Genomic DNA, 68,150 nt, shown 5'->3' with positions numbered 1-68,150 from the left:
TGGGCCCTGATGGTCCAGGGTTATAACCTCACCATAAGGCACAAGAAGGGGGCAGACAATGTGGTGGCTGATGATCTGTCCCGTGGGTGAGAAATGTTTTTTTGTCTATGTATAATATAATTGTGGGTCTGTGTTATGGGGGAGTGGTTGTGGCCAAACGGACGTTTGGTTTTATGGGAGGGGGTGTTACGTGCCGTGTGTTGTTGTGCTCTCTCTGATTACACGCAGTGTCCTCCTGGGTGCCGCTCGTTACTAGAGGCCAGCTGCGCCCAATCAAAGATCGGAAGCGTGGTTAAAAGGAGAGGAGCTCTGGAAGGACAGCCTTCTTCCGGGGCCGAAGCCGCAACCAAGCCGAGAGAGTGGTGCCGTGGATCTCTCCGGTACAGCCGTGTGGGCTGGTGTCGCCATCGTGTTGGTGCGATTATCACTTTGAGTCGCCCTCTGACTATCAGAGGGTAGTTTTGTTTTGCCGCGGGCTTATCTCCAATAAACGATCTTTTGTTAAAACCCTTCGCAGTGCTCTCTCTCTTCCCCCGGGTAAAATAACACCGTTACTCCCCGCATCCCTTAGATGCCTAAAAGGGGAACGTAACATGCACTAAAATATAAAATACTTTTCTGGTTCATTTTTGTTAACGTCTGATCTATGTTTTTTTTTTTCTCTCTCCTGTGACTTAAGAAAAGGTGAAAAAAAGGTTTTATAGGAGAATCTTTCTAGACTCCTTAAAATAAAACTTGACTACAGGCCAGTTGTTGCCATTCATTGTATCCACACAGGACGTACAATCATTCGCAATGATAAAAAACAGAAAATAAAATAGAACTAAACAGTGAGGTCCGACTGCATGCTGCCATCTTACTTGCTGAGTTTATGAAATAACTGGTTTAAAGAATAGGGGAATTATGGATCGCAACAATAGAAAGAAATGACAGTAAAGTGAGGCCCAATGGGTGAACAGCACAAACTATCCTCTACGTTTTACGTTTATCAGCCAAAAAATGTATTACATTATCTGTTTGCTAGCTTGCTAAATGATTAGCCTCTGCGTCTTCTAGATGCGGACAATAGCTTCTATGTTGCTGTTGCCTAGCAGCGGTGTTCATGTGACCTAACCACGTTGAACGCCAATCAAATCATGTCCACGGAGGCTTTGTAAGAAAAGACAAAGACAGGAGAGTCTGTGGTGCAGGGAGAGGGGATCCGGTTCAACACCTCTGCAGTCTCAGCAGGTTTAGGACGGGCCACGGAGCTCCTCCTCTTCTGGGGACGGTCTGCAGTAGCAGCAGAGCGCCGGCGCTTGCGGGTCAAAATCTGCACCTGGTGAGCAACACATGAGAGGATGTCAAACTAGAAGCTGTCTAATACTCTCTGGAGGGTTTACACTGACTTCTTTAATAATAACAATACATTTTATTTATTGAGCGCTTTTCATGATTCTCAAAGACACTTTACATTAAAATCATCATATAAAAGAAAGCTATACACTAAAATTTTAAAACATATCGGTCACACAATATTGAATATGAGGATCTAAATGTGTCACCTGGTCGTCCCTGCAGCATGGACACTGTCTGCGAGCGGAGACTCTCCTTCCTCTCTGGTTGTCCTGCAGGTGGACGGGAACATCACACTGCAACGACACACACTCATGCTAGAATGAGGCTTCACTAGTACAGTCAAAGAAACATCTGGCAACAGATAAAGTGAATAATAACATTTATTGTCACAAACATAATGAGCCTATCAGTCCACTGAAAGAGTTCATGGAGGCCAGATTAAGTTAGCAGGAGGCCCCAGGGCTACAATGAGCTACTCCCCCTATTGACCCCTGATCCTCACACTCTGACACAGTGTGGATTTCTGTGCTTTATTAGAGCTGGTTTCAGATTTGCTGGTAGCCTGATTAAAAACATCATTACAGGAATATTTAGCATGTTCTCATAAAACTGAAAGAGTTAAAACCTCGTCAAGACAGAACCTCGAGGTCTGATAACAAAGCAGGACCCTCCTTATATATATATAGTATTTCCATACTGTAGGAAAATATAATTATAATATATAAAAAATATAAAAGTTCAAGCACTTTATAGTTGAGAGCCAACTTTTAATAGGCTATATTTAAACATCCAATATCAATGTGTTAGCTTGGAGCTGGTTGATATGAATTTGTGATAAGAATTATTTGATAAAAGGGTTAGGGTTATACCGTCTGTAGAAGCAAAATTTTGCAACAAATCTTAGAGAGAAAGTTAATTCAAGATAATTGTTGTATATTTACATATTATGTATGCATATTTGTGTTTTTATTACAGTATTTTATTAGTGCTTTCGTCTTGGTCATATCGAGAACTTCTTCATGCAAAGAGCCAAACTGATGACTTTTACATACATAAAAAATGTAACTCTGAATCAGTTTATGAAGTTTTGATAATTATTAATAACTTCATCATCCCTGTCATACATTTTAAATGTTTGGGAACACAATATGGTTAAAAATAAAAGGCATATTTGCAGGTTTCTGTGTAAATGACTTCACCAACAGATTATTTTCATCAGAACAATAATTCAAATCACCAGCTTTTAATAAAAGCCTTACGATTTGTAAAGACAAGTACAAACGTTACTTTACCAAACCTCATTAAATAATATGTAGACAAGTTAAATAAAAAAATCAAGTCAGCTTTAATGTAAGTCTAAAAAGAGTTTTAGGTGGATTTCTTTTCTTTACTAAAGACAAATACAGAATTTAGTTTATTAGAATAATAATAACAGCAGGTGTAGCCTACATCTATTAAATACGGTCTCACCAAAAAGCTACATTTAAATTAGAAAGTTTCTTCACTAAATTAAAACGATGTTGTGATAAGTCAAAAGTCAGTGTTCATTATGTGAGTTCATATCAGAGTCTGAGTGAAAATCAGCAGAACGTCACATGGAAGTTACAACAAGCTCCTTAAAATCTGCCTCTTCTTTTATCTCTTTTCTTATAAGTTGTTAAACCAACTTCAGCCTGTATTTAATAATTATTATATTCATTTGACATCAGAGACTTTCATTTCTTTTCTTCATATTGTGGCAAACAGACCAAAGCGTTGCCTTGAATTTATCATTTATTATTTCTATCAGACCAAATCAAATCAAACACAACACACAGAGCTGCTCCCCATAAACTGAACACATTGTATGAAGACAATACTATATTTCACAGACAGTGTGAAGGCTATTTGGTCCTGTTTGTTTGTTTGTTTGTCTGTTGTGTACCAGGATATCTCAAAAACAACATAACACACTTCAATGACATTTGGTGCAAAGTTGGGCCATGAACAAGAGAACAAATGGTTTTTGATGGGAGAGCACCACCATGAGGACTTTTAGAAAACACTTCCTGTTTTGGCTGAGAACTCCTGAAACATGAGGTCTCAAATCACACCTAGTTTCTCATGGATTCCTTCATTAATAATGAATCTGACCAAAACAGAGTTTCTGCAATTTGAAATGGTTAATATTCCATCAGCTGTGTCTTTACTTCACCAGAGAGATGAATGTTGAATCAATTTATACACAGCTTATTCATATTTACAACTATTGGAAAATAAAGACTTGACATGTCTCTGATCATCATTGTGAATTTGTATTTGGTCTCACACTTCACTCACAGCCATCAAATACTGTTCATAAGTCCTTATAAGAGTGTTATAGTAGCTTTCATACAATAGCTAATAACTTACAGTGCTGTCACGTCACTTAAAAGCATAAGTTTGATGAGATTGAGTTGTTTCTTTGTTTGAAATTCATAAGGCTTCATAAAACTCTTCTTAAGGGTTATAAAGAATAAAACATTGTGGAAATAGTGTTTTATAAGTTCAGCGTTCATGATGCTTTATACCTCCATGTCAAAGTGACAACGGCGTTTGTGTGTGTACGTGTTTCTTTCCTTCTGCTTATCTTTCTCTCTGCCTTGTTGTCAACAAATTATGAATATAATGGTTTATGGGCAGATGGGAGTTTGTCAGTGTTGGGGAAGTTGTGGATGATTGTTTACAAGTTTTTGATAATGACGATAATCACAATAATACTGTTAATATTCGTAGTAATAATGAGAACACATCATAAAGATGAATATGAGTCCTGTGTTACACAGCACATTATAACTACCATAACTTTATTCAGTTATTCAGACACATAGAGAACTGCTCCAACGTGTCACAGATTATAATTTCTACGTTTCTGAAATGAAATAATGTGTTACAAACATCAATAACACGCTGGAACTCTTCTCTGGCTGAAGAAGGACAGCACACACAGACCTGTTCGCCTCATCAATCTCTATTTATTTACGTTTCCACATGTGTCTTCTTCAGGGGGAGCAAGAACACTTCTTCTTCGTCTTTGGGGTTTTACGGCATCAATTACGTGGCATTGCTGCCACCTCCTGGATCTAGATCAATACTGTGCTATCTGCATACTACAACCTTTTTTATTAAATCAGTATTATCTTCACACTAATATGTATGTTCACGCAGTTTGTTTGTATTTAGTATTCTTTCCTTTTAGTTTATTAAATACTTGTAGTCATCACACAGCAGCAGGATCGATGTGTCTCCACTTTGAAAGAGGCGTTCTGCGCATTATACGCACGTGGCACAGCCTCGTAAACTTCATTAATTCTGACTCTCACCCTCCAAGGAAGAAAAACAACAAACAAACACATATTTTACATAACAATGGAAATGGATTCAAAGCTTGTTTTCTCCATATTGTAAACGGAGGCCAAGAGAAGTCTAAATGCAGACTGCCGGTATAGATGTGAATAGGAGACAGAGAACAAGGCTGTAAGATTCATAGACGGGGGGAAAAAACAGTAAAAAAATAGAAGTGAAAGAAACATTTTGAACACAAATGATCAGCTGAATGGTACCGACTGTGCACAGGCCGGAGCTCCGTTGATCTCAATGAGCCACACTTTGAAGCTCTCGTCCACCATGAAATCAAATCCGAAGAGTTGGAAGCTCTGGTAGGACGGGTGCTTGGTGCTGATTGTGGCTCAATACATGTCAGACAGCTCTAGTGAAACCAGACCGCAAAATCATTTCCAATCGCCGGGCTGCTCGACAAAACACCTCAACAACGCCCCGCCGCGTGTAAACACTCGAGACGAATCATCAGGAACGCTTCTTTACAGACCTCGACTGCCGTTTGAAAAAGAAGTGCGCAGTAAAATGCTAACTGCCAAGGTCCCACAGCACATATTACAGCTCTGTGACTAGCTTTGTTGTCTCGATAATAAAGTCGGATATCAGACGTAAATAGCTTTATTCTCATTCATATTGCAGGTATCAAGACAAAGGGTCAGACCTGGGCATTGTACGGCCCGCGAGCTGTTGCCGTTCGGCCCGCGGGAGGTCATTGGGAAATTAGGAATAAAACGTAAATAAGTGTACATCATGCACAGAATAGAGCAGCATTGCTTTTATTTTGAAGGCGATTTTTGTTGTTTTTTTTCTTCTCAATTTAAGTACGTTAGTGATTAGGCTCGTTCGACTTAAGCCAGGCGTGCGCAGAATCGATCACCGGCGATCGGCGCACAATGCATGCTGGGTAAATTTGCGTCCGACTTGCTCTGACGTCGTGAAAACGTATGTAACGATGATCTCACGTGAGCGAGGCGGCCGCAGATTTTAGAGCCAGGCTATGCAGAATTGCTCTCCACCGACTGCATGACCCCAGGGCATGATGGGACTTGCGCTGACGTCATGATCACGTGGGCAACGATAACCTCACGAGAGCGGGGCGGCCGCAGATTTTAGAGCCAGGCGCTGCAGTTGCTCTCCACTGACTGCGTGACCCCAGGGCATGATGGGAAACTTCTTGCTGTCTTCGGATCAAAGAGCTGATTGGCTCTTAGATTTTCTTTAGTGGACAAGGTGGGCGACCGTGGCTCACTGGGTTAAGAGGGTTGTCTGGTGACCACAAGGTTGGCTGTTTGAACCTTGGCCTTTGGCGAGTCATGTGTCTCCTGTCAAAGACAGCCCACTGCTCCCCATATATAGAGATGGGTCAAATGCAGAGTCAAATTTATCCTTAATTAACAGGATAAATATAGTATAAACAAATTTTCTGTCTAATTGTAATACTTAACGCTAGATTGTTGGCTATTAGTCTCATTTTGTGCAATAACAATAATAATATATAAGGTTATTTATTTAGCATCTGTAAATAAAGATATTTATTGAGAAAGCCTACATCCTACTTGATGTCAACATGTTTTCAGTCAGAGCACTGGAATGTGTCCATCGATTAATGATTGTGAAGCATCACAAAACATATTAAAAGAAAAGCACAATTGTCACTGATGGAAACTTGCAGTGTTGCTTTTCCTCCGTGTGGAGCCTGTTTATGTAGCTGTGATGTTTGGACTGTTGGTTCAGTTTTTAAATTTCTTAAATTTACGGTTGTATGATTTAGAAATGACGCTATCTTCACATATATTTATTTATATAAATGTTTAAATAAATATGACATCCAAGAACTAAAATATGCCCAATCTTATATCCTCAATTATAATAATAACAGTTAAATATATGAAAAGACATCCAAACTTAAAGACCAGCAATTTTGGGGTTAAGTGTCTTGCTCAAGGACACATCGACATGCTCCTAGCAGAGCCGGGGATCGAACCGCCGCTCCTCTGATTGAAGACTCTGACTGAACAGTTCCCTCTGTTATTAGAAAGCATAATAATGGAAAGTGTAAATTTTGTGGAGAAGAAGAAACCGTGGACCATATTTTATTGTCCTGTCAGAGGTACGAGTCAGCGAGAGAATTTTTGAAAAAAGGTCTAAGAGAGATTGGAGAGGAAAGCTTTAGTGACAAATGTTGGAAACTTTTTCTGGAATATTTAGAGTCAACAACACTAATGAATAGAATTTGAGAAAGAAATGTATTATTATTTATTTTTTCTATATGTATATATATATATATATATATATTTATATACATATCTTTATTCATTTACACACATATGTATATGTATGTGTGTGTATATATGTATATGTATTTCTTTTCGTTTGGTTGTCGTATTAGAGTCCTTAGTCCACACTCTAGATTAGTGGGAGGCGGTAATGCACCCGAAAGCTGTTTGCCAACCGCCAAAAAAAGCAAAAGAAAGAAGAAGAAGAAGCAGGCGGCTGAAAACGGTCCGACTTGAACGCAGTTTTTTGTCAACGCCCCTTTCGTCTGCTTTCCAGGCGAGGCGCAGTTCAACTCGAACGAGCCTAATGTGTGTGAGCAGCAGCGTCACTGCAATGTGTTGGCGAACTGAGTTTACGGGAGATGTGAGTTAGCGGTTAGCCCTCAAAAATGCCAGCCTGTGTTAAAAAAGAAAGATTGACGCAGAGTGTAGAGTTTTTAACAAAACATGGACTTTAAAGTATTTCTTTACTGAAGTCAAAGGTAAAGCCGTGTGCTTAGTTTGGTGAGAACAAGTCGCAGTGTTGAAGGATTACAATTTGAATCATCATTACGAGAGGAAACACATGGAGAAATACGAAAAATTGATGGATGCAGAGCGGGAACGGACGTCTGAGGCTTTGTTAGCTAAACTGCAAAAGCAACAAGGCCTTTTTACCAAGCTTCACACATCCAGGGATGCAGCAGCCAAGACCAGCTTTGTGATATCCCACAAAATTGACTCCAGGCGCACCGTAACGAGGAGGATCGAGGACATCGCGGGAAATCTGGAGCTGCAGCTGCAAAAAAAAGCAGACCAGTTACTCATCTTTGTACGTGGGATAACGAAAGACTTCGAGATTACAGAGGAGCTGGCAGCAATGCAGTCAATGAAAGGCACGACGACGGGGAGTGATTTGTTCACGGAGGTAAATGCATGCTTCCACAAGCTGGGACTGAAATGGGACAAACTGGCATGTGTCACAACCGATGGTTGTCCAAATCTGACGGGGAGAAATGTCGGACTTTTAAAGCGGATGCAAGATAAAGTGACTGAAGTAAACCCAGAACTGAAATGTGTATTTTTGCATTGCATTATACATCAGAATGTGCTCAAACCTAACCATGTTATTGATGTTGTAACTAAAATAGTTAACGTCATCAGGGCAAGAGCATTGAATCACAGACGGTTTGTTGCACTCTTGGAGGAGCATGAGACTGAACACAGCTGTCAGGTGGCTCAGCCTGGGCAAAGTGCGTAGAAGAGTTAAGAGTTCGGGACCTGAGAGCAGAGATTCAAGAGTTTTGTGAGAAGAAAGGCAAGAACATCCCAGAGCTCTCTGATGTAAACTGGATGACAGATTGTGCATTTGCTGTTGATGTGACTGCACTAATGAATGATCTGAATACCAAACTGCAAGGCAAGGGCCTCTCTGCACATCACATGTACAGCCTGGTGAAGGCTTTCATGACAAAGTTGCAGTTTCTTTCAAGCCAGATGCAGGTAACACTCTCACCCAGCTGCACACCCTGAAAGAAGCCACACCATCAGTTGAACATCTCCACAGGTCCATGTTAGGGGCACTGCATGGTGAGTTTTCAAGGCCATTTCAAGACTTTAAAACAGTTGAGAGTGAAATGCACATGATTTCTTCTCCCTTCACGTACAGTGTGGATAATGCTCCCAAAATTTTGCAAAAACATGATCCCCGTCAGTGTTTTACTAGTATATATGGATATTACAAATGTATATGTTGTTTGGATTATTCCTGCTGCAGATGTTTAAAGTGGAGCTCATTTTAACTCATTTTATACTCTGTTCAGTTTGGGTAGTTAGGAAAGGTTTGAAAAATTATAATGTGCAAAGTAACTAGTAACTAAAGCTGGCAGACAAATGTAGTGGAGTAAAAAGACAATATTTCTCTCTGAGATGTAGTGGAGTGGAAGTACAAAGTTGAATAAAATAGAAATACTCAAGTAAAGTACCTTGAATTTGTACATAAGTACAGTACTTAAGCAAATATACTAGTTACATTCCACCACTGATCATCCAATTTACTCTTACCACTCACAGCTCATCAAAACCATTTACTGCTTTTTATAAAGAGGTAGAATAATATAGAGCAGGATTGAGTTCAGTCTATTGGTCCGGCCCTCCACAACAGTCCTTGTTTCTTATGTGGCCCCTTGGGAAAAAGAATTGCCCACCCCTGCTAGGGTGTACTTCCAATAGAGAAAACATGGTGAAGGGCCTCCTAGGGTGTACTTCCAATAGAGAAAACATGGTGAAGGGCCTCCTAGGGTGTACTTCCAATAGAGAAAACATGGTGAAGGGCCTCCTAGGGTGTACTTCCAATAGAGAAAACATGGTGAAGGGCCTCCTAGGGTGTACTTCCAATAGAGAAAACATGGTGAAGGGCCTCCTAGGGTGTACTTCCAATAGAGAAAACATGGTGAAGGGCCTCCTAGGGTGTACTTCCAATAGAGAAAACATGATGAAGGGCCTCCTAGGGTGTACTTCCAATAGAGAAAACATGGTGAAGGGCCTCCTAGGGTGTACTTCCAATAGAGAAAACATGATAAAGGGCCTCCTAGGTTGTACTTCCAATAGAGAAAACATGATGAAGTGGCTCCTAGATTGTGACGTCTTGATCCTTCTATTGGAAGATGCTTCCAATAGAGAAAACTTGATAAAGTGCCTTCTTGGATAATTGTACGGTAGATAAAACATGAGGAAGCGCCATCTAGGGTGCCCTTCTGATGGAAAAAACACTGGGGTCCCCTTCCAGTTGATAAAACATGAAATGCATTTTTAGATGCCCCTACGGTAGATAAAACATGGAAAAGTATCCTCTTGGGGGACCTTCCAGTGGAGGAAACATGATAAAAGGCCCCCTATGATGGTCTTCCATTGGAGAAAACACGATGAGGGATGTCCCTACAGATAAAACATGATAAAGGGCCCTCTGGGGTGCCCTTCCAGTGGAGGAAACAAGATGTAGTGCCATATAGGCTCAACATTTTCTGCACAGCTGGTGCCTTTTTTATTTGTTTTGTTGGCCCTGCCACACCGACAGCCTGAGTCTACCTCTTCTGACCGGCCCCTAAATTTCTTCCAAGTGCAGATCCTTGAGCAAAATATAAGTAGAGCTCTGGTTCATAATGTAAACATGGGAAGTGTGTGGACATTTTGCATTTACACACGAACACATCTACACCTCAGTCTATTTTTTGAATTGTTTGACTTGATGAGACCTGTTATTGGTCGCTGGCGCCCTCTGAGCTTTCACCTGCACTTTATTTTTTAATTTTATAAATTCATGCATCTTTGGGTGGCACAAATTAGGCAACACGGGCCCATCCATCAACTGTGGGCGACTGTGGCTCAGTGGTCGAGCAGGTCGTTCAATCAGAAGATCAGCTGAGGCGCCTCTAGTCATGTCAATGTGTCCTTGGGCAAAACACTTAACCCCAAAATGCTCCCGTAGGCTGTGCCTGTGGTGTATGAATGGGTCAGAATGATTAGATAAGTGTTTGTAAGACCATTTACCATTTACTCGTGAAGTGCAGTCGAGGTCCTGCTTTGAGTTCCACAGAGTGGAAACAGGGGAGCTCGGCTACATTTAGATGGCGCTGAGGACAATTTCCTGATAAGGAATGTAGGGCAATTAACAGCAGCAGCCTGGAGGACATGGATTAAGAAAAAAAATAAATGAAGCAGGGAAGAACAAAAAAGGGAACATGAACTATTTATCCCTCTTGACTTTTCACACATGCTTTTGTACAAAGAACCCAAATAACAGATTACATCTTGTCCAGCCATGTTTTTTTAATTCAACCTGGTGCGAATTCAAGAACTCTAAAGTGTAACAGTGTCCACATACAGCCCCCCTTTGAAAAGCTTCAGGCTCTGACCACCGAGCTTCACGAGAACACGTGACAAAAAGTGAGCGTTGGTGTGTTTCATGGTTTCAGTATCCAGTGTGGAAGAGTTTCTCAGTCCATCTTGAAGTCATCAAGGTTGGAGAACAGTTTGGCCTTTCACTCCCCCCCTCCACTGTTTTCTGCCTGTTTTCTCAACCACTGCTGTTTCCTACACCCAAGGGTGGGTCTGTGCATGGCCTCCAACCGAAACACCAGCATGACCTGCCTGCCAGCATGCCAACACACACACACACACACACACACACACACACACACACATCACCAGGCTACCCAAAACAGCAGAAAGGTCAACAGACAATATCATACAAGTCAAGCTACAACTGAGAAACATTCATAATATGATAGAAAGGAGAATAACGAAAGTGAATACACTAAGAGCAAAGAGGCAAGGTGGTGATTATTTGGGCAAGCACACCTGCAGTCTGCAGAGTAAGAGAGAGAGAGAAAGGAAGTAAGACAGAGAGAGGGGGAGAGATAACAGCAGAGCAAAGTGGAGAGAGAGAGAGAAAGAGGAGGAGCAACAGAATAAAGAGAAACACAGAGGCAGAGAGCTCCACACACATCAGTGAGTAGCTGTGAGAGAGAGAGAGAGGACATACAGGGATAAGAAGACGCAAAGAATAGAAGAAAGAAAATAATCTAAAGAACAGAAAAAGACTTAAAGAAGAAAGTGAAAGGCCGAGGGAGTCGTTGCTCAGTTGGGAACCCATCCAGCAGGCTGCAGTTCAGTCAGTTCAGAGACTTCAGTTTGTGTCCAAGTGAACGGACCAAACCAGTGTGACTGTGCGTCTACTGGGAGGACGGACTGGTTTCTACCCGCAGTGAGCAGACTGCCAAACACCATGGCTGACAGTGTGAACGAGGAGTCGGATTATAACCCGGGGAAAGATGAGCTGGACTGGGGCTACGAGGAAGGTAGGCCGGTGCTGGTCTTCATCAGCATGTGGAGGGATGCTGGGAAATATGGGGTGTTGTAAAAAAAGTTCAGGGTCCAGATGGGTTTAAAAGGGGTCTTAACCAAAAGCATTATTTTCTTACTGTGTCGGCCTGTTCATTCTATAGGTGGAGTTTTGTCTGTTTTGCTGGCCTTTCTTAAAGGTTACTCTAATACATGTAACTTTTTGCTGTTTTAAACAGTTGTGTGGGTGTTCCTCTGCTGTACAGATTTACATGAAAGCAGCTGGAATAGTTTGTTTGGAATAAATATAAAAAGGTCGAAGAAATACAAAATTGATACCATATTTTTAATAATTTCCATAGTTCCTCAGAATTATTGTTTTTGTTCTGTAAGTTTGCCATGGGGACGGCTTTATGTACTCCAGTTCCCACAAGCCTTATCGATCATTGCTGATTTGCGCATTTCGTCATTGCAGTGAACAAAACGCTGCACCATAGTTACGGAATTCATCCAAAATTGAATCCAAAAGAGACAAATTTATGCTTCCTTATATGCTTCCTTATGCAGGGTCTTGTCTAGATGGTAAATCTGAAAAGTCCTGCAAGACTTGCTGTCGAGGACCTGTCCTAACCTTAACCATTGGAAGGTCAATGCCAGACCTCAACCATCTCGCGAGAGTTTAGCAAATGGAGGTTTACCATCTCTGACATGACCAATAGCTTCCCTCCGCCATCAGTGGCAAACATAACAGAAAAAGCCAGTCACTGAAGTTGGACTGAAGCAGCATTCTGGAGCTTTCTGGGTATAATTGACTGCATCTCAGCACAATCAGGGAGAGCACAGAGTCTCAGGGTAAGCCTGCTTCTGCTTACTCTCCAGCCGTTTAGCCTGGTTTACAGTCAAGGAAGTGTGCCAGACAGACCTCATCCTGCAGCACTGGACACGCATAAAGCCTGTTGAGATACAGGCCAGTTCAGGGTCTCCAACACCAAATAAATTCAGGCGACGCAGAGCAAAAAGCTTCCTAAAGTCAGCATGCGGTCCTCTTGACTGACCCAACGCAAGTGAATGTGGACGGTAACCCCCAGCACTCCGATGGTATCACAGACTGCCAGTAGATTCTGGTTGAGGATAGTGTCAAAGTTTAAGCTCCGTGATTGGGAGTTTCTTGCCGGAGTGCATACTGGGAGTGGTAGTTACCTTCTCACTTTACATTTAGCCAGGCTTGTACCCTTTTCCGTCCAAGAGCCAGATATTTTTTAACACATCTCTTGTGCTGATTATTCAGCCAGGAGAGCTTCATGCCCATCCAAGCCGTGGCAATGCTCCCCATCAGTCACGTAACATTGTGGGACCTTTACCTGTGGGACCAAGGCTTTCTGAAACAGCTCCTCTCACTTTGTGACTCTGTAAGGGCCTCGCTGTCATGTCGTTCAAACGCCACGCTCTTTCTTAGATAAAACAATGCTCCTCCAGAACCACAGAAGACATTTTTCAACTGTTTTCACAGGCTGAGTAATACTCCACATGACACGTAAGCTTATCTTTACGAGATACAAGATCGGAGTGAAAGGAGACACGTCCAGTAGTGGCCAGCCTTACCTGGAGCTGATTTATGTTAGTCCAATTCAACTTTTCCACACAGGGAAAGATAATCTGGGTTCCAAGATGTTCACTGACACATAAGTACATGTGAAAGTTCAAAGTGATGAGTAAATATAAATTGTGTTGGTTTGTTCTGTCTTCTTTCTGCTGCTGCATTTACTGAGCATCGAGGGATGCACTGTGATATTGAGCTGTGAAATTCTCACTGTGAGTATACTTTGTAGGCATAACATAGACATTAATGTATGGCTTGCAAATATCACATCCGTGTCCTGAGGAAACCTTTTGTACTAAAAGTAATCTACATTCTAACTACAGGGAAAAGTAATGGGATGTTCCATTGACACAGATAATATGTTTAAAGTTTTGAAATGATTTGAATTGGTTACTCCTTACATGCTATCGTGCAGAGAGCCATATTGTGCATGGGAGGTTAAAAGCTTTCTGCAGGACACTTGATATTACAAGGTCTTCATTAGAATGTTGGAAGAACTGACTTACAAACAATGAGTTGCCATTGAAGATAAAAGCAAATAATGACAGAATACAACAAATAATTTATGATTTTTTGAAAAGACCATACATACTATTTATGGAAATACATTTGGAATACATTTTAAAGTTGTGCTTTTAAATTCCGAATAAAAAAAAATTCCTGTGGCAATAGTTAAGTTATCGTAAAAACTCCACACAATGATATGATATGAATTATCAACTAAAGTTCAGTGAGAGGACACAGCTCCACCAAGACTGGACAATGTTTCTTTTTCTTTTTATAAAAAAAGTATTTGGAAGCTTTTGCAGTAATCTGCATGTGAATCTGGATCTGCAACAAAATACTGTTAGTGATGGAAAAGTCATGTTGATTTTTTGGAGAATGTCTAAATCCTGTAAGTATCTGAGTTTCACGGTGAAACTTAAAGCGAATCTGACCAGTGACTGACTGAAAACAGAATTTTGCTTCTGCCCCCTGGCCCCTAAATTATTGATTTGTGATAATGGAATATATAAATAGAATTGACTCGTGCCCGTCAAGTGCTGTCCTCTTGAGGTATACTGCTAACCAACAGACAAACGAACATGACAAAGGTAACTCAGTCAGCTGCGTTGGTTTGTTGTGGCCACAGAGCATGAGTCAGTGTTATCCAAAGTTAGTCTGGCATTTCACTGGTTTAAGTCCCCACTTTACTCATTGCATTGGTACCATTTCGAAAACGTATTTTTTTTTATTTTTTTTTTTAAAGATGTATGGATGAATAATATGGCTATTAACTGAATGAAATAGCCGTGACTGCAACTCAGTTCATTGTTTTGGTTCTCTGGACCAACCAACAAAGCTGGAACAAAGCCACTTCTACAAAACTGTGTGGACCAGAACTAACACAAGCTAACCGAAAACAAAATAATTGACAATATCGTTTTAGTTTTATGGGAACGTCATTTTTAGAAGACCGGGTATTGTAGTCATAGGATAAACATCAAAAACACACAGTTTATTTATTTTTCAATTGCAGGTCAGTCGTCCTTTGCTGGTTGGTTTGTCTCGCAGCCATCTCAGGGTGATGGCTTTCTTGCTAGGAGGCAAACTAAATATATTCTTCATGTGCCAATAAGGTTATCTAGGATTTTGGCAATTTGTGCTAATATGAATGAAAAAGATAAAGGAAAGGTCTATAAAACCTGACATCCAATGAGGTTTTGTCTGCACTCCTATGGTGAAGACTTGTAGATGCACGAATACATGAAGAACCAAAAGCTACAGAACAGAAACATACCTGAAGTAGGTTGTGGCTACGTCTCAACAACCTGACTTCATTTGCTAAATGCAGTATTAAATCATGTTTTTTGTGATACAGTAATAACATCATGCTGGCAAGTACATTAACTGACTGACAATCAGTCAACCAGGTAGTCAGTAGTTGTATATGGTTTAGCAATGTGATCTAGCACCTTCCCAAATAAAACTCATTTCTATGTCCCTACAAGCACATACACACACACACAGCACAGTTGTGTGTACTGTAGCTGCACTGAACCCCTCACTGCTTTTAGTCAAGTGTTGTCATGGCTCTAGTTGCTGAGGAAAGAGGGAATGTGACGGGTCCCCTCACCCCTCTCTGCTATGGAGAGAGTAGTCAGCCTGTCTGCAGTAGAGAGGCCTCCCGGGAGGAGTTGAGTACATTTTCGGGTTTACTGGTGTACTGGGCTTTCTTGAACGCGATACTCTCCACCAAAAGTGTTCGCTTCCTCTTTTTAAAGACACATTGGGTTCCACACACCTCACAATGTTCTCATTGTGCTGTTAGAGTGATTGTGGTCAGCAAAAAGCTGAAGGGAATCTAGACCAGTGGGCACCTTAGGCGTCACGTAGTATCACTTTCTCTACTCTGCTGTGCTTCTTCACTCTGCCAGCACAACAGACTTTAAGTTGATAGCAACCATTCTAGACTCATAAACTAAGACGGTGTTCACACATTATTTAAAAAGATATTGCAATATCTCAATCTCTCATACAAATATACATGCAACTAACTGTCCCAGTTAGACAGGCTGACCCTCTTTCTGCAACCACAACCTGCTTACATTTGTTTTCAAGCACTTACAACTTGCTTCCCTTCCTTCTCGGTCTTTTCCATTATGTCACAAATAATTTCTCAAAGGTCACGAATAAACCGCTTTCACCTTTACTTCACAGGAAACTTAAATGCACAACAATAATTCAACTCCGTTGTTGTCAAGTACTCACATATCACATTTATTGATTCATCATCCAGGTTATGTAACAGGACAGATAATGATGTACTTCTTATTTTCAAGAGTAAATAGAGGAGGAACCTCTGCAGCACTACACAACATAGTTAAACAAAGAAACCTTGTGTTTGCAGAAACTCAACACTTGACTAACTTTACTGTTTTTCTGAGTAAAATCATAGAAACAATATCAATCTAATCTGTGTGTTTAATGCAGCAGCATGGCTCTGTGATATGTTTAGACTAGCTTAACACACAGACTTGAGGCAGGTGGAAACAGCCAGCTAGCTTGTTAGCGACTACAAAACGTCACTGAATGTAGACATTGTGTGTATTTAACATTTATGTAGAAATACAAAATGAGACATAGTGCTTTAACAAGCGGTAAACCGTTATTAAGCTAGCAATAACTGGGCCTTGTGTACTTTCGTGACCCAGGTGACTGTTGTCGTTGTAGCCTGACAAGCGTTCTTGCTAGCATGATGCAACATAATTGAGGCAGTTTTAGAGCGGTTAGCTAGTTGGTTAGCTTTCCTTAGAACATCCTCTTTCTCACTTTTGACAGAAGCAAGCTATTTCCACCTGTATGTCTTTCTGGTAAGCTACAGACCTAAAACACAACAAACTCACAGAGCTATTTCTCTATTAAACACACAGAAACTACATTATTAATTTTAATTGTATGTATTTTTGCTCTTGTTTAAGGTTCATCTTTTGCCACGACAAATTTGAGTCTATCTACAAATGAAGCTTTGACACTTGACTTCAATAATATGATGCATAAAGGAATAAACAGTATCTACAATTTGTCCTTATCCATTTGTCAATTATCTAAAAAGTGATCAGCGACTGTTTTGATTACTGATAAATTGTTTAAGTCACTCTTCATGTAATAATGCTAATTACCATGTTTAGCCCAAAACAAAATGAAACTCACCAAGCTGTCTGCCCGTGTGGCAGTGGCTGAGTAGCGACAAATAGCTAACAGAACTACCAGTGTCTGTACTGGTAGTTCTGTTAGCTGTTAGCCAAACCCTCTGTACAAAACACTAAAAGTGAGCCAAACAGCTCAGACAAACAGTGTTCTCACTTGCAGGCAGTCAGGCAGGCAGTCAATGGCAGTATAAAACAGGCAATAAAGTTGTTTTCAGAAAGTGTGAGTCACCGCAACTACGAGAGGTCCTTGAGCATGGAGCCATAACCGGCCAGCCAAAATATTATGCAGTCTGCTGCAGCAGAATGCAAGATCAGCCAAAGACGGACACAGAGGTGCACACTTACTCTGGGACACGTGAGCAATCGCATGATCCTCCTGACAGAAATATTAATCATAAATTACAGCCCAAAATTAAACAGTTAAATATTTGCTTCACTTCAACCAACTACAAGTGTGAAATGCTACTTTAACGTCAGAGTAATAATCTAATGATATACTTCTAGTATAATATAATATATACAGTATATGTATATAGATAATATATGTAGTATATAAACACTCACAGGTAGACTTGCTCTGGATTGAGTACATTTACTTTTGATACTGTAAAGATATTTTTCTGATAATACTCACATACTTTTACTAATGACCTAGATAGATATGGTCCATGTAATGTGTTTGTTCGTGTGCCTGTTTTCACTTATAGGTGTAGAATGGGGACTCCATTTCCCATCAGCCAACGGCGAGTACCAGTCTCCCATTAACTTGAACTCCAGGGAGGCTCAGTATGACCCGTCTCTCCTGGACGTGGGCTCATCACCAAACTACGTGGTGTGTCGAGACTGTGAGGTCATCAATGACGGACACACCGTCCGCATCATTCTCAAGTCCAAGTCAGGTAACTCCCAGGAGACAACCTGTCAAAACTCTACTTATTGTTTAAAAAGTGATGAGAAAGTAGTGGGTTATTGGTTGGAGACACATTCATGCACGTTTATGTAATGTGTGAAAACAAGAATGAATTTAGCCCACTGTAAACAACCCTCTTTAAAATGTTGATTATACTTGTTAAGTTTTAATGTCTTCTCGATGCAGTCTGATGAGGTACAGTATGATATGAGTATTTATGGCTACTTCTATGTACATCACATCTACAAACATAAATGTGTGAGACATACATGAACACACATTATAGACCATTTCCAACTGTGTCCAATCATTAACATTCTGAATTAAACACATTGTTTTTCCCGGAGCTGATGATGGAAGTAGCTGACGAGTGAGCCATCTCGCTTCCTTCTCATCTCTGTTAAGAATTGCACATTAGCAGTAACGAGCGAGATGTAAGGACCGAGAAGTGACTTCTGATCGCTTTGATTTGTCTTCTACTTCCTGTGTATGCTTGCCCACAATGCCCTGGGTTTTCTGTGCCGTTGTCAGTGGTTACCGGCGGTCCGTTGCCTAGTGATCATGAATATGAGCTTCACGAGGTTCGGTTCCACTGGGGCAAGGAGAACCAGAGAGGATCAGAGCACACTGTCAACTTCAAGGCTTTCCCTATGGAGGTAGAGCAAAGACGCAAACACACACACACACACACACACACACACACACACACACACACACACACACACACACACACACACACACACACACACACACACACACACACACACACACACACACACACACACACACACACACACACACGTACATTCAAAGCAGACCAACAGCCTCTTAGAGACTAAAGAAATAGTGTTCACATGTTTGGCCTTGTGGCATTGACATTTGTCCTTCAGATAACATCGTAGCTTGTTGAGTCCTTGTACACAGAACCTGTTTAATCTTCTCTAACAAGTAACACTTTTGATTCTACTGTTTTTCACAGGCTAAAATCAATGTCTTTATATGTGTCTAGGTAACATTTAGATTGGGGTTGTGCCCATCTATATGTCTGAAAACTTTACACCTATAGCCTCGATAAAAAGCTCAAATAAATATATATGTAAATATATATGTATATATATATATATATATATATGTATATATATATATATGTATATATATATATATGTATATATATATATATATATATATGTATATATATATATATGTATATGTATATATATATATATATATATATATGTCACGGGGCATGATGAGGACTCAGACGCAGACAGTCAGGTGTAGTGCAAAAACTCCTCCGAGGCCGAGAGTCAGAGTCCACAACCGGGTGGGTGGAGGGGGTCCGGAGGAGGGATGGCCGGCCTGGCAGACTGGGGAGACTGAGGGTCCGGAGGACGGAGCTCTGGAGACTGGGGGTCCGGGGGTCGGAACTCTAGAGACTGGGGGTCGGAACTCTAGAGACTGGGGGTCGGAACTCTAGAGACTGGGGGTCGGCACTCTAGAGACTGGGGGTCGGCACTCGAGAGACTGGGGGTCCGGGGGTCGGCACTCGAGAGACTGGGGGTCAGGAGGACGGCACTCGAGAGACTGGGGGTCAGGAGGACGGCACTCGAGAGACTGGGGGTCAGGAGGACGGCACTCGAGAGACTGGGGGTCAGGAGGGGAACTGCACTCGAGAGACTGGGGGTCAGGAGGGGAACTGCACTCGAGAGACTGGGAACCAGGAGGGGAACTGCACTCGAGAGACTGGGAACCAGGAGGGGAACTGCACTCGAGAGACTGGGAACCAGGAGGGGAACTGCACTCGAGAGACTGGGAACCAGGAGGGGAACTGCACTCGAGGGACTGGGAACCAGGAGGGGAACTGCACTCGAGAGACTGGGAACCAGGAGGGGAACTGCACTCGAGAGACTGGGAACCAGGAGGGGAACTGCACTCGAGAGACTGGGAACCAGGAGGGGAACTGCACTCGAGAGACTGGGAACCAGGAGGGGAACTGCACTCGAGAGACTGGGAACCAGGAGGGGAACTGCACTCGAGAGACTGGGAACCAGGAGGGGAACTGCACTCGAGAGACTGGGAACCAGGAGGGGAACTGCACTCGAGAGACTGGGAACCAGGAGGGGAACTGCACTCGAGAGACTGGAGATCGGACGGGGAACAGGGCTCCAGGGGCTGGAGATCGGACGGGGAACAGGGCTCCAGGGGCTGGAGATCGGACGGGGAACAGGGCTCCAGGGGCTGGAGATCGGACGGGGAACAGGGCTCCAGGGGCTGGAGATCGGACGGGGAACAGGGCTCCAGGGGCTGGAGATCGGACGGGGAACAGGGCTCCAGGGGCTGGAGATCGGACGGGGAACAGGGCTCCAGGGGCTGGAGATCGGACGGGGAACAGGGCTCCAGGGGCTGGAGATCGGACGGGGAACAGGGCTCCAGGGGCTGGAGATCGGACGGGGAACAGGGCTCCAGGGGCTGGAGATCGGACGGGGAACAGGGCTCCAGGGGCTGGAGATCGGACGGGGAACAGGTCTCCAGGGGCTGGAGATCGGACGGGGAACAGGGCTCCAGGGGCTGGAGATCGGACGGGGAACAGGGCTCCAGGGGCTGGAGATCGGACGGGGAACAGGGCTCCAGGGGCTGGAGATCGGACGGGGAACAGGTCTCCAGGGGCTGGAGATCGGACGGGGAACAGGTCTCCAGGGGCTGGAGATCGGACGGGGAACAGGGCTCCAGGGGCTGGAGATCGGACGGGGAACAGGGCTCCAGGGGCTGGAGATCAGACGGGGAACAGGTCTTCAGGGGCTGGAGATCAGACGGGGAACAGGTCTCCAGGGGCTGGAGATGAGGCTCCGGGCAACCGGAGTCCATAGACTGGGGCTCAGGGGGATAGACTGATGACCCAGCGGGGTAAAGGGCTGGAGGTCGTTGCAGCGCGGAGGCGGCAGCGGCCGGGACTGGAGGTCGCTGCGGTTCGGAGACGGCGGCGGCCGGGACCGGAGGACACTGCGGTTCGGCGGCGGCCGGGACCGGAGGTCGCTGCGGTTCGGCGGCGGCCGGGACCGGAGGTCGCTGCGGTTCGGCGGCGGCCGGGACCGGAGGTCGCTGCGGTTCGGAGACGGCGGCGGCCCGGACTGGAGGTCGCTGCGGTTCGGAGACGGCGGCGGCCCGGACTGGGGATAGCTGCTGCTCCGAGGCGACAGCTGGAGTCGGCTGGATCGCCGACCGGACACAGGGAGCTGGAGTCGGTCGAACCGCCGACCTGACACGGGGAGCTGGAGTCGGCTGCGCCCCAGCGGGAGCGGGGAATAACTGCGGCCCAGCGGGAGAGGGAGTCTGGCCCTTCCTCTGCCTCTGTCTCCTTCGAGGTTTGACCGGGATGTCCATTAGGTCACGGTCTGCCTTCTGGACACCTCGAGGTTCTCCAAAGGCCAGACGGGTTCCCATGAATTGTTCATACCAGTCGGGGAGACGACACTCCATACTGTGGTCTGCTGAGTCCATCTTGGGCCAGATCATTCTGTCACGGGGCATGATGAGGACTCAGACGCAGACCGTAATCTACTACTGGATATAACTGCCTTATACAGCCTAATCTGTCTGCTTAATGTTTTTATTATACACTACGGTGTAGTGCAAAAAGGGTTTTTAATGAACCAAAAACAGGGAATCCAGGGACAAGACAAAAGACGAGGGGGAAAATCCGGCAGGAAAAGGCAGAACAGGCAGACTGGAAAACCGGGAACAGGACGAGCAAAACGGGCGGGTTGGATGGGAAACAAACACAATGATCTGGCAGTCAGTGAGTGAAAGACAGGGGTTTAAATAGTGACTAGGCAGAGTGAACAGGTGAGACTAAATGAGCTGATGAGGTGAGTGTGACTGGCAGGTGCACTGAATGAACTGATTAGGTGAGTGAGGAGCTACAGAAAGAAACAAAGACACAGAACACACAGGGCAAAGCCTGATCGTGACAATATATATATATTTTAAGATAAGTCCCAAGGCAGCTTTCAGTCTTATCAAGTATAGCTCTGTGGTCTGGTCTGATAATGTGTTTCAGGGTAGAGGTTTTCCAATCGATTCTCCACAGTCACATTAACTTGACATAAGAGTCCATATAGAAAGCCATCATTCACCCCCAGCTGATGGTCTCTCACTCTCTCACTTACCACTGTTCTATACACCTGTTAATAACAATGGCCTCTCAAACACAGGTTGTGTTCTGTTGTCTCTGTGTCCATCTTTAGCTACATCTGATTCACTGGAACAGCACTCTGTTCAACACTTTGGAGGATGCTCTTGGGAAGAAGAACGGAGTCCTCATCATAGCTCTTTTCGTGCAGGTAAAACATCCACATCAAGAACCAGTAGGCTGGCATAGTAACCAGATAAGGGGTTGGTTTTAACACAGTTCAACACTGCCAGATCAAAATTCACATTTGACAAAATATACACATGTAACCTGAATGTGCGCATATTGCGTCCTACATGTTTTTTCCCAATATATATATATATACATATATATTTTTACCAATATACAGTAAATGTATGTAATAATGTAGCCTACACCTGTCTTACCATAGAAAAAAGTAATATTGTTTCAATATAAATTTGTGCGAGAATGTACTGAGAATGTATTGTGTCCCAGAACCACCCTCCTCTATAGCAAGCTATTCACTTCTTTCTATTGTATTTATAACATCACAAGCTACAGCATTTGCTTTTAATGTGTGACCGATATTGTGTATTTTATGTTTTTAGTGTATTGCTTTTATATATAATGATTTTAATGTAAAGTGTCTTTGAGTACTCTGAAAAGCGCTATATAAATAAAATGTATTATTATTATTATTATTACTACAGCATGCTGGTTAATGTCAACCTGCTAACGACATAACCTAGCTAGCATGTTGCTACCACTAGGAGCACTCTGCTCAACCCACCAATCAACAAACCACACAATTATCCTTTGCTACTCCACCTTTGAAAGCTACAAAGCATCCTGTCTACACGTCAGCTAACAACATGCTAGCCAACAAAAGAAACAGCTAAAACAGTTCAGCTAACTAGCATGCTGCCTGAGCCAACAAATAGAGCTACCTCAACTTAGCAATTAACAAAGCACACACAGCTGTCTAATTTTACGAGCTAATAACAGCTAACAACATGTTAAGCTGACTAGCATGCTGCCTTCACTTGCTTTTTAGGAATTTAATTGTCGTTGGTATTATTTGAGTATGCTAGTTTGTATTGAAGTGATGCAAGCATAAGCTTTTATTGGGTCTTACATTTTTCCTCTATCATTTTCATACCAGGTCATAAAAAAGTAAAAAAATTCTGACAATGCCTGAAACACTTTAAATGTAAGCTACTTAATATTAAACATACTGTATGTTTATCTACCACATACGTGTGTGTCAAAATCCTTCAGTTTGACAGGGAAAAAAAGGTTAAAGAAATTGTCATGAGAATAAGAAAAGTGTTGAAACAACCATGTTTCAATAAGGAGAGAGTTGGGATTAGATATTTATTTGCTTTTTAATTTCTTTTAATAATCCTTTATTAGTCCCGCAGCGGGGAAGTTCTCTGCATTCAACCCATCCCTAGTATATATAGGGAGCAGTGGGGTGCTGAGAAGCGCCCGGGGAGCAGTTAGGGGTTCAGTGTCTTGCTCAGGGACACTTCAGCACAGGACACGTGGTAGCCAAGGATCGAACTGCCAACCTTGCGGTTACCGGACAACCCTCTCTACATAAGATACATTTCAGTACAATTTATCATCAGAATACATTCGAGACAAACTGAGACAAGATCTGTGCGACAAATTTGAAGAAAATAACTAATGCTACATTTATTCAATGTCAGTGTAATGTAGCCTCCAATTGTGATTGTGGTTTCATTAGGTACAACTAACTGTAACTAAAGCAGTTCAATACAACAGTCCAGCAATTAATCATTATGAATATTACCATATATTGTATTACATATATAACATATAATATAATGAAAATTTCAATTTCCTACCCTGTTTTTATCAAGGAGGGTAGAATCAATGTAAATACAACTGCCACTGAGTGGAATATATTTGAGAAGAACCACCCATCTGTGCTTGACACAATATTTTTGTAAAAAGATTTTGAACTTTTTGAAAGTAGGCCTATCTGCAGGCTTTTCCCCCTCCATGTCCCTCAGTTTTAAAAACATTGACTCTTTCAGCACGTCAGTGTGGCCTTTAAGTGTTTTTCCTTCCTGGGATTGTAAGATTTGTTTTGCTAAATGAACAAACAGGTTCATTCCAGATGAGCTTGAACCATCCAGTGTAATAATATAAGTCGGTCTGTGAAAGGAGTTGGAAAACACGTCCTGTAATATTCAGATGAAATGAGGACTTTACTGTTGAAATGATCCTTAGTTTCTTTAAACAAAACTTCTTTAAACAAGGTGGGAACTTTAACTCCATCAAACCTCAGAGAATAACATCACTTTGAGAGAGATCTGAGGCACCAGTCCAGTGAGAAGACACCTTGCAGAAGTCACCTTCTGGTTTCACCCCAGACGGCCCTGACCTCCCGAGGCCACAGTCAACCGCACACGTCCTGTTTTTGACAGCTTCTTTAGTTTCTACTTCCTGCTTACTTCCTGTACGGATACGGCAGATACAAACTAAGATCTTCTTAAAGCTCTGTTGACGTCTTTTAGGCTGTTACTGATAAGATACGTCGATAAGTCCACCAACTGAAACCCGTAACGCTTTGTTTTTATCAGATCGGTAAGGAGCACCTGGGTCTGAAGGCCATCACTGAAGTTCTACAGGACCTGCAGTACAAGGTGAGATTAAACCTGAAAAAACAAGGACAAGTTTTTACATCAGATGAATAACCCCACTGTTAAACATGCATGATACATTAATACAATCATTTCTGTTGTGTTGCTGTCACACCATCAGGGAAAGAGCAAGATAATCCCCTGCTTCAACCCCAACACTCTGTTGCCTGGTGAGCAGAAAACCTTTTTTTATTTCAAATGCATAATGAATATATAAACATAAGTTTTAGATTATACCGCCATAGTTGACCCAAGCTGGCAGCCTGCTGGGTCTCAATCATCCTCTCATCAATTCATTCATTCTTAATGCCAGTCTTTACAACGTGACTCTGACATGTCACAGAACAAGGAGTAGAACCGTGAGACAGCACAAACGTCCTAATCAAGTCATGAAAACTCACCTCCGTCCATCATGTTAAACGGTTATTACTTTAAAATGATGAACGGTAGATAGATATTTAAGCAGGGACTTGTTGTTCCTCCCTTTGTCGTGAGAACCCTCCTGCAAATATTGCATTTGGCAGTTGTTTGGCGAAGTGCATCCACACATAACGCCGTCCTGCACCAGGTAAACAGTGTTAGCTCTGTCAGTACTGTTGCCATTGTTTGCACTGTTAGCACAGTTAGCTGCTAGCCGCTGGCTCAGCCGTGGAGGCAATCCCTTAATCACAGATATCCTCTGAGTTTCTAAATTAGCCCCATTAATGAATCTAGGTATTTTACCGAATTTAAAACATAACCCGCGAGTGGAGTCCATCCCTAGTCAGTGACATGCATCACATTTTGAAGGACGGTGGCTAATTTCAAGACAAGGGGTTCCCGAATCGCCAGAATCCCCAAGCATAGTATAACAAAATGATGCATTTCTGGACATTTGATCATTTCTGTACATTGTGCTAAGTGGAGCACCTACTCTACCCACCTTTTAATTTCCAATTGTATCAGTGCTAACATGTAAGCTAGTCTCACCATTTCAGAAAATTGGATTGTTTATTAAAATGCACAGCTGTAGAATAAAATATGCTTTCACCAACAGATTTTTGAAGCGTTTTATTTGACATAAATTGTTTAATCTGCCTCCAGACCCTTTACTGAGAGACTACTGGGTGTATGAAGGATCTCTGACCACACCACCTTGTAGTGAAACTGTGACCTGGATCCTCTACCGCTACCCTCTCACCATCTCACAGTTACAGGTAAAACATAACTACAAAACAAAGTACCGCTGTATATATTTTTTTTAAAGTTGTATGTATTAAGCATTTTGTGGCTCCAGAAGGAGCTGTGTGAAATCTGATAAATGTCTTGAGTCAGAGAGAAGTGAGCTAGTTACCAGACCTCTGTATTAGCCCGCTGCTCATCTCTGCCTGAGGCTAGATGTAGCTGCTGCTAGCATGCTGCATGACACACATGAAAAAGGCCATATCTCTGGTTTGACGGCATCAATACTGATATTACTACCAGCTATGTTAAAGTTCAAAAGTACTCTTTTAGGTTCCTTTTGCCATATTAGGAGTGTTATAATCAGCTTGTAAAGGGGTTACTCATGACTGCATCCTGTCTTTCATTCCTACCTAATTAATATATATTTTATTAACAATGGGTTTAAATGACCCATTGTTGCAACAGACTCTGTTCACCTCAGCCTTTGAGTATTTGAGCGTCTCTAAACTCATTGTGTTGGTTCTCTGCGTTCAGTGATGAAGCTCTGATAGAACCACTGTGCTCCACCTGCTCAGCAGCAAACAGACAGACAGACCCGGTTAGAGACCAGCTGGTGAACAAAGTGCAGCATTTAGCAGCTGAAAGGAGACATTCATCAGGTGGACAGACACTTGCACAGTACTCAGATCTTTTACTTAATTAGAAGTAGTAATGTGACACTGTAGAAATACTCTGTTACACGTAAAAGTCCTGCCTTAAAAATCTTACTCTAATGAAAAATAGCATTTGCACAAGATATACTCAAAGTACATAAAGTAAATTATTATTGATCCATTAATGTGTTCAGCACTTTACTGTTGCAGCTGGTTAAAGTGGAGCTAATTTGAATGAACTAACATATTTTATATATTACTTTACATACTGCTGGGTAGCTTACCAATCCCCCACTTAAGACCAATAAAGCCTTATTGATATAATTTTGAATAGTTTATGATATAGTTTTGATCGAAGATCTGTAAAGTAACTAAAGATGTTAGTGCAGTAAAAAGTACAATATTTGCCTCTGAGATTTGGAGTAGGAATAGAAAGTAACAGAAAATAGAAACAAGTATAAATACTTCAAATTTGTACATAAGTACAGTACATGCCAACATGTACTATATCAACTGTGTACAGTGAGATGAAGATATAGTTGTCTTTTCCAATATCCCTGAGGGAAAAAGTAGCGAGCAGTAAAAGTGATGTAATCAAGGATCATAACTGCTCACCATAGCAACAGTAAGGTCGTCACTCACGTGACTATTTTATACAAGCATGCAGCAGTCAGCCTGGCTTGAGCACTGCTCTCTCTTTTTCCTCAGTTCAGGCTGTACATGTGATCAATGCCGGGCCCTTTAGTGGCCTTCTTACAACACAGGAGCGCTGACCTGAAGCCCTCTAGCATTCAACACAGAACATGAAGCCTCTACACCCACCGACAATCAATGAGCCTGTCACACTGCCTTGGATTCAGCCTCTGCCTGACTCATGGTTCTCTTCGAGGATGATGATGGTTAATCCTCTGACATTTATTCCAGTCTTTCATCCATGCTGCCCTCTAGCACGCTGACCCTTTGAAATGCTAACAGGGACAATGACTCCCGGCTGTCCTCCTGCCTCAGGCTGTGTCCATTCAAATGTGGAGGACTTTACAACATTCCACAAGGTTTTGTACGGAGATGATGCACATTAATCATCGGCAAGCTTTAGGCACGAGGATTCTTTTTGATTAAAACGGTTCAGATGCTAATTGTCATAGTCACATGTGAGCCGCTCAATTATTTAAAAAATAATTTCAATAACATAATTGTTGAATTGAAACCACTTGAGAGGCCCAAAGAGGAAAAACTACTTCAGCAAGAAGAAACCAAAAAATTTGACAAAGTTTTTTGCATTTTTCTACGTCAAAGGCTGACACCCCTCGGACAAAACTGAGACAACTGCAACCCCCAGACACCGACCATCTACTCCCTCTGAACCTGAGGACTTTAGGGGATGTAAACAGGAAGCATCATGTGGCCATGCAGGCAGTGAGTTCCACTGCTGGCTACAACTTGAGCCCGTTTCTTAGCCTTTATTTTGTCAAACTGGCACCATTTAGTATGTAGAATTAGCTATTGGCAGTTCACCGAAGTACAGACAACTATCACTGGATTACTTCAATACAGAATGATTCTTAGGCAAATTCTGGCTTTATGAACTTTTATTTGTGATGAATCAGATATAATCAGGAAGCGCAAGTCAGAATTAAACTTAAAGTATGTATGTCTGTATGTTCAGAGTTATTCATTAATAGCCTCTTTGAGCTATGTCACTGCAGCAGCAGGTCAAATTATAATATATATCATTTGTTTAATCTGAGCACCAGCTGCTGAATGAACACAAACAGCAGAAGAGTTGTAAAACAGCAGGTCCTGCTTACCTAGAATACACGTCTCCAAACATCCGGCTATCATTGGCTGCTAAAAGAGAGTGTGTGTGTGTGTGTGTGTGCACAGTGCATGCAGGTATTCAAGTGTTTCTATGCCTACAGGCTTTTGCACTTTGACAGCGGGCTATAAATCTGGTTTCTGTTAGCCAACAGCCCGACAGCACAGGAACTGTCCTTTGTCTTGGCCAGCCACTTTACAGTACATGCGTGTAAAAGCGATAGTATCAGTGGTGGTTTACAAGTGAACGGGAAGTCAGATAGTGAATCCTTTCCGTCACAGTTCTGAATGCAACATTCTGGTGTGAATAAGAAAACAAGAGATGTTTCTTGTAGCGCTGGGTAAATATAGGTTGCTTGCTCAGCCATCTGCCATGCTTTCTTTAGGCAAACATCAGGAGCTGAAATCACCAGAAATAATAGACTGACAACACATTCACTGAGCTTTCACAGCTCTGAAAGCTGTCACATTCTCACATTTCTTTCCCACACTATCATTATGTCATTAAAGGGTCTTTATCCACCATTAGAGACTCCACATGGGTCCCAGTCTGCTAATTCTCCCCCATGCAGGTTCCTTTTGACAGCCCGAGGAAACCCTGAGTGTAGAGCAAATGTTTGAAGTCATACAGAGGACTTGAATGATCCTGTGTATCTATATGCGACCACGGGCCACGGCAAGGCCCGGATTTGGTTTACAATTTTTAGGGTACACCGATCCTTTACTACTGGCTCAAACCAACTAAAAGCCCACAGATCCTCTATTGGTACATGTGGCGGTAAATGATGGACTGAGACAGGATTCCCCCAAGATTACAAAGTTTATTACAGCAAAGATTTTAAACAGGGTATTAAAAACACAAGGAGTCCATTCAATCCAATAGATCCAAGACAGTAAAAGGTATATGTTCAACATACTTCGTGTCATAAATTACAGTAAAAGAGGAGAGTGCCACAGGATGAATGGTCGTAGCCGCAGACAGAGAGGGGAAAGTAATACTGGGACAGAGTACTCACCACGCTCCGGTGCCCCCACCCCCCACACACACACACACATCAATCCTGATACTGTATGTGTGGAGCCTTGATATATGGAGCTGCCACCTATAGTTCGGCCTCTCAAATTAAATCTTTCCTCCTCTGCAGATCGAGGAGTTTCGGAGGCTGCGGTCCCATTTCAAAGGGGCGGAGCTACTAGAAGGGAACGATGGGATGTTGGGGGACAACTTCCGTCCCACCCAGCCGCTCAGTGACCGGACGGTTCGCGCTGCCTTCCAGTGATCTTCGCTTCCCACTGCCGACTCAGAAGAACTGTGGCACCTACAAATACAAGAAGGTAACAGTGTCACAATGAGTTCTGCTCCGTGCTGTTTTTAACATGCAGTGCATCAGCTGGAGTAGCTTCAGCCCACTTTAACAAAAAAGTATTGTCCTGAGGAGAAGGTCCAACGCACATATCTACCCTGTTCTCCATCAATGAATCATCAGATTACGTGACATTGCAGTAAACCCTTGATATATAAATGTAAGTAAGGAGCTTTAAAGTAGCAGCACTTGTTTTGGTTGTTGTTAGCGAACACTTGCCTATCTACACATCCAGCAGACACAGAGCAACATTAGCATTCATTTGAAGTTATTTTGCTTCCACCCGATGAATGTAAGTTCGATATTCACTCTGCTGCTTAACGCTCCACGATGCTCACCAGCTCAAGTTGTTCGCATTCACTGTTTGTAATCGTACCTTAGAAAAGTAATGCACTATAATCTGTATATAACGGACTTAATCAAGAGGCAAGATCTGCAGGGCTGCCTCTGAGGAAGTCAGGTGAGGTAGTATAAAGAGTGTAGAAGTCTGCTTAAGGGCAAGGTTGGGTGGATGGACGGGTCAAACCAACACAGAACTGTCATCAAGGAGATTGCTGTTCGAGTCCCGCACAAAACCAAGTCAATGTTGATTCATTTCAACTCACTTTTCTTACGTAACGTACGTATGTGGTGTTAGCTAAGAAACAAACATCCTTTTTTTAACCCAACCATCTTTTTCTTAACTTAACCAAGTAGTTTTTTTGCCTAAACAGATCCTGCGCACTGATTGCTCGTGTTGCTGGACATTATAGGAGAACACATGGAAAAAAACTTTTCGTAAGATGTCTAAATTTGCGTCCGTTAGACCGAAACAGTAAGCTGAAAATTCTACAATGCTCCGTAAAGTGATCATTTGTTAGTATTACTTTACATGTAGTCACTTAGTCCATTGTTAATATAAAACATGTATTAGTGCAGCTTTAATTCACCACCTACATGAGACTAAATCTTAAGATATGAGTCAAATAAATGTATAATGAATAAAAAACACTGTTCTCTGTGATTTTAGTTAGTTCAGCACATTTCCTCTCAAGGAACAGTCTTTTAATGGAACTAGGCATTCTGTCCCTGAGGTATCTGGGTCCTCTGAAACTACAGTGGAGTGGGTCAAGCCCTGGAAGAACTAACCCGGTTCAGTTACTAATCTGGGACAAGCCTATATGCAGTGTGTAGTGTACGGCCGGGTCCCAGATTCAGCTCAGCAGCACTGCGGCAGGAAGACAGAGCAGAACGTTTGGAGCTCAGAGACAGAAAAGACTTTCTGAACTTTTGCAGATAGTAAAACTTTGTGGTTATTTCTACATGTCAGCATGGTAAGATGTATAAAAACAGATGAGCCTGCAAAGAAATGCTGGTGTTGTTTTTATCGCTTATTCTTCTTCACAGTGTGACGCTTTCACATTACTATCAGTTGGCCTCGGTACACAACATAGAGTCAGCGACAGGAGGAACACAGTATTTTTCATGCAGTAAATCATCTCATTTGACCCTGCTGTAGCAACTGACTTCAACAAACCATGTCCTCTTTCTTTAAAAGGTGATCTAAATTTAGTATTGCACTTCCTAAATGTTGGGAGGCTTGCAAGAGACAGACGAAAAAAAGGGAGTCCAAAAATCAAATTAGCAGGAGCGGAGATATTTTAAATAATCCTTACTATGGGTCAAGCTCCAAATAAACTCTATTTACCGTAATTTAACTCAGTGGCATCTTCTGTTGTTGAGGATATTAAAGATGCAATGAGTAAAGCGAGAACTTTATTAAAAAATATTTTTTGTGTCAACAGAACATGATTACAGTGTAGGCGTTATGTCAAAGACGTCTGTGTATTGTGTTGCAGAGATTTGTACTGAAATGAGCATGCTAACCAGCTAGCCCCGGCCCGTCCTGCCTCGTAATACCACTTGTACCTGTAGAGGTCACGTTGAAGGAACAGGACGGGCGAAGTAGTCGTATGCTGCCAGGGAGGATTAAATGGAAATACGAGTCAGGAGTAAACTTCATGCTTCTTTAAACAAATGACCCCTTCACTTAGAGGTTCGCTAACCTCATTGCAAACATTATGATGTCCACTATACTAACTAACTATATCCATGAAGAGCAGGCCGACATAGTTTTTAAGACGTGATGCGAGTGAATATCTGAGTTGACCTCAACGCAGCTCATAGTAAAGGGCCAGAGTAACAGGAAGCTTTTGGGGAAAGAGGGAAAATTGAGGGAAGAAGTGTGTTGAGAGGAGGGAGGAATAGGGGCGCTGTGGTGAAGGGGAGGTGAGAATGCCAGAGGGATGAAAGAGGAGGAGACAGAGGACTATTGTATATAGTGTAAACGGATACCGATCTGGTCCCACCAGCACAAACCCACCTGAGACAAGACCTGTGAAGGAGAGAGAGGACGAAGACAAGCAGAGAGGAGAGGAAGCTGGAGGTCGGACAGAAAACTAGCATTAAAAAAGGAGTAAAAAACGACTATCACCGGCTGAAAAGAGCAAATGTTGTTGTGGAAATAAAAGAACCTGTCTTGCAACTGTGTTTGTCCATCTGGCTGCCCTCAATGTGATTTAAGATAAATGCTAATAGTAGAATGCTGACAATAGGAAGGTTAAATGCTAATGCTAAGTAGGTATACTGTTTCCATGTTCACAAGTGTGTTAGCATGCTAACATTAGCCAATTATCAATAAATACACATTACAGCTGAGGCATTAGTCATTAGTTTTTATGGTATAGTGTGGTGCAGGAATGAGTCCTGAACCCTAGAAATGACTCAGCATTTTCACACTTCCGGTTCCCTTGTCTCGAAGTCAATGTTTTTTTTAAATTTGTTTTTGGTCTTCAAATAAGGTGTGGGGTTAACACAAACTTAAGAAACTTTAATGTTTTGTTCTGTGACATAAAATATTTCAGTGCTTTACTCATGAACTTTGAAGCTTTTAGGCGTCTTTAAAAAGGCGTTTGCTAAATGAGACGACTAAACGTCATCATAGCGAACCCTTGTTCGCCTTTAGCTTAGTGGTCTATCAGCAGACATCTTCTAAGAGAGCTGGCCCAGCTCAGCATATGACACCCCAGAAAACATGTTGGCATTGTACATTTTTAAAAACCACGGGATACGTTGAATGTTGACGTTTCTCAACCAAAAATACATTCCATAAATACTTTTTAAAATGTATTATTTCCCGACATACTGTGATTTCTGTGTGAAGCTTTCACTGCAAGGTTGTACAACTTTATAGAACATTATTTCCGTCCGTTTTAGGGCTAATTCAGGCTTTTTGAGGGACAACCATTTATTGTTTTGTCAACCATCCAGTCCCATAGAATAATTCCTGTAAGTGGTCTCAATTCATAGGCACCAGGCTAATATGCAATATTACAGTAATTTTACTGAGTCTGAGAAGGTAGTGGAACCTTAGTTAGGATGTATATACGTATACAGTATATCACACTTCATTTGACTGATGACTGGTGGTCGAGTGACTTCATATATAGCGCTGCAGATGGAAATATCAACTTTCATAGAGAAGTTTTGAACATGTTTCTCTTGAGGAGCTTTGAACTCTTTTCTTTCCCACCAGTCTGAAGTAAGTGTGAAAGTTGGAAAACTACATATTTAACAAAACCCAAGAGCAATAAAAGAGGTTTCACTCAGCTGTGGAGCACATCTGGTTTCTCTCCCTGTTTTCTTTTGATCTGATCCATATTTCCCTTTCTCTACAGGGGAGCAGGAAGACGAGGTGTGAGGAGAGGAATGGAACTAGAGGGAGACTGAAGGTGGACAAAGAAACTATTGATTGACTTTTGTGTGTGTGTGTGTCCTTTTCTGCATCACCTCTCTCCCCCTCTTATTCTTACTGTATATGTGTAACATCCTCCGTGTGTCTCTGTGTGTCCTGATTAGATGATAGGAGGCTTTACAGCCATCTCTGCTGTCAAAACAAGAGGAAGCATGAGCCACAGATGTATCTGAAAACACACACACACATTCAAAAACTCAATGTACCGTGAGACAGACTAACACACCTGCATAGCTGCATCCACGTTACGTGGATCCACCAGACCGTCGCTATGTGCTCCAGACTAAATGTGTTGTAGTAAAGCTGCTACAACACACAGTTTACACACTGTTTTTCTAACCTGAATATTTTGTTTTGATGAAAGGGAAACGTGTTTATATTAAAATACATTTACGAATCATAGTTGTAGTCGACAAAATTGCCATTAATGTGCCGGCAAATTCCGTCCGTCTTCGTTCAATCAGCACTCAAACATTGTCCCAAATTAGTTTGAAAGAGAGACTGAATAAGTAACAAACTAACATTTTCACTATTTACTAACCCTGTTTTGTGTCATTGAACGTCACACCAGAAAAAGAATAGAAAGGAGTCTGTCGCCAATTTTTGCTGGTTTTCCCGCGTAAAAAAACAAACTGCATATAAGCGCTGACTTTGGTTTGAAAAGTTATATAACATACAGTATGTTATACTTTTTTCCCTTTTTAAGCCCTTTTGCCAACCTCACCACTAGTTACCACTAAATCCTACACACTGCTCCTTTAACGTGTCCAATAAGGTGTAATCGATACTTCTTAATTAGCTTGATAAGACTGCTCGGTTAGGTTGTAATCTGGTGTTGAGGTGAATACCGGTGTGTGAGATCTAACTGCAGCTCCTCCACATCATCTCACCGCACACAACAGCTTTATTCAGACAAACTCACATTACATTACGTGTCCTCGGGGTAATGAAGTCCTTCAAACTCTCAAATTTCACACTTACCTCACCCGCTTACCTCGTGCTGTTCTCATTGTTAGCGATAAGTATGTAAAGACTAGTCCACCGGACATCTGTTCAAACTGGTGTCTTTTTCGTGGCTTTATCCTCTAGGCTCCCCCTCCAGATTCTCCATGACAGTGTTGATAGTCCCTGAGCCAGTTTATTGTCTTAAGAATGTAGTGTTGAACACTTTTCTCCTTTTTTAAATAAAAACAGTTCTTCACAAACTTTGGACTATTAGCAGCTTTAAACGGCATTGACATCAGTCGAACACTACTCTCGTCACCCCCTTCGTATTGTTTCAGTAGCGGGGAGGGTTACAAGCACTGCTTTTGTGTGTGTGTGTGTGTGTGTGTGTGTTTGTGTGTGTGTGTGTGTAGGTTATATTACCCCATTCCCACCTGGCATTATAATGTGATCTGATTCTGGACAACGTTTTCTGGATAAGGAAAAACCAAGCAGTACCCTCTGGTGCTGATAAATGAAGCCAAAAAGTGTGAATCCCTCAAATGGCCACTTGAGGCTCCAAAAGAAAGTCAATCCCTGCAGACCTCCATGTTAATAACAGGCGGCAACCTCCGGTTCAGCTGAGTGAAACCAATGCGGAAGTGTCTTGCATTCTCTCTGCTGACCAGCAGGGGGCGTGACTCCAACTGTTGCAAAAATGATGATTGTATAGAAGTCTATGAGAAAAAGACTACTTCTCTCTTGATTTATTACCTCAGTAAACATTGTAAACATAAGTTTATGGTATCAATCTCTAGTTTCAAGTCTTCTTCAATACAGCATGATGTTCATTTAGTACATTATGGTCCATTTAGAGTCAAATAGACCATAAAGCAGGGTATGTTTTAGGGTGGGCTCACTGTTATTGACAGGTCGCTGCCGCTACCAGAGACGTGGCCAGCGTCTCTACATCACTCAGGCACTACCAGGCTGTAGACACGTTTACAGTAAACGTGTCTACAGCCTGGTACAAAAAACGGTTTTGTTCTCTATAGATAACTTTCATGTTCATGACATGGGTGTGAATTTTTATAAAACTCATCTGTTTAATTTATACAAAGGTTTAAAGTTGGACATAATTGAGGGCGTGGCCGCTTTGAGTGACAGGGTGGTGCCGTTTCAGGCTGCTAGCCGTGACACTAGGGCCACCTCAGCTCCACCGACGATCCACCCGTTTGTCCATTTTTAGAGCCATACTGTGTCGTCAGTGACATCCGCTTTGAGCTTCACAACGGCTCCTCAGAAATCTGTGGGTGACGTCATGGAGACCAAGTCCACATGTTATACAGTTTATGGGAAAAAAGCCCAGTAGAAGCTACAAGTAGCAGTAGCTAGCAAAAGTGATTCAGACATAAACTACATCTATTTGATCACAATGCGGCCACAAACAAGATAAAAAGAACACATTTTAATACCAGGTGTGAATGGGCCTCTGTGTGTGCAATATTTAAAAGGTACATACTGAGCTGAAATAAACTGTGAGAACTGATGCCTGTTACTGTAAAGCAACAATAAACTACAACACTGACTTACTAAAAACAATGAATGGAGTTTTTTTTTCTACTACTTCGACACGGGACACATTGCATCCGAGGATCGAACCGGTGAACTTACGGTTAGCGAACAACCCTCTCTACCCAGTAAGCCACGGTCGCTCCCATTACCATGAACCAGCACCAAATGCGGATTAATCCGTCGCTGAAAATAGTCCCCAACAAACGCACCAATTCCTCCGGTTTGAATAATTTGAAGAATACACATTGTGGCCAGACTTTCTAACCAAATGACACCTAGGTGCTACTTCAGGCTCCCAGCTGTGTCGGCCCCTTGAATGACCAAATGCCAACTGTGTCTCCTTCCTGCAGGTCTGAATGTGAATGCCCCCCTTCCTGGCCTTTGTCATCGTCTCCCCTTACCTTTGTTTTTCAGTCTTTACATAAACACACTGCTCTCGCTCCCTGCATAAAATGCTTCTTTCTTCATTTGTTCTGGGTCAACTCACCGGCTCAGATCTGCTCTGGGTCTGTGAGGTCACCAGTGTGCCGGCATGCTTTCAAAAACTCACAACACCACAGCAGCTTCTGAACTGGACTTGAAACAACAATAACAACAATAACAATTGATAAAAACTACAGTGCCCCTGTTCTTCTTTAAAAATGAAATGATCCATTTGTGAGCTGTATTTAAAGATTTATGTCTTCAGTAAGAACCAATGCGCTTGTGGCTCAGGGTCACAGAGAGCAAAGGGAAGTCAGAAAGTATTGAGAGACGCACTAAGTCTTTGTTGGTTTGGTCTGTTCGTGGGATTACTGGACACAAAAAGAAGAATATGGAGTAACGCCTGCCTTATCCTTTGAGCTGATTTGAAGACAGGTTGTGTTCAGTCAGTTGAGTCTGGCTGAGGGAGTCTAACACACCTCAGGCTTGTTCAAATATTTGAAGCCAAATTCTGGTAGCTCTATGGAGGTGTGGTTGTTTGGTGGTGTTTACTCTGCTAAATCTACCAGGACAAAGTTGGTGTTTATTCCAGTCATCTGTTAGCATTATTTGTCCTCAGCTCTGCTCAGCTGTCCACAGAGAGCATGAACAGAGGAGTGATGCAGATATTTCGACAGTATATTGTGCACATTCTCATGTACAGTATGTTCATGTAGAGTGAGATCTATTTATTTATCCATTTATTAAAACATGGACGGACTATTCATTCTCCCAAAACTTATTTGGAAAAGAGTATGGTCCAATATTCCTTTTAACTTTCTTTAACAGTTGCACTCACCAGCTATTACAATGAAACTATTCATCGATATCTCTTTAAACTCGGAGCGGCTGCCAGTTAACGATGATTCCAAAAATGTTCCATTCTAATCTGAAATCTATTGACACTTATAACCACGTGTTTTGTGTCTTGATGTGAATGATTTTTTTGGCGTCAAGTGACCAATATATATAAATATATACACTTGCATTAAATCTAATGAAGTAATACTAAATGTATTTATACAGATTTATAAGATATGAGCATGATTTACATCTTTAAAATCAGCTGTAGTGAGATGTATGAGGGGACACAGCCCTCATCCAACAGAACAACAACAATACACTAACGCACTGCTAGTGCATCGGTTCTGGTCTAGGGTCAGCCCAGTATGAGGAGCTGGGGGATGACCTGCAGCGGACCAGCTCCCTCCTGACGACACACAAAGATAAGACACTTGAATGCAAGGAGACAGAAAGGGGACACTTACGAATACTAAGGCTGCAGTCGAATAATCTTTTTTGCTTAGGATTTTTTGGTGGGTCATCGTGACTGCTGACCTCTCTCACCCGCAGTTCACAAAGGCCATGCACAATCGTGCAGTGTCACACGCAGAAGGGGCTTCATAGGACTCGCTCCCTACAACAGCGCAAGTACCGAACACATTCAAGAGGGCCCGTCAGTTGGTCGCTGGCACTGGACAGGATGTGACACGGTGTTTGGTTGCTGGCTTCCAGGAGCTGAAACTCCGGTACTGCCCCACCATAAAGTTCAGAGATGTGAGGGTTAGTTGGAACTTTAAAAACTATGTGGAGCTACATGTCCAGAGCCAGGAACCATCTCCACAGGTCAGGGCTGCAGCCATGATGGGGGACATCTGTATCGAGAGGCGTTCCCTTATGTATCCCCGCAACCTGGAGCGCTACAGGGAGCATGGGATACCGTGGCTGGGGACTGTCATGTCGAGACTCTCTCCACAAATGGGAAAGGCAACGGTCTTCAAAGCTCTGACTTTCACCAGCTGTGTTAGAATAATCATGAATCAGCTACAAGGAGTTGATTCTCCTGGCCAACATGGGTGTGTCTAAGGTTCAGGTCCAGTCGCGCTTCATGCTCCCAAAGGTCTTCTCCCTCTGTCGCCTCCATGAAACTATCCAATAAAGGATGGCGCAGCCAAAGGAGCTGCTCCCACCACTCAGGCAAAAGAGGGAGATGTTGCAGAGCAGTAATGGGATTCATGTTGATGAATATGAATAGACAGTGAGAATCCTTTCCTTTCATTTTATACATATTCATTTACTTTGAACATGTAACAAATAAGTAAAAAAAAAAATGTAATAAACTGAAACAAATAGCAAACTGTCAATGAACAAATTCTTGCTCTCAATAACAAGAAGCTCGACCTATGATAGATTATGAATCTGTTGAAAAGCACAATATAACCGAAACGTTGAATCAACATTTTTGCCCAAAGGAAATATTGATGTTGAACAGTTTCATTGATGTTGCAGGAGTGACTTGTTTCTACTGAAGCAGTGTTAACTGTTAAGTGTGACAGCAGCAGGACGTTGGTGTTACTGGTTTAACACAGTTGCTTCGGATTATGTTTGAGTGCTGTTTACACTGGTTTACTTATGTTTGTTAAAAATAAATTGCTTCTTTTAGAAGTGTGACGACCCTCTCTGCCTGTTCGTTTGGCTGCCTTCCTTGCAGGTGTGGAGGTGGGTGTGGCAGAGAGTCGTCAGGCAGAGTGGAAGCACCTGAGGTCATTAGCAACACTGGCCCTGTGTGCCAGAGCACCCAGTATAAAAACCCTCTGGATTCTCAGTTGGTCTCTCATAAATGTAAAAAGGTGTTGAATGTAATGAGATGCTTGGTGGGAACAGAGTGGGGAGCTGACAGGTCTGCTTTGAAAGCTATATATATGGGGTTGATAAGATCAGTAATAGACTATGGCTGTGTGGCTTATAGGTCAGCGTCTAAAACATTATTGGGAAAATTAGATGCATTATTAGTAGTGTAGTGTGTATGTAGTGGGGCTTTTAAAACAACATCTGTGCCAGCATTGCAGGTAGAAATGGGGGAAATGCCATTGGAGTTGAGAAGATTACAGATAATGATGACATATTGGGCTAGTTTACAAGGACATAACAACCATCCAACAGTAAGTGCAATTGGGCCATGCTGGGAACATGGAAAAACACTAACAAAGAGCTTTGGTTGGGTTGCTAAGGAGAAGGCTAGGTAATTGGGTATATTGGATAGGAGTTATTCTCCAGCTGTGGTTCTGCCAGCTATTCCTCCTTGGTTACTGCCACAGCCTGAAGTTGATCTTGGCCTCCTTGAAGTAATGAGAGATGAATGTGGGGGAAACTGTGGGATATTCAAGTCATACATCAAGAGGAATTATCACAATTATATACAGATGGATCAAAAGACCCCAATAATGGTAGAACAGCAGCAGCAGCAGTAATACCAGAATTCCAGTATGAGTGTGGGAAGAGACTGAGTGATGACTTGTCTGTGTTTGCATGTGAGATGATGGCCATAGTTATTGCCTTGCAGTGGGTGGAGGACTTCAGGCCAGAGAGAGTGCATCAGATTCATGTGCAGTACTGACGAGTTTGAAATTTAGCCACTCCAGATGCAGAGAGGATATACTGTATGAAATACTACAAGCACTATTCAGAATCCATCAAATGCGGATAGTGGTTAAATTTGTGTGGGTCCCTGCCCATGTTGGAGTTGATGGCAACGTGATGGCGGATAAAGCAGCAAAAAAGGCTTTGAAGAGTGGGAGAAATATTGTTAAATTAAATATAAGTAAGTCAGAAGCTAAAGTGGTGATTAAGGGACAAATCAAAAAGATATGGCAGACTGAAGGGAGCAAAGGACGATATCTGTTTAAAAATAAACCATTGGTTGGGAGTGCAGGGCCTAGTGGATGAAATAGAAAAGAGGAGAGGGTAATGACAAGATTAAGGAATGGACATACTGGTCTTAACCGTTCCTTCTCTATTATTGGAAAACCTAATTGTAGTGACTTTAACAAATATCCATTTTAAAGCCACTGGGGGGCGAATGGGAGAACTTGTTCGGACGCGTGTTCCACAAACATTTCAATGTCCAATGCGCTGTCTTTCTTTAGATCCGTTGATCCATTTATTCAAATGAATATTGACACCGTAACAGAATACAGGATAATATAAGACCTTGAAACTTCTCACTGACATGCCGGCTGACACGACACCTTGACACGGTCAAAAACTGTTAGCTTCCTGTCCACACACACACCTGATCCTCATTACCAGGCACTTACATATATGCACATTTAGGTTAAGGTTCCACCCACTGTTCAATGTCAGGACTGCATGTGTACACACCCCATGTTTCCCTCAAAGACATAAGTAAACAACAAAACCACATTATGGCTCCAACACACCGGCCCCTAATTGTTAATGGCAGGAGGGCATAAACAATTCAATAGATATTTATATAATGGAGCCAATAAATCCATAATAAAATGAATAAACAAAACAAACAAAAACCCAAAATTCCCCTAAGGGTAAGAGGTCACTAATAACCTTGTTATATTTCAGCTTCTTGTAGAAGCCAAAGTTTGGTCACTGGCCTGTCCAGCATGCTAGTTTTGGTTTGCACTCGTGCAGATCTCACCAGTCCTTTCCTGTCAGGATAGGTCTCGAGAACTCTTCCTTTATGGCGCTTACTGAAGCCACAGTTGGACAAGATCTGTCTTCTTGCTGCATTAGCATTTGTAATCCAGAACTTCATCCATAATCTGGAAAGAACATGGTTTCTTCCATCATGGCCCACCTTGGTTTGTGAATGTGCTTTAATATTGGAGTGAATACATGTTGGGTTTTGGATAGGATGACTGTAAGTTTTGTCTCCTCAGGCATGGCTGACTTACTCAATCTCTCTCCAACTCTAACTCTAAGCAATACAGCTTCCAGAACCGGGTCCAGCTTGTAAACTGTGCTATTCCTTTTTACTTCTCGTTTGCCAGATGTTGACACCGCCAATTCCTCGTGGAACCTTTCCTGTTGAGTGAAGTGAAGGATCGATTGTTCTGGTCCTGAAAGATCGTCTGGAGTCAAACTCTTTCCCCTTAACACAGCTTTCATTTGGTGCATTTCCTGTTCCAGTTTGTTGCCAATCATGTCTGTATCCTCATGACTCATTTGTTTCCTTTTTTGACTCATTTCCAGTAGAGTTTTTCTTATTTTCAGAATCCATGCAACTGACCTCTTCAACCTTTTCCGGTCAGAAAAGTATGTTATCAGTTGATGTTCAGGCACACGTTCAGCATACCTCTTACTGATGACATCATTGAGAAAGTTGGTGTATTCCTGATGGAACTTCTCATTTCTTTCAAACTTTCTCTTCAATCCAAGAATGCGCTGCTTGGCAACATTGTTTGGCAGCGTGACCTCTTCTCTTTTGAAGGGAAGGTTCAAGCTATAGTGCCCATCATGAAGCTTGACTGGATGTTTCATAATTTTCATGAATTTCACATCATCTCTTGACATCTCCATTTTGTCTTCTGATGTTCTTTCATTAAAATCATGGTTGTACTGATTATTCAGCAATTCCTCCAGGTTTTGTATGGAAATCCTGTTAACAGTAGCAGCGGGGTAGCCACTCTCACACCGCTCATCATTGCATCCTTGACCGGAACCATTAATAACCCACCCCAATAGGGTCCTAATGGCATAAGGTCCGTTTCCATGGCTGTTGATTACTTCCCAAGGCTCAAGCATTTTGGAGGCGTTGGTACCTATCAACAACTCCACGTCAGCTTGAATGCTAGGAGCACCAACACCATCCAAGTATGGCCACTTTGCCAACTCCTCTTTTTTGATGAGGTTATCAGTGCTTACAGGCATCCTCTTCTGGGTATAGACCTCTGGTAAATCATAGAATCTTTTCCCGGTGAGACTTGAAATCTCCAAATCAGTCAACATGTAGCTGGAAACTGTTGCTCCTAAGCCCATGGTTCTTAAGTGGATTTGGGTTTTCCGTCCATTCAGATTAAGCCTCATCAGATTTTCAGAACAAAATGTTGCTGTACTGCCTGGATCTAGAAAAGCATATGTCTGTATGACTTTGTCTCCCTTATTGGATTTCACCTGTATTGGTAAGATGGATAGAATCCCATCACTGTTACCGGCCCCTGTAGGACCACATGTGTGTAGAGAAACATGTGCACTACTCAATGATGGTTCTTTTGGCCTTTTTGAGTCTGTGTTAACTACTTTCTCTTTTTGGCGGATGTGAAGAACACTGGGATGGTTTAGACTGCACACCTTGCAAGTCAAGCGCTTATCGCAATCCTTGCTCCTATGCCCAATGCAAAGGCAGCCGAAACTGATTCCATTTTCCCTAAGAAAGTTAATCTTGTCCCAATGTGTCTTCTCTTCCAATCGTGGACACATCTCCAGTGTGTGACCTTGAGAGCAACACAAACAAAAGCTGGTGTTCTTTGCAGATGAACTATTTGGTTGTTTATCATGATTTAACCTTCTTGGTTCTTCAATGGCCGGGGTTTCAACAGTAACAGAAGTTGCAAAACTGTTTCCTTTGAATCTTGGCTTCCATTCTGCTTTGATCTTGTTCACATTTTTGTTTAGTTTGAAGTGGTGTATTCTGAATGTCTCCAAAGATTGGGTCAGACAATATTTTGACTTCAAGCTCGATGAATATGACAATATCATTTAAGTTTGCCCTACGATTGAGGTTTTGCAGTAGCTCACATGCAGAGATTCTCCATTTTTCTCTTAGTTTGTATGGAAGCTTCAGAATCACTGCTATCCAGTTCTTTCATGTACTGCATGTCCTCCATTGCATTACAACACTCACGCAAAAAGAGGGCATAGGCTTGGAGAGATTTGACATCCTCAGGCTTCACTAAAGGCCAGCAGAGGGCTGTCTCCATATATGCTGCAGTAACTTTGTGCTCATTCCCAAAGTGCTCCTGTAGCAGATCCTTAGCTGTAGCATAGCCTCTGTCTGGAGCCATATGCTGACAACTACGCACTAGCTCTTTTGGTTGACCTCTTGTGTACTTATCCAAAAAATACAGACAGACAGTCTCCTCTGTTGCTTGCTTTACTCTCCACACAATGTTCAAAGGCTCTGATAAACGTTCTGTACTGCAGAGGATCCCCATCAAAAAATGGAATTTCTCTTGGTGGTAGTAAATGAGAGGCCTGTTGTTGAATAAGCAACGTTATTTCATTTTGCCTTTGCAGTAGGTTGCAGAGAGCCGATGTTTCATCATTTCCTTTATGAGCAAGTTGAGACTGAATGCCACCTGGATTTCTTAGCTGCACGTGAGGATGATCCATGCGAGGTTTGCGTGATGTATTTTCTGGTTTCAATTGACAGACCGTGCTGTTGTCATGTGTTGCATTCCTATATGCATACTGTTGTTGTTGTTGTTGTTGCAAGTCCACAGATGTTGGTTGATATGCTTTGGCATGTCGGTTGAGCGTGGTAGAGACTTCCTTTAACCTTGCTCCTTTTTCAAAGTATGATTCCATTCCATCCGATTGTGTGTTTGAGAAAGCTTGGTGACTAGAGGCCTTAAATACCGCTAATTTAGCAGCAACGGCTGCCATTTCTGTGTCAACCTCCAGTCTTTCCCTTTTCTTTCTCAGCAACTCCGATTGCTTTCTCAGCAACTCAGATTGCTCCTCCAGCTCGTGCTTCTCCTTTAAGGCTGCAGTGCGAGTTTCAAGTGCTGCTCTCTCTGCCTCTATCTGAATCCGTACAGATGAAGATTTGCTGGTTCTTTAACTGGTGTGACTTTTTCTGCTCAATTTCTCAATAGAAACATTTGTTTCCACATTGGAAATTCTGTCACTGGGTTTGACTTCACTCTCAAAAGCATCATCATTTTCATCAGGTTTGGAAATGTCTGCATTAGACAACCACTTATTCACAACATCAGTAAAATCATTAACACTCAACATTTTTGCTTTGAACCATATCTCATGTTTGTCCTTTTCTTCATGAGATAATATTTGTGACAGAGATTGATGTTGTTCCTTTGCTTCATTGCAAAGAGTTGTGTATTTATCAAAAGTACATTGCACCTCTGTTTTATATTCTCTGTCATGCATTAGGTCTTGAATTGTCCTTTTAAGGTCAGAAGCTTAGTTTAGTTTGGCCTTCCGAACCTTTTGTAGCTTGTCCAGTTTACCCATTAATGCCTTTTGTGTCAGTTTAGTAGGACGTTTACTGACAGGTTGTGTTTCCTTTTCACCATTGGCCGTGCTGGGATTGACCTGTGTTCCAGCCATGGTTGGCTCATTAATAGAACCTTGATTTTGTACCTTTACACTAATATCAGAATTCATCATTTATTAAATACAATTCAAAATTAAACCACCCATACAGCTCTTAGGCCTATAAGTTGGAACCAATGCATTGGATTTACACTCAAAATAAGAAGTGTGCACACAACTTTAAACATGGCCATGTTGTTAGCTCTACATACCTCTGTCCATTCAGAGTGTCCATTGGTCCGAAATCGTAGCTTGGTGGTAGTGATCAGTTGTCCAATTAGATTTCAAAGCAACCACAACTTCCCAGCAATGTCTATTCGATCAGCTGTTGAATTACGTGATGTTGATCAGCTGTTGAATCCAGCGATGTCCAGCGATGTCTACTCGATCTGTTGAATCCAGCGATGCCGATCAGCCTGAATCCAGCGATGTAGTCATCAGCTGTTGAATCCATCGATGTCGATCAGCTAGTCAATTCAACGAACGACGATCCATACGAGTTCAAAACTTGTTCGGACGCGTGTTCCACAAACATTTCAATGTCCAATGCGCTGTCTTTCTTTAGATCCGTTGATCCATTTATTCAAATGAATATTGACACCGTAACAGAATACAGGATAATATAAGACCTTGAAACTTCTCACTGACATGCCGGCTGATACGACACCTTGACACGGTCAAAAACTGTTAGCTTCCTGTCCACACACACACACCTGATCCTCATTACCAGGCACTTACATATATGCACATTTAGATTAAGGTGCCACCCACTGTTCAATGTCAGGACTGCATGTGTACACACCCCATGTTTCCCTCAAAGACATAAGAAAACAACAAAACCACATTATGGCTCCAACACTAATAATGGAATGTGTGAATTTTGTGATGAAGAGGAAACTGTGGACCATGTTTTAGTGTCATGTCAGAGGTACGAGGCAGAGAGAGAAGTATTAAAAAGTGGTCTAAGAGATGGGAGAGGAGAATATAATTGATATATTAAAGAAAAGCTTTGGTGAAGAGTGTTGGAAGCCTTTTTTGGAGTCAACAAGACTAGTGAATAGAATTTGAGAATTATATTTATTTTATTTTGTTTATTTTGTGTTTTTGTTTTTCGTATTAGAGAATTACTTTCCTTAGTCCACACTCCAGATTAGTGGGTGGCGGTAATGCACCTAAAAGTTGTTTGCCAACCGCCATTAAAAACAGAAGAAGAAGAAGTTGGTCTCTCGCTCCGTCCTGAGACACCCATTTTGGTTTTGGTTCGTGTCTACACTATACAACACTGCATATACACTTTACACGCACCCACTCACTTACACTGCTGAAATGACTAACTTCACATGTCACTGTTAGTTTATGTTTGTCTTTTATATTACTTTAAACTTAATAAATACTTGATAAACTGCTTCATTGAATGCGTCTCCCTTTTTTGTCATGGCCGTTGGCCCGGTTTGTGACAAGTGGGGGCTCGTCCGTCCAAATTGATTGGTTTGAGGCTGATATTTGGTTCTGAATAATAATGGTTTTGTCCAGCACACAATGTGTTTGGGAGATGCATTTTTTGGCATGGTCCTCTAGTGTGTTCATTTTTTGACTTTTGTGGAGTGTCTCTGGATAGGTGAAGCAACGTGGTCCGTGTGGCTGCGTTTTTTTGTTTGTTTTTTTTTTGTTATTTTTGTGTGGTGTGCGGTCAGAGCAGTTGTCTCGGGGACACATCCATAGCTGTCAGGTGAGTAACCAGCTTGCTGGTGGCTTAACCAGGCTTCTGGTTTAAGTGTTTAAAAAGCCTACCGCTAATCTGCATGAAGACTAGGGTTCAGTGAGGTAGATTAGTTTGGTATAGGCAGTCTAGGTAGAGGGACAAATCATTGTCTCTTTTACTGCACTAGTTGACCTAGAAAACACTGTCTGGTTTTGTGGTGGCCTTCGACCTGGTCTATTATGGCAGGGGTAGAGGACTTAGTTGATGCTCCATGTGAGGAGGTTCTGGATTGTTGCACTAGAGATCAGCTCTTCAAGATTGCAGAAGAGTATGATATTGATCTAAGTGATGTTGGTGATAAACGGCTTAAGGAAAATGTAAAGGCTATAGTTAAAATGCGGTTGGTTGAGAGAGGGGTGCTGGTTGCTAAACAAGAGTCAATAGCAGCACCGGCATTTTCAGTTCCATCAGGGAACCTTACCTTTGAGCAGCAAAAATAATTGCTTTTGTTAGTTTTCTCATGAGAAGGAGAAACAAAGAGTGGAAGTGGATAAACAAATGGAAATTGAGTGGTTGCGGTACAAAATAGAACAGGAAAAGATAGCTTTGCAGAATACGAAGTTGGACTTAGTCAGAGAGGGTAAGCTTTCTGGAGATGTTTTGCACGCGGGAAATAGTTCATCATCACGTTCTCGCGATATTGTGAGTAATTTGCATCTCTTGCCTAAGTTTAACGAGAAGGATCCGGATGTATTTTTCTCACTGTTTGAGCGGATTGCACAGGCAAGAAATTGGCAGGCTGGAGATGGGCGGCTAAAACCTGCCACACTGGTTGTAAGCGTTCCTGGTCCTGTGGGAGTGTGGCAAGGTGGGCATGCAGAATCTGGCATGGTTGGAGGATCAGATGAGTCCTATCGGCCTTTTGTCTCAGAAGGGTTTGTAACACAGACTGGTAGTGACATTAAGGTGCCTGTTAAGATTTTGAGGGATACGGGTGCTGTCAACTCCTATGTTCGAGACTCCATTTTTTTGTTTTCAGATGAGACAGATACAGGGGATAAAATCCTGATGCGAGGAATGGGGTTGAGGGTGTTGCCTGTCCCGGTGCATATGCTGAATATAGACTGTGGCTTGGTGCAGGGCAGAGTTCCTATTGGGGTGAGACCAGCGTTACCAATGGAAGGGATTGACATCATTTTGGGTAACAACCTGGCTGGCAGTCGTGTGTGGGCAGATGTGCCTCCTCCTCCGATAGTCACTCCCTTCCCTTCAGCCTCAGAACAGCCTGATGAGAGTGCTGGAAACTTCCCCGAAGTTTTCCCTACATGCGCGGTTACTCGATCGATGATTCGTGCTGAATCAAAGGAGGTAGATGGAGACGTGGAGAAAAATCTGCCGTTTTTAACTGATTTTCTTTTGTCTGTGTCTCATAGTGATCTGCAGAATGGACAGAGAGCAGATCCAGCCTTGGAGGAGTTGTTTGGATCAGTGCTGTCAGTTGGTGAGGTGAAACATGTTTCCAGGGGCTACCTTCTTCAGGATGGTATTTTGGTGAGGAAGTGGGTGCCCCATGGTGAGGATTTTGTTGGGGATCCCATTTTTCAAGTTGTCATTCCAGCCAAACTTCGTGGTCATGTGTTAAGACTTGCTCATGATGGGTCAGGGCATTTGGGTGTCCGGAAAACCTATGACCAGGTTTTTCGCCATTTCTTCTGGCCACGAATGAAAAAGGATGTTTCTATGCATATTAAAACCTGTAGTATGCGTCAGATGACTGGTAGGCCGAATCAGGTCACTAAACTGGCTCCACTGGAGCCGATTCCAGCTATCAGTCAGCCGTTTGAGTACCTAATCATTGATTGTGTGGGGCCGTTGCCCCGTGCGAAGTCTGGTAGCCAGTATTTGCTGACTGTTATGTGTCAAAGCACCAGGTACCCGGCAGCGTATCCTTTGCGAACAATAACTGCAAAATCTGTGGTTAAGGCCCTAAGGCAATTTATAACTGTGTTTGGCATCCCTAGAGTCTACAAAGTGACCAGGGATCACATTTTTCTTCTTACCTGATGGCCAAAGTGTTAAAACTGCTAGGTATCAGACATAACATAGTCGTCTGCTTATCACGCACGGAGTCGGGGCGCTTTGGAGCGGTTTCACCAAGGACTAAAGTCTTTTTTGCGCGCATATTGCACTGAGCTAGATGGAGACTGGGAAGATGGGCTACCGTGGTTGCTGTTAACTGCACGGGAGGTTGTACAGGAAAGTACATGGTTTAGCCCAAATGACCTAGGGTTTGGCCACACTGTCCGGGGTCCAGTGTCTGTGTTTAAGGATGATTGGAAGGAGTCAGATCCACCCACCAACCTTATGGATTATGTGAATGTGTTTGGGCATCGACTTTGTTCTGCTGGGGAGTTGGTGATGGAAATGTTGGCTGCATCACAGGCTAAAATGAAGAGGAGGTATGGTCCGCAAGCTGAGATGCGTGGGTTTGGTGCCGGTGATCGAGTTTTGGTTCTGTGTCCGTTGGTGCACCTGGTGATGTCCAGCGGGAACCAATGGCAGTGAAACCTGTGTTGGGGGCTGATGAGGTGGATGCAGATTCAGTTGGGAATATGGATGATGTTGTTCTGGATCCTGATGGGGGGGTTGGTGTCTGGTCGGCTGAGAAATTAAGGGACCCTCATGAGGGTTGTTCGGCCATTTGCCAGCAGCACAGTTGAGGAGTTGGAGTGTAGCCGTTTGTCTTCTGTTTTGTTTGTTTGCTGTTGTGATGTTCCTGTGGGACCCCCGTCTTATGGGGGGGCAGCAGAGGGTCGTCAGGCAGAGTGGAAGCACCTGAGGCCATTAGCAACACTGGCCCTGTGTGCCAGAGCACCCAGTATAAAAACCCTCTGGATTCTCAGTTGGTCTCTCGCTCCTTCCTGAGACACCCATTTTGGTTTTGGTTGCGGTTATGGTTTGTTTCTACACTATACAACACTGCATATACACTTTACACGCACCCACCAACTTACACTGCTGAAATGACTGACTTCACATGTCACTGTTAGTTTATGTTTGTCTTTTATATTACTTTAAACTTAATAAATACTTGATAAACTGCTTCACTGCATGCGTCTCCCTTTTTTGTCATGGCCGTTCGGCCCGATTTGTGACAGAAGCCTTCCTGTGTTGTCTTCCTGTTTTGTGCCGGGCGTAAATGTCATAACAAGATGAGTGTTAATCAGACTAATAACAGAATCTATGGATAATGTCATTAATGATGCAGATGAGGAAATGGCAATGCATTTTCTAAGGACAATGTTGGAAACAGTTGAGCAAATAACTGAAAATATAGAAAGTACAGCACAAGACAGTCAGAAAGCAACTGAAGAAGTTAGTTTGGCTGAAAAAATACCCACAGCTCCAGCGAACTAGTCAAGCTCTGCAGGATGAATTTAAGAGGCTGAGTGAAAGAGTGAGCAGTGCATCTTCCAGGCGAGCTCCAGCCTCGCCAAATGTGTCATTTACACCTGTGAACAGACCCCCGGAAGTGACAATCAGGAGAGAATTCAAGATCTGTGGCTAGATTGGGGAAAAGGGACAGAAGGACAGACTCTCATACACAAACTTGATGCACCAGATTGACTCTACATCCATATTACTCAGTTTCTACTTGGAAGCAGAGTTGTCAAATAGAAACGATCTCCGTCCACACAGAAGTTTCAGCATCATTCTCGAGTTGATCTGCATCCACACGGCAGCCTTCGAAGGCGGACAGCACGTGACCATTAACGTACACTGGGCATGCGCGTGAAGGTGTAAACAGGAAGTGGATTGCTTGCTTAGTTAAAAAGAAAATACGACAGAGTAATAAAGTAGTCTTTAATAATGAAAGGTTGTATTTGATACTTAAGATCTTCCTCTAAAATCTTCCTCTATAAACTCAAACAGACACAGTTCGTGGAACGTTTTAGAAGTTTTATTTTTCAGACGTAGTTACAGCGCTGCGGGTCTATCTCTCTCTCTCTCTCTCACATCAGGGGATAAGCTGGGTCACCCAGCAGAAAAACAGGGACAGCATCTTCGCCCTCTATCAATTCTTTAGGGCATGGGGGAAATTGCTCCATCTTTTAGGGCACAACTCTAGCTCTGAACATCATGTAACATGTCCGAGTAGCTAGCTTCTAAGCTAATTTTAACATTACCGCCAATGGGGAAATGCTAACCGCGATTAGCATTAGCGAATATAATATATCTTCGTACATCTTTTCATGCTTCATACAGACATACTTACAGACTAAGGTCTCTCAAGGCTACCAAACGGAAGAAGTAAAATGAAGCAGCGTGTCTTCTCATTAGAATCTAAAAACGAGGCACTAACTCGTAGCTCTGAATAGCATTTACGGCTAACTGGCTTGGCCGCTTAATAGGGCTGATGACGCCGCTGGTCATGGCGCTCGCTAATCGCCCCAATAACAGCTGCTTCCTCCACAGAAATGCAGACTTTTACTGCACAACAGCTGCTAGCTGTTGTGCTAGCAGCAACGCTTGAAATTAGTTATCCATGTTGAAATTAATTACTGGTCGCCCTGGCTGTTTGTTTTCTTCCGGGTACGGGTCACGTGATAGTGAGTGTGACGAATCAGGGACGGAGACGTCATGGCTGCTAATAACCAATCCAGTAGCGAACACGGGTGTGGGCTCATTTTTTCTAACACACATCCGTTTCCGACCGTCCACACGCAACCAAAACCCCGGAGTTTTCAAATACCTCCAACCTCAGGGGAGTTTTCAGACTCCTCCGTTTAGGGTGCTCCAAAACTCCGGCGTAGTGTGGCCGCTCAGTGTAAACGTAGCAAATACGGAGTAAAAACGGAGTAATGTGGACATGGCCTGAGAGAGGCCTGAGTAAAGGACACAGTGAGGCTGAAGTCATGGAAGCTGTGATCAAGTCAATCAATCCAGGTTTGAGTATTCAAGATATGCTTGAGATTAAAAGTGACCTCACCCAGCCACAGTTGAAATACATTTTAAAAAGGGGCACTTTAAAGAGGACAGCTCCAATGACCTATATCACAGGCTAGCACAAGAACAACACAAGAGAGTTGTGAATCCCCTCAAAACTTTCTGAAAGTTGAAAGAAAGGCTTTTACTTGCTTCAAGAAAGGGAGAGTCAGATGAACAATACAGTCCGGTGCTCATCCAGAAGAAAATCATTTTTCTTTGTCTTTTATTATCAAAAGTACAAATTCTTATCGAAACAGGTCTCAATATATACACTTATTATTTACATTTATACAAAAAAAAAAACATCCAGACAAAACTGTAACAGACAAAAAACATAGACAAACAAAAACAAATAAACAAAAAATAACTATAGACCAAAGTCATTTAGAAAAGAAAAACTAAATAATTTCCCTCCGCCACCATAAACAGATTATTTTCTTCATTTATACATTCAGTAATCAAGTCTTTTTTGTATGTAAAGAGAGTCTTCCAATGGGCTTTTATGCTGGTTGTGAACAGACTTTTGATGTCCATAGTTTTCTCTTCGAAAAGAGTAAAGTTTCTTCTCAAAAGCACCGCCCTTCTGGCAAAAGCTAGGCATGCGTTTGGCAAATCCGTTCTTTGGCCTTCATATTTTCTCGGTAATCCAAAACACCAGGCCCAGTCCCACAACGTATCATTTATGCCCTTAATTCCACAATTAGTTGTTATTTAGTTTCTCATAGGCTCTGAGTGCAGCAGTTTATTATTATCCTCCTCCTGTCCACACACAGTACACATTCTTGAAAACCTTTCTTAATGTATTTGGTGCAGGACAATGCTTGTAAATATTCTCCTGTGCCTTATCTTGAATTCAGAATTGAACACGGCACACACACACACACACACACACACACACACACACACACACACACACACACACACACACACACACACACACACACACACACACACACACACACACACACACACACACACACACACACACACACACACACACACACACACGGTGCAGCCAAAGTTGGGGTTCAGGAGCAGTCAGCAGAAGTCGTAAAGCACCTGCTGTCACCAGTTCAAGAGACTCAGAGCCTTATTAAACAGTCAGGTTGCTGAGAGAAGAAATGGCAGAAATAAAGAAAAACATAGACACCCAAGGGCCCAGATGCCAAGTAAAAGTTAGTACTAAGAGAGGATGTAGAGGAGAGATGGGCATTGTACGGCCCCCGGGCCATACCCGGCCCTTTGGCTGTCGCCGACCAGCCCGCGGGACATCAATGGGAAATTAGGAATAAAACGTAAAGAAGTGTACATAATGCACAGAATACAGCTGCATTGCATTTTATTTCTCTCTGTCCTTCTGTAGTCCCAAAATGGGTCACGTCTCCCAAACAAATGTCGCGCCCGTCACCAGCATCCGGAGCCTCGGAGTTCAGCAGGACTGGCTTGGGTGAGTAAATATGGATAAGAACAGACAGACAGAAGAGACAAAACTGTTGATGTATTTTTTTTTTTTTTTTTTTTTACAAAGTCTCGTAGAAAGAAGCTTAATTTCCAAGAATGAACTGCAACAAACGATTTGGAAAAATCAGCTGATTGATGATGAAGAGCTGTTTATTTACATATTCAAGTCCCTACGGAGAGATCATGTCAAAATTCACTGAGCTTTTTTAAAAGGAAAACTTTTTAGATACAAATGACGTAAATCTAACGAATAGCATTTGATACAAAGAGTTTGGCAAAGTTTAATAACCTTTTAGTGACGACAGCCCCCTAGCCCTATTTTTAGGCCTCTGCTCAAAAATTGCATACCCATACATAAAAGACTGTAAATCTGAAACTACAAGGTCTATTTTAATAATTTTGATGGTATAATACAGGTAAAACTTGTGAGAGACTTGTTCAGATGTGTGTATATGTTACTGGTTAATAGTGAATGAAGATGCACACAGCTCAAATTTAAAAGTTTCAGGTTCGCCTGAAAAAAAAGCACTTTTATTGAACATTTTTATTTGAAATAATGCAGATTGAAGCCTAAAAATACTCCACAGTCATAGCACAACAGGTTTGTGGTCTCTATAAGCAAATTTTACTTAGATTGAGTGAAGCAGGCCAGCATAAATGAAGTCTGAGTATAGAATTTCAAGCCGAATTCTCATTTTTGGAACCAGCTTTTGGGCTGCTCTATTCTAATTTTATATACTATATAACTACATATTAACTATATATTCACTTGCTTTATCACTAAGAGTGTTCAATACATCCTAACAAAGTTTAGCAGTTTGGCATCATTTTCAACTCATATCTCTCATCCATAAAATATTCTTCCCTCAGTCAGTTTCTCTTTAAGCCTTTGGAAGGCCTGTGATTGGCGGATTTAATCATGTGACACCTTGTTAGATGCGGAAGAGTCCATTGAAAGCCGTTAGGGGTGTTATTTGGAAGATTGAGAGCCATTAGTCACTAAAAATCTTGATATGCCGGGCTCAACCCCCATGCGTAAAATGCATTGGTCCAGGAGAAAAATGCTGGCCATTTCCTCATAGTAGGTCGCAGCACGTTCATTTGAATGCAGACAGAGAGAGGAGGAAACGGATTATAGTGCTGCATCAAATTTCAATGGATTACCTGCGTTTTTTTCAGCACGAAAATCACCAAAAGATATGCTGACTTTCAATTGTTTTTGTGGGGAGCAGTGTGTTGTTTGTTGGCTTTATTCATGTCAATTTTGAATGGTTTGACGGAGGTGAATTCGGAGACCGTGAGTCGACGCCGTATCGAGCGCTACTGCGGAATCATGTATCCATCCGCCATGATAGCTGCCGGCTTTGTGATGGAAGATGAAAATCGGGTGCACAGTTTGCCGATTTTTGGAGAAAAAATCCGTGATTTTGTGATAAATCTTCTAGTGTATTGTGTTAAGGATTTCAGTATTAGAAATATTATAGGTAGGATTAAATAACACCCCTAGTGGTGAGTAGAAGTGTCATAATAATAATAATAATGTCAAAATAGGTTAAAAAGTCACAAAATATTTACTTATGGAATGTATTATGTTTACAATATTCTTACTTGTAGAGGATATTATGTTACAGTATTTTACTCATTGAATGTATTAAACCATAGAAGTATAGTCACTAAAGGTATTAAAACACTGTATGAATAGTTTTGAGGGTCAGAAAGGGAACATTTTGAGTGAGACTTTACAGAGGTGCAGCAGAGAACAGAGGGATGGACAACTGACCACCAGGTCCTGAGGAGGAGTCCGGACGACTTCAACCAAACACTGAGATGATAACTGCCCCAAGCCAGGAGGGGCTATTGAATTTAGGCCAATCACAGAGGCTGATACTGGACATTTAAACTTTCGGACAGAGACTTTTAAATATAGGCTTAGTTCCAGAGGGTTTTTGCCAGAGTTCGCGCCGTTACCACTCTGGGTAGTTTACCAGCTGGGCTGGGCTATTTAGTGGGCCTTGTGAGAACTCTGCCCTGGGGACATATTGATATCGATAGAGTAATTCAGTTTGCAACTGTTCTAGCTTCTCTTGTTTATTAAATACTTTTTGATTTTTAACCGGATCCAGTTCATTTTTGGTGCGACTGGAAAGTCCAGCGGTCTGGGTCTCCCCTGAAAACATCTAACCCTAACAATTGAATTAGTTTGTGTATAACTGTGTATAATTGTGTAAAATGGCTGGTATGATGATTTTGCCCAGACCTTTTTTGTTAATTCGGTATTTAATGTGTCTGGAGCATTTTTGATATTTCTTGATAAAAAGTCCATTCGGAACCACGGTACCACTCTAAACTGTCTCGCTCGGCACCCAAATGGGGGTCGCTCGTCACGGATTCGTTTTTTAGATTCATTTTCCATTGATGTTATCAGCCTTAAGGCTGTGATATATGCCACTTAAACCATGTAAACATGATAAACACATTATATTCAAGCTAGATATAAAATCTTCATTTGTAACTCTACATTGTATTAAAGTTTTATAAAAACATACACTAGCCCAAAGGCGGCTGGCCAATAGAGGGCGGCGCCCCCCCCCCCCCTTGAGCCACAAAAAAAAAAAGAATTATACAATTTACCATCCAGAACGCATACACTGACACCTTCGCTACAGCGCTTATGGAGAGGCTAAGCACCATACTCCCAAATGGACAAAAGGCCAAACTTATCGCTCAAGCTTACGACGGGGCTGCTGTAATGAGGGCAGCCACCGGCGGAGTGCAGCGTAAGATAATGGATGTCTACCAAAAATGCTCACTACGTCCACTGCTATGCGCATCAGCTGAACCTCATCATGCAGCAGGCAACAGCACACATCCCCAGGATCTGCACTTTTTCTGAGCTTGGTGGATTTTCTGCCTTCTTCTCCAGGTCACCCAAGCGAACCACCGTGCTTGACCAAGTAGTTGCCCATGGACTTCCCAGAGCCTCTACAACACGGTGGAACTTCCATAGTCGCGCTCCAAATACTGTGTACGAGCACAAGGATGACCTCCTAAAGTGTTTCCAGACCATCAGAGACTCTGGGAACTTTGATCCCCTAACTGTCGAGAGGCAGGGGGCTTTGTGAGGATGCTTGAAGACGCGAGTTTTTTCCTAGCATTGTTCCACAAGATCATGCCAAATGTGGACATGCTATTCAACCAGCTGCAGAAGAGGAACATTGACCCTGTCTTCATTAAAGCACTTGTCCACAGGTTCACAGACAGCATTCTAACAATCAGGTAAATAACTATATTTAGTACTGGCTGATAAAGCTTTTGTTGTTAGAAAGATGAATTGCTCACTTCTGTGACAACCCTCCTCCTCCTATCATACACTAGGTGCCGGTTGTGTTTATCTGTTACAGGTGCTGAGTGGAGGATCGTCAGCAGGATGAGTCTCACCTGTGCGGCTCATCCTTAAATACCCTTTCCAGTTGGCAGACGCGGGGGGGTTGGGGGGGAAGGAAGACCTGTGTTGACGGGCTCACCACAGTTGCTGCTGAATTTGTGAAAGTGCTGTTAAACATTGGCTTATGTGTTTTTCCCGAGACAAATAAACGACTACTTTTGGCCGCCAGCTCATTGTCTCCCTGTTTTGTTTCAGTCTCTGAGCCGGGCTGTGACACTTCCAACAGTCTGTAAAAGCCTAAATGTGCCTAGTCATCAAAGTGAATGATTATCATAGAGAACATCACAATGATATTTGTTTAATTATACAAATCTGATATTTTAAAATATTTAAACACAGGTAGTTATTAAACACAATACATTTTAGAGAAAGCACAAAGAAAGAGAAAGCACGTAGGAAAAAGAACAAATGGATGTCTAAGAAATCATGGACTTCAAAATCCATAATCGCTTACCCAAGGGCCAAACATCAGAAGTATGCCTAAAGAGAAGAGCTTCTACATTTGTGCTCAAGGGTAATTAGTAATGCTATACACCATCAATCAGTAAGTAATTTGTGTTATATTAAGATAACATTGGAGTTTTTTTTAACAGATGGAGTACTGCACTACATTTGTACAGTAGAAGACGGAAAGACGGGGAACATTTGGCATAGGTGGTACTAACGGCAGCGGATGCAAATCAGGTGTTCGAAGAAATGCACTGCAGCGCTCTTGGCTCCCACTGTGGTGTTGAGAAGACGCACCATGCGGGTATCAGCCGCTATTATTGGCCAGGAATGGAAGCCGATATCTGCAAATGGGCAAGAAGTGACACCCAATTTATGTCCTTTTTTTTTTTTACATGAAGGCCTACTAAAAATCTGTCAACGCTGTAATAAAATAATTGTATATAAACACTCAAATAAATCTCCTTCATCTAACCCTACTGTTTGTGATAGACCAAAGCCCTACATACATTTTGCTTGAATATTATTTGGCTACAGGTTGCTCAGTGTCCAGTCTGCCAGGCAAAGCGAGGCAGTCTGAAAGAAAAGACTCAATATAACCCAATAGACGTGAGGTTATTGTGTAAATGAATGTACCATGCAGCTAAATGTGCTTACATACCAGTTATTTCATACAGATGTCTAATTATCCTTCAACTCTTTCAGGTTACAGAGGCATTTAAGTTGGTTGGAATGGATCTCATGAAGCTCACTGTAACCGAGGGTGGAAATCAATACATTCGTGTAATGGTTGATTATTTCACAAAGTGGGCAGAGTCCGACCCTCTGAAGAATAAATCTGCAGAGCTGGTGACCAATTGTATTGATGATTTTGTATACAACTTTGGTGCAACTCAGAGACTGCTTACAGATCAGGGGACCGAGTTTAACAATCAAGTAAAGTAATGACAAATGTAAGTTGTTATTAAAACTTCTTCTGCTCTGAGCCTATTTTTAGGCCTCTGCTCAAAAATTGCATACCCATACTAAAAAGACTAATTATCTTACTACAAGGTCTATTGGAATAATTTTGACGTTATAATAAAGGTAACACTGTAACGGGTGTAGTTAGGACCCAGGAGCAGTACGACAACACCAGGACTGGTATGATTTGAGTTCTTTATTTGCAACACACGACAGGCAGAAGATTCTCTGGAAGAATCCGACAGGTTTCTCGTGGTCAAGGACAGAAGGGCTGAGTAAGTTACCAGGGCAGAGGCAAGGCGAGGTAGTCCGGGACAGGCAGGGTCGGCAACAGGGAATCAGTCCAAGGGTGAGTGCGGGAAAGTTGAGCATGAATGCAAAGAACGATCTGGCAGTGAGTGTGTCTGAGGCAGGGGTTTAAATAGTGAAGAGGCAGAGTGAGCAGGTGAGAGTGATGAGCTGATGAGGTGAGTGTGACTGGCAGGTGCCCTGAATGAACTAATTAGGTGAGTGAAAGGTGGATAGAAGTGACAGAGCTGTGAGATGTGTTCAGATGTATATATGTAACTGGGTAAGAGTAAATGAAGATGGCACACAGCTCAAATTGTAAAGTTTCAGGTTCGCCTGAAAAAAAAGCACTTTTATTGATATTATTTCTTTGAATTAATGCAGTTGAAAGCCTAAAAACTCTCCCAAATCATAGCACAATATGTCAGCAGTCTATGCAAAAAAAAAAAAAAACTGCGCCGTGCGTCGCCCTGTGTAAAAACGGATTCGCCGAAAGTGAATTCCCTTCCCCGAAAGTGAATTCCCTTCCCCCACGGTACCCCAGGCTTGTCTAGCCACCCTTTCTCCAGGAAACACTTACAAAAAACACAGGAAATACATAGCAACAGTGTATTTAGGAGGGAAACGAGGATTTAGGCTGTACTTTTCATGATTCAGCGTAAAGGTGAGGTGCTGCTAAGACTTTTTTTCGGTGAAGCGGTTTGTTGTTCTGGCGTTTGTTTGCTCACAGCTCTGTACTGGTTTCACTGAGAAACATTCTGAAGATATCTCTGGATTCTGTGTCGAATTCTCGTGCTTTCTGATGTATTGGTTGGACGTGTTAGCTTTTGTAGCTTTGTGCTGGTAGCTCGGAGTGGAGTGCATGGCTCGCCGAGTCATGGCAAAAAATATGTGATATTGTGGTAAATCTTCTAGTTGATTATATTAGTTGTGTAGAATTGTGTTTGGAGTTTGTAAAAATGGCTTAGATGATAGTATTGCCAGACTTTTTAAATTTAATCTGGTATATAACATGTATACATGCATTATATTCGCTCTCGGCATGTGCATTTTTTCGACAACATGTGCTACCCCCCTTAAGCCCGAGAGCCCCCAAATTTGGGGAAAACGGAAATGGGCGGTCGTATTTCCGTTTTTATTTATTTTCGTATTTCCGTCGTATTTCGTTTTTGCAAATCCCTTTTTTGTTTTTTCCTTTAAAACGAGACGCAGAGCACAACAGGTAACCCGGAAATAATATTTCAAAATAAAAGTGAAGGCAATATAATGACCGTATGCAAGAAATTAATAAATAAATAAATCTCGGCCGATGGGAGTGTGTTAGCATCAGTAGTTGACTACATGCTGTTTAATATTCATTTATCAATGCACACAGCAATAATCAACTTTTCGATTAATCGGTGCATTGTTTGATGCAATACAGTTCGTGATATAAACATCGAACAAAAAGTTCAGATATTAGTGTTTGGTAGAATTTCAGTATTAAACGCATTATTAGTAGGATTAAATAACACCCCTAGTGGTGAGTAGAAGTGTCACAATAATAAATATGTTCGTCACAATATGTTTCCATATTGAATGTATTATGTTTATAATATCCTCACTTATAGAGGATATTATATGTTACAGTATATTAACTCATTGAATGTATTAAATCATAGAAGTATAGTCACTAACGGTATTAAAACACTGTATGAATAGTTTTGAGGGTCAGTAAGGGATCATTTTCGAGTGAGCCTTTTCAGAGGTGCAGCAGGGGGACGGACAACTGACCAGCAGGTCAGAGAGGAGGAGTTCAAGATGTTTGCCACAAAGGATCGATCCAGGGAGGGGACAGGATTCAAATGGAGCCAATCACTGATCAACGGAGGATCATTCACATGTTTTAGGACAGTTCGGACACTTTCCGACTGTCAGGGGATATAAAAGACAACGTTCGAGAGAGCATTCCTCAGACCACTTCCGCTCTTGTTTTTCAGAACCTGGACTGGCCAGACCTGTGAGTGAGGTGCGTGCATGTGGTCTCTGTTCTCGAGAACATTACTATTGATAGTTAATTCAGTTTGTAAGTGAATTTTGTGTAGTACATTAAATATTGTTTTAATTTTAAATCGGATCCAGCTTATTCTTCTGATGCGTGTGCGCAGTAAGAAGCTCGCAGCAGAAGAGTACCTGCAGGCTCTCTCATCCTTTGTTCTTAAAAACCTAACAAAGTCTATCAGTAACAAGGAAGAAACAAGACATATCGGCAATTTAACAATTTATTCATTTAACAAACAGGAGCCTCAGTAGCATGTGGAACAACCATACACAGCCACAACAGCCTGGCACCTCCTCCTCACGCTGGTCACCAGCCTGCTCACACACTGCTGTGGGATGGCATTCCACTCCTCAAGCAGGATTTGTCGCAAGTCAGCCAACGTGGTTGTGTTGGACACTCTGGCACGATCAGCACGCCCAAGCTGATCCCACAAGTGTTCAATTGGGTTGAGGTCAGGACTGTTGGCAGGCCATTCCATCTTCTCCACTCCCAAATTCTGGAGGTAGTCTCTGATAAACCCCGCACTGTGGGGGCGAGCGTTGTCATCTTGGAGGATGGAGTTCGGTCCCAGACTGTGGAGAAATGGTATTGCCACTGGTTGCAGAATCTCATCTCGATATCTCTCTGCATTGAGATTGCCTCCAATGAAGACAAGCCTCGTTTTTCCAGTGATGGAGATGCCGCCCCACACCATCACACTGCCTCCACCAAAAGGTGTTACTCTATCGGTGCAGCAATCAGCATAGCGTTCTCCCCGTCTTCTCCACACTTTGACCCTACGATCCAACTTCCTTAGGCAAAATCTGGACTCATCGCTGAACATAACTTCCTCCACATGTTCAGGTTCCAGTGCAGGTGTTGCCGACACCAGCGCAAACGAGCCTGACGGTCAATAGCAACAGCGGAATACGCTGTTTGGCATTGGCAGCGAAGATTTGGCAAATTTTTCATGGGTGCAACCCACATACTCAGCTGTGCTGCTCATCCCAGAAATGCATGTTCCTTACAAATGGTTAATTACTTTGTTAATTATCTAGGTTATTAATATTCATTTTTTTGGACTGATTATGTCGCGATCAGGCTTTGCCTTGTGTGTTCTGTGTGTCTTTGTGTAGCTTCACCCTCCTCACTTCCTCAGCATCAGCCTAACTCCCTTCACCTGCCTCTAATCAAGCACTCCCTCCTCATCAGCACAACTCCCCTCACCTGTTCAAACCACTTTATAAACCCCTGTCTCTCACTCACTCACTGCCAGGTCATTGTTTGTGTTCATGTCTACCCGCCCGTTTTTGCTCGTCCTGTTCCCGGTTTCCCCGTCTGCCTGCCCTGCCTCGTTTCCCACTGGATTTTCCACCTCGTCTCTTGTCTTGTGCTTGGACTCCCTGTTATGTGGTAAATATTCTTATTTGTGTTTAATAAAACGCCTGCTTCACGCTACTCTGCCTGGTCAGCGTTTGAGTCCTCCATCATGCCCCGTGACAGATTACGTGAAATTGGACATTTTCCCACAGTACACATGGCGATCTCTCACGGCACACTGGTGTGCCGCGGCACAGCGGTTGAAAATCACTGAAACGCTACCGGTTCAAAGTACTGCATATAATCACCCGAGGGGGAAACCAGAGCGCATTGAAAATCCAGCAGAGCTAGTGAATGGACATGGACCTCGGGTTCTCCAGATACGGGCGATGGACATCACTCTGGACAACATCGTTAGAATATTTAAGGTTAGTAAAAACTGTATCATGTCGCACCACAAAGTAGGTATTTTGATATTTGTATTTTAGTTTCAAAGTCTGTGCCAGAAATTCAAAAAGGCTTAGTTTCACTTTCACCGACGAATACACGTGTTGAAAGGGACTGTAATTGGGGCTCCGCAATTATGTAAGGTTATACTCTAAGAATAACAGGTATTAAAGGAACTTATTAATATTTTATAAGTGTTTTATGTAAGTGAAGTTATCCTACTCTGTTGAGATAACCTCAGTTTCCACCGCAAATGCTGATGATATGGTTGGAATTTTAGTGACTAATTTATTGAGCACGTGCTGTGACTTTGCAAACTCAAACTAAGCATAGGACCATTCAATTTTAGCTTCCGTATTTACTAGAGCTTTACCGCCAAATTTCCTGTAAATGGGGGAAGGGAGCCTAATTGCAGGGGCCCAGCAGAGGGCCCTAATGTGACACATAAAACACTTGTCTCCGTGGGAAACTAATGATAATAAGTTGTAAATGATATTGACAGAAATAATATGAAAATTAAATGGATAAGTAATAACTTAAATTCACAGTAATATTAGCAAATAATGGCAAGAGGAATCATTAACTCTGTTAACGTTCATGTTTCGTTGCACATCGACACTATATCATTAAATCAACATTGTTCAGTTTTACTTGCATCAATGCATCTTAATTGCTTAGTAACAGAACATCACAGGATACCACATGACACCACGCTGACACGGTCAAAAACTGTTTGCTTCCCGTCTACACACACCTGATTCTCATCACCAGGCACATTACCTATATGCACTTTTACATCAATGCGCCACCCTGTGTTCAATTTCAGACCTGCATGTCTAAATTCACCGTGTTTCCCTCAACGATTTTGTCATCTCTGTATTTGCAGCTGACACCAGCAAGTATCTATTTAATATCCCAAACTGGTGTTGTCCTGGTGCCTGGCGGGTCGGGCTATTTTGATGCCATAATTGTACAAGAGAGATACGAGGTGTGTGGCGAGGAGACACCGGCTTCAACGGCACCAGCAAGCCTGCCTGTCGAACCTAACATGTGTCACAACCTTAAATTAAATCACAGATGTTCAAAAGTATCTATGTCCAGAGCAGTTAACCATCGCTTAAAGTGTGTTGACAGGTCTCTTACCAGCTCTACATATGTCTGACCACTTTTCCTCTCCGAGGACCTAAAATGCTGGCGATACGCCTCTGGTACCAGCTCATACACCTTAAGCACCGCAGACTTTACTTTAGAATAGCTAAAGCTATCCTCCAGACTCAAAGAGGAATACGCTTCCTGTGCTTTCCCTGAGAGGACACACTGAAGCATAAGCGCACAGTCCGCATCGGGCCAATTTCTAGCTTTAGCTACCCGTTCAAACAGCAAGAAGAAAGTGTCTGGATCCCTTTCATTAAACGGTGGCAACCAGCGCAAATTACTAACATCAAAGCGATTCACAGCAGACCTGGGCACCTGTGCGCCCTGATCCTCACCGGACAACATGCCATCTCTGACCAGTGACAAAAAATATCTCTCTAGATCTATCTTTGCCGTCTCTGATTCCTGGCGGATTTTCTCTACTTCTATCTGTTTTCCAATTCATGTTTAATTTTGTCATGTTCCATCTGCAACAGCAAAATCTCCTTCTGTTGTTCAAAGGTTAGTCCATGAGTCTGAAATGATACCGCAGTAGGAATTGAAGACGACTCTTGTTTATTCCCAGGTATAATTCCTAATTCGGTCAATTTAGCTTTTATAGCATATTTAATGTTCTCCTTGATGCGTTTATCTCCTACAACCGCCACTAAATAATGATCTGCAATCAAGAGCAACTGCTCTCTTGTGCATGTATCCAGGAACTCCTGAGATGGAGCGGCGATGAACGCCTCAACCTCAGACATTTCAACTATTTACGACTATCCACTGAGCAAAACCACGTTTACGCACACAGCCGAACCAGACACACAGTTTACCCTTGTGCGCAATGAGGACTTTATGAAGTGTGTCAGTCAGTAATGTCAACGTGGATGCGTGTGTGTTGGCAGCAAATGGCAGAGATCACTCCACGTATACCAGAGAGACAACCTGCGCGCCCAGAGCAACACTGGAGCAGGGCTCAAGGACCAGGTGCTCTGCATCAGTCAATCAGCCACGACTGCTGTTAGAGGCAGGGCCGTCACACATGTCTAACCTCTTTCGCTTTGGAGCCAGGCCTGTGGCGTCTGCTAGCCATCCAGGACCTGCGACGGCTCAAGTTGGAAGAAGTTTTTCCAGGTTTGTTTAGACCTAAACCAAATACAGAGCTGAACATGGATAATTACAATGCACTGAGGGTAACCTTCTAGGATTATTTTTGAAAACATAAAACCATTGTATGTTAACAGTCTGAATGAGAAAAGAAACTTGCTTAAACTTCTCTCTTTCTCTGTACATTTGTTTTCTCTGTCAAAAGGAGCATATCAATAGGTACAATTAACGGAGGTGTACTTCGGGCCGATGGGGGAAACGCTCTATATAGAGTTTACAGAGCGTGAGGCCAATCTAGACTCCATTGCCCAGAAGGTAAAAAATTACCTGGGGAGCCAAGAGGAGATAATCCTCTGCGACGGCCAGGGAAACCGCCTGCTGGAAGGCACCGGGACAACTGGTATGTATTTGTAAAAACTTAATTTCTACTTGGTGTAGTTAATATAACATATATCACATATACATCTTGTGTTCCAATCTTGTCTAATTAGCTAATTCCTTGGATTTGTTTTCTCCATTCTTTTTTTTTTTACTCCATTATCTTGTCTTTAGGGCTGGGGTTTTGGAAGCAAAATGCCCGGCGTATTGTGGCCCTGGCTGACAGCTCCTGCAACGAGCTGATGCGAAAAAAGAGGCGAAGGACAGGGTAACAAGCAGTGTTTAGCCAAGCCTCCGCCTATTTTTGAATGCAAGACTCAGTTATTGTGCCACAATAGGCTTAAGAGTGAAATTTAAATAGACAGATCATAGTCTCCAAATGTAGAATTAACTATTTTCAAGTCACCAAGTCCTTTTGAACACCACCTGACTAAGTGCCAACGCAAGCAAATTGAGAAAGACCTCCCTAAATTTAAAGTCACCAAAAATCTAGTAAGACTAGCGCTTCATAAATAAGTCGGATAAAGTAATGACAACTCATGCTGAATACACATTAATGGGATACATTATGAAAAATATTTTTTTGTGAAGCGGGGATGAGTTTGTTAAACTAAAATGCTTTCCTTTGTTTTTAAGGTGGAGTCATTTAAATATGTAAAATTATGTTACTTAGGTCGTGACTACCTGAAACATAGATATGAACAGTCAATATACAGCTACATATTAATGGTTGACTTGCTTGAATTCTGTATTGTCTAAACTCAGTTTTTATATATCCCCCCCATCCCCAGACACAATGATGAAACGGTGGAGAGGGTGGAGGAGCTGGTGCTGGCAGCAGTCCTTGCGGGAGCTCGGGGACTATGTACGGGCAAATAAGATTAACACGGTGGCCCTGACTGACGACCAGGTGACCACCGTCAGGGCAACGTTCCAGTGCCTTATATGCCAAGGTTAGTAACTTAGATATTCTTTCTGTACAAACAAGTCATTCTGCAGCATTAAATGAAAGTCATTGCTTTGCCCTCTTCAAACTGCCCAGTCCCATTAGTGGGTTTGTTACAAACACTGCACTGTCAAGCTTTGTTCAGATTTCTTTTAGATTATAGTGCAGATTCCAGGATTTCAGAAGATAACACATATGTCCTGCTTAATTACAATAAGTGTATCAAAGACATTTAGATGGTTTCTAAGCAATGTAATGCTGCAGCCATAACATGTTGGCATTTTGGCTTTGAATATTTTACTCAATACAAGTGTGATATGGCTTCAATACGGCTGCAACCATTATACACAATATGGATGATGAAGTCCTACAAAATGGAACAAGTATTAAAGTGGAAGTAATTCAGATAATATTATCATACAAACAAAAAGAATAAGGAAAATAAAACGTCTGCATTTTTGAAAACTGACTACCTAATATTTTAGCATATTCCCAGTTAAAACAGTATATGGGAAAACATAAATATTTTACATAGTAGCATTAAGAGATATAGATATCTTATATGAAAAGTGCTTGCGACTTGCATTACATAAATGATCTAAAATTGTTCTAAAATTGTTAATCTTGCAGATGTCCCGTGGTGGCACAGTGTTGCCACAGTGTCATTGGGTGCCGGGTCTGCGTGGACCAGTGGACAGCCACCACACCACACTGCCCCAAATGTAGGGATGAGGCTTTTAGGGACACAAGTTTTACACTTACAGGGATGGGGGATGTCATAAATGCATTAAGGGACACAATCTGCAATTAGCTGTTTTATTTTCAGTTTGGGGTTTGTTTAGAGGATAGATTTTGTTTTAGGGGCTGTGGGGCAGCCAAGATTTTAGGTTGATGGTTCTTTTTTTGTTGTTGTTTATATTGTAAATAATCTGTGTGAGTTCTTTGTATATTGTTTGTTATTATTTGTTAATGTCAATAAATATTTTTGAACTTTTGATTATTGTTTAATCTTATTGTTCAAAACAAGATCAACTACATCAGATATGGTTAATATTTGTGGTTGCTTATCAAAATGTGTTTTCTGTGCATGCATTACACTAACAAACTTAGTTTGTCCTTTACTACTTTATTGACTTGGAAGCTAAAAAGTACCACATCAAATTCCAAACTTTTTATTTAAAGGAGACGCGTCATACTGCCTGTATAGAATCACAAGCACCTGCTACCTGGAAGGGGATCTGATCATTTATTAAACCACTATAAAGGCCAACACAGTGTACTCAGACAAAATGTGACCTTTGACTTTCGTGATGATGGAGCAAATTAATCAAATTTACCCCCTGCAGTACCTCCGGACCCCCTGTTGAAGACCCCTGACCTAGATAATTAACAAAGGCACAGGTAAATATGTATAATTATATGGTTTAAATACACTAATACTGCCATCTAGTAGTAGAAAGGTGAACACTTACTTTGCGTGTCCTTACAGGCTACACTCTGCGTTCACTAAATTAACAGAAATATCAGTGCGAACAGCAACAAACGAATCAGTGCCAACAGCAACATTTCTGTGAACACAAAAATGACTGATTAAACTGTATCACGAACTGTATTGCATCAAACAATGCACAGATTAATTGAAAAGTTGATTATTGCTGTGTACATTGATAAATGAATATTAAACAGCATGTAGTCAACTACTGATGCTAACGCTCCCATCGGCTGAGATTTATTTATTAATTTCTTGCATACGGTCATTATATTGCCTTCACTTTTATTTTGAAATATTGTTTCTGGGTTACCTGTTGTGCTCTGCGTCTCGTTTTAAAGGAAAAAACAAAAAAGGGTTTGCAAAAACGAAATACGGCTCGTTATTTGACTTTGGTTCTTTGGTTTTTCCGTTTTTGAATTCAGAACCAAAAACGGAAATAAGACCGCACATTTCCGTTTTTGGTTTGAAACAAAAAATGAGAATACCATGGTATTTCCGTCGTTTGTTTTTTCCGAATTAACGGTAAAACAGATGACTAAAACGTACACAGGCCGTAAATGCTAGACTCTGAAGCCCTTGGCATTAACGGAAGCTTCTGCTCACCATACAATTGAGAAGCTTAATGGCACCATACAGAGGCAAGTTGCATATTCTGAAATTGACACACCATGACTGTAATAGAATAAATTGTTGACATTAAATGGCGGCTGTTATGTGAAATTTTTCGGGTCTCAGCAAAAAACGACAACCCAACAATGAGATGAATACCTTCAGGCTACAATATTTGGACTTGGAACAAAAAGCAATTATCAACCCAGCCCATATTATTTAATGTTTGGAAGAGAGGCAAGATATCTATCGGAGGTGCCAAAGGAGTATGAGGTAAGTGGCTCCATTTATTTTTGAGTGAAGGGGTTGTGATTACTTGGATAAATGGCTTGGAATATAACACCACGTCTTTTTTTTTCTTCACTTCAGGTGACAGACGAAGTGGAGACTTTAGTTATGAGGGAAGACATCTTTGAAGGACTGACGCACCAACAAAAAGTTTACACAACAGTGCACCAAAATGTGCAGAAAAGTCAAGAGAAGATCCGTAAATGCAAGCTGGAACGAGGATGTGAGGACAATTTTAATGTTGGAGATAAAAAAACATCTGGGAACAGCAGAGAAAAGGGGGAAAAATTAAGAGTGACATGATGTGATTCACTATCACTGCCATAACAGGGAAAGTTGTTCATTTGGCTAACAATACTACCAAAACAGCAGTGGCGAAATGTCAGGTATTCAGAGAAGGCCCTGGAATCCTCAGATAAAAAACGTATCTGATTAATTCTATAAAATAAAAAAATTA

General features: G+C 42.2%; 1 protein-coding gene and 1 pseudogene across 1 annotated transcript; both read left to right on the top strand.

Moving 5' to 3' along the window:
• Positions 1-7,557: 7,557 nt before the first annotated feature.
• LOC142934097 (general transcription factor II-I repeat domain-containing protein 2B-like) lies at positions 7,558-8,483 on the top strand (annotated as a pseudogene).
• A 2,967-nt stretch (positions 8,484-11,450) lies between these two features.
• Positions 11,451-36,131, top strand: ca8 (carbonic anhydrase VIII). Its single transcript, XM_076078213.1, has 9 exons — positions 11,451-11,809; positions 17,792-17,983; positions 18,526-18,650; positions 22,239-22,334; positions 24,757-24,819; positions 24,938-24,986; positions 25,900-26,012; positions 29,594-29,783; positions 33,529-36,131. The coding sequence occupies exons 1-8, from the start codon at positions 11,737-11,739 to the stop codon at positions 29,726-29,728; spliced, it is 846 nt and encodes a 281-aa protein (XP_075934328.1). The 5' UTR covers positions 11,451-11,736; the 3' UTR covers positions 29,729-29,783; positions 33,529-36,131.
• Positions 36,132-68,150: the final 32,019 nt, after the last annotated feature.

This window comes from Anarhichas minor, unplaced genomic scaffold (genome assembly GCF_050575085.1).
Source record: "Anarhichas minor isolate MPS153535 unplaced genomic scaffold, ASM5057508v1 ptg000006l, whole genome shotgun sequence".
In the NCBI taxonomy this organism is placed as follows: domain Eukaryota; kingdom Metazoa; phylum Chordata; class Actinopteri; order Perciformes; family Anarhichadidae; genus Anarhichas; species Anarhichas minor.
This window is presented reverse-complemented; position numbering and strand designations above follow the sequence as displayed.

What these genes read in the sequence shown, in the direction of transcription:
- ca8 (XM_076078213.1), top strand. Translation starts at nt 11,737, where the DNA reads ATGGCTGACAGTGTGAACGAGGAGTCGGATTATAACCCGGGGAAAGAT. An exon ending in GGACTGGGGCTACGAGGAAG is followed by an intron (nt 11,810 to 17,791) that starts GTAGGCCGGTGC and finishes TTTCACTTATAG; the next exon opens with GTGTAGAATGGGGACTCCAT. An exon ending in CCCCAACACTCTGTTGCCTG is followed by an intron (nt 24,987 to 25,899) that starts GTGAGCAGAAAA and finishes ATCTGCCTCCAG; the next exon opens with ACCCTTTACTGAGAGACTAC.